The sequence below is a fragment of the Hevea brasiliensis genome, chromosome 6 (genome assembly GCF_030052815.1).
Source record: "Hevea brasiliensis isolate MT/VB/25A 57/8 chromosome 6, ASM3005281v1, whole genome shotgun sequence".
Lineage (NCBI taxonomy): Eukaryota > Viridiplantae > Streptophyta > Magnoliopsida > Malpighiales > Euphorbiaceae > Hevea > Hevea brasiliensis.
The window spans coordinates 74,602,971-74,675,059 of record NC_079498.1 but is presented as its reverse complement, the minus strand read 5'-3'; the positions used below and the strand labels follow the sequence as shown (position 1 = coordinate 74,675,059).

At 34.6% G+C, this 72,089-nt stretch overlaps 1 protein-coding gene across 2 annotated transcripts; it reads right to left on the bottom strand.

The window, feature by feature from the left end:
- Window positions 1-41,230: 41,230 nt before the first annotated feature.
- On the bottom strand, window positions 41,231-69,273 carry LOC110663180 (pentatricopeptide repeat-containing protein At2g17140). Of its 2 annotated transcripts, XM_021822427.2 has the most exons (4): window positions 66,706-69,273; window positions 59,481-60,031; window positions 59,205-59,258; window positions 41,231-41,556 (listed from the first exon to the last, which is right to left on the bottom strand). In XM_021822427.2, the coding sequence occupies exons 1-2, from the start codon at window positions 69,201-69,203 to the stop codon at window positions 59,905-59,907; spliced, it is 2,625 nt and encodes an 874-aa protein (XP_021678119.1). In that variant the 5' UTR covers window positions 69,204-69,273; the 3' UTR covers window positions 41,231-41,556; window positions 59,205-59,258; window positions 59,481-59,904. The 2 variants fall into 2 exon arrangements, with proteins under 2 accessions (XP_021678119.1, XP_021678118.1); XM_021822426.2 differs by lacking the exon at window positions 41,231-41,556 and having other exon boundaries at window positions 59,084-59,258.
- Between the last annotated feature and the right edge of the window lie 2,816 nt (window positions 69,274-72,089).

Sequence of the window (72,089 nt, the reverse complement as noted above, 5' to 3'; positions counted from 1 at the left end):
AGAATGAAAATGGGAGAGAATAATAATGGATTATGTGATGGGACTTCCAAGGACACATAAGAGTCATGATGCAGTTTGGGTCATTGTTGACAGATTGACCAAGTCTTCTCATTTTCTGCTAGTTCGAATGGACTACAGTTTAGAAAGATTGGCCAAGTTGTACATCGATGAAATTGTGAGACTACACGGAGTGCCAGCATCCATTGTATCAGATAGAGATCCTAGGTTTACTTCTAGATTCTGGGGTAGTCTTCAGAGAGCCCTAGGAACTAGATTGAATTTCAGTATGGCATTCCACCCACAGACAGATGGCTAGTCTGAGAGGGTAATTAAGATCTTGGAGGACATGCTACAGGCTTGTGTGATTGAGTTTGAGGGTAGTTGGGACACACACTTGCCTTTGATTGAGTTTGCTTACAACAACAGCTATCAATCAAGCATTGGGATGCCTCCATATGAAGCTTTGTATGGCAGAAAATGTAGAACCCCATTATGTTGAGATGACGTGGGGGAAAGAAATATGATTGGACACTAAATTGTTCAGCAAACGAAGGAGAAGATCAGGGTGATCAGAGATCGACTTAAGACTGCATCAGACCGTCAGAAGTCCTACATTGATCTGAAGAGAAGGGATATTGAGTATGCAGTGGGTGAGAAAGTTTTCCTCAATGTTTCTCCTTGGAAGAGAATTATGAGATTTGGCAGAAAGGGGAAACTGAGTCCTCGTTTCATTGGGCCATATGAGGTTCTGGAAAGAGTGGGTCCTTTGGTTTATCGTTTGGCACTACCTCTAGAGTTAGAGAAGATGCATAATGTCTTCCATGTGTCTATGTTGCGGAGGTATCGATCAGACCCATCTCATGTACTACCAGTAGAGAAAATTGAAGTAAATCCAGACCTCACATATGAAGAAGAACCCATAGAGATTCTGGCTTATGAGGTGAAGCAGCTATGGAACAAGCAGATACCATTGGTAAAAGTGCTGGGGAACCATCATTCAGGCCAAGAAGCTACTTGGGAACGAGAAGAGGACATGAGGAGACAGCACCCATAGTTGCTCAGAGATTGATACCAGGTAAAATTTCGAGACGAAATTTATTTAGCGGGGGGGGTGGGGGGGGGAATTGTAACACCCCCGTTTGCATAGCACGGTATATTTCACTGTTCCGGTGACCGGAGTCGGTCTGGACAATTAAGGGGATTAGAATCATATTTAAGACAACTAGATGAACCATAAACACAAATAATTAGTAATGTCCAATTAGTTAAGTATAAACAAAAAAAAAAACAGAACATAAGAATATGTCCAATTAGTTAAGTATAAACAAGAAAGAACAAAACATAAGAAGTTAAACGAGCTGAGGTCACAGTGATAAGTGACCTTCTCGAGAATGACTGTGAAGTCGATTTAAACTCAAATTTCAAACCGTAAAATGTGACGCTGCGGTCCTTAGGACCATTAAGAACACAGTGGAAAAGAGAAAATCACGAAAAAGAACTGTTAAGCCAATCAAATAATTAGGTCAGGGAGCCAGAAGAAATATTGAATAATTGCAAACCGGGATGAACCGGCGAAGGGCAATTTGGTCAATTGACCCCAAGTGTTGACTCCTGACCTAACTGTCAAATAAAATTGGAGAAAAGAAAATTCCGGAATCGAGAATTAAATTAAAGAACTAATAGAAAAATAAATAGAAAAAAAAAAAAGAAAAAGAAAAGTAAAAAAGATAGTGACATCATCAAGGTGACATCACATATGAAGTCATAAATAAATTTTTTATTTACTAAATAATTTGACCAAGTCAATTAGAGGATAAATATGCAATTAAATAAACAAAAATTCTTTTTTGCTTCTTCCTTTTCAAGCTAGCAGATGTCTTTCTCTCACTCTCCCTTACATCTTCATTTTTCAACCTCCATGGAAGCTTACTCTCAAGCTTTTTAAACCCCAAAACTAGCCATAAATTTCACAAATTCCTTCATTAAACTTTGTTTTTGAAGCTTGGTAAAACTATTGACAACAAAAAAAAAAAAAAAAAAAAAAAAAAGAGGAAAAAAAGGAGATTTGAAGAGGGAGAAATTCAATAAAAAAAGGTTAGTGATTTAAGATGCAAAATTAGTTTATTTATTGTATTTTTAACTTGATTAACTTGTAAATAAACTTAAAATGAAAAGAAAATTTATTGAGGGACCAAACTGAAATTCGGCCAGCATGTATATGGGGGTGTTATTGCATGATTTGATTAACTTAGATGGTGATATGAACTTTAAGTAGTTAAATGGTTGTGAATAAAGGCTTGAATTAGCTAAATGCAAGGAAATTAGAGAATTCAAATTCAAGTTGAGGTAAGTGCAATTTCAAGTTTAAATTCTTATTGAATTCATGAATTTAAGTTTAGGTGTGGTGAAATTGCATTAGAAATAAAGGAAATCATGCTTAAATAAGGGAAGAGAGAATGTGGCAGCCATGGAACCGTAAGGTTTTGATGGTATTTAGTTAGGTTAAACATGAAATCTTGGTGAATAGATGTTAGATATGTGAATTGTATAATTAGATTACATGAATTGTGAAGATTGGACAAACATAGGATTTTGGACATTAGGGTTTGGAGACCAAAAATGTGAGAAACTTATAAATAGTGTTTTTGACCTAACGTGAAGTGATAAATGGTCATTTGTGACCTAATTAAGTGTGTTAGAAGTGTTTGAATCAAAGCCAAATTTGGATTGGGTATGCACCATGACTAAAAGTTAACTTTGAGGGACAAAAAATGGAATTTTACAAGTCCAATTGGTATGAGACCAATTGGGAATGAAAATAGGCACTAAATGACACAATTTTCATTTAGGAAGCATGCCCAAAAAGTGACCAAAACCTAGTGAACAAATTGACCAAACTTGAAAATCTGCAGGCTGCCCTGTATAAACTGACCAAATGAACAGTGTTTGTTCATTTGGTCATAACTCGAGCTAAGCAGGTCAAAATGACCTGAAATTTTACCAGTGATTAGATGAGATATATGTTAGTAGTATGCCCTAGAGCATATCATTTAGTATGTATCTTGTACATATTTTATTAATAAATGGCATTTCCACTTTTCTGTTTATATAATATATTTATGTGTATTAGAAAAGGTCCATTGATATTTTGTTAGAAATATTATTCTTAAGTTGTTAAGAATATGAGTGACAATATTTCTAGCACAAAGTATCATAAATAGGTTCACAATCGAGGATACTTCATAATAAGGACATGACTTATCCAGAAAGATTGTATTCATGTTTGTTCCCAAGTTATTTATATGAGATATAAATAAGATGGAATGGTGAGTCTCATGCCATATAACAAACATTATAGGCACTTATAAATGATAAGTAGGCCGAACCAGTGACACTTATGACAAGCACATGGAATTTACTCTTGTCAATGTTTTGTCATAAATCATATCAGTGCATATAATCTTTAGACCTGAGATAGCACAGTTATCTTGTATATAGGTAGTTTGAGTTTGATACTGCTTTCATACTTGTACTGTGTATGGGTATATGGGCATGTGTTGGCTCCTACTAGTTATATATGGAGGTAGGTGTTGATCAAGATGGAATCTGTTCCTCTAAGTAAATAGAGATAAAATCCTATGTTCATTTAATTGTTCTTGATGTTTCAAGTTCCTGGCCAGGACAGATAGATTTATTCAGAAAAGAGTTTCTGATGAGAAAATCTTTTTAATCAAGAACCTGACTTTAAAGTGAACATAATATTCATAGCAAATGGAGTTTGACATAAACCATGACTCGGCTTGAGTTGGGATTTTATGCAGAGATATTCTAGTGCATGGTAACATATGATTATAGGTTCATTTAAGGTAAACCTTATTACTAATTGGGTGGCCATGGCATGCTATGCTAGGTGTTAACCATGGTCTATGAGGTGCATAAAATGATTTAGAGAAATCATTTATGGTAAGAAAGAGTTCTGATGATATTAAGAGTTGATATCATGTCTCATTGCCAATTAGTGATGAGCCTAGTAAGTCACACACATACACAAGTTATCACCTAATTAAATATGATTTAATTAATTAATTAAAGAGTTTAATTGATTAATTAAATAGGTTTGGTTTGCAATTAGATTGCAAAGTCCCTAGCATGACTTGAAACCAAATCTAGATTATTGGATGTATAATATAAGTTAAATTTATATTTAAAGTGTTTAAATATGAATTTAATTAATGAGAAATTAATTAATAGAGATTAATTAATTAATTTATATTTGATATAAATTAATTAGAAGAAGAAAATAATTATTTTGGGTTAAGAACTCAAAATTAAGACACAAGGGCATTTTGGTCATTTTGCAGTGTGACACGTGGCACCATGAGATGGTGACACATGGCATAACACATAAGCTTGCCAAATGTTTTTTTAATCATGTAAGATGATTAAAATCAAGATTAAATATAGGTTTGACACTTGGCACAATGTGATTGGGTCACTTAAACCTAGAGCTAATCAAAGGGTGACATGTGGCAAGGGTTTAATGTGTTAACCTAGCTATTTAAGTGTTGTTATGAGAAAATAAAATACAACCAGCAGCCACACTCCTTTGTCACGCCACTTTGAGGGTTTTTATCTCTTCTTCTTCATCTCTTATCAATTCAAAGAGATTAGCCATCAATCTCTTGAATTAAGAACACTAGAAATTGTTTCTAGTGTCCTGTTTACATCTTTAATCTCTTAAAAGGCAGAACTTGATTTTCTAATTAATAGAAAAAGCTTTAGAAGCTATTCAAGGGCTGCCATAGGTGTTCTTGGTGTGGACAAGCTAGAGGGACAACATCCGTGTCCTCAAGACGAATCTCAAAGCGCAGACATTTGCGATTGCATCAAGAGGTTAGTGTAATCGTTCTTGATTTAATCTAGGGTTCTAAAATTAATCTGATTAATTTTAAAATCTTAAATGGCAAATACAGATCCAAAAACATATTAAAAGAGTTTTAATATGTTGTTTATCATTGAAATCAAATAGATAAAAATAAATCTTGCATGATGCATGTGACCCTAGGTGAAAATTTTTGAATTCAATGGTATAAACTTGTGTTTTTCACGCTTCCGTTCCTTCAATTGTTATCAGAGCCACCATATTTTCCATTTAGATTGTTGATTATATGATTTAATTGTGTGTTTGATCATGAGATCAAAAGTTCATTGCTGGTTGCAAAGCAAGTTGGCGGCATACTTAAAAAAAAAAACACCATCAATGGTGCGCATGGTTTGGCTTCCATGGGTGGTTTAAGGTTTGGCTTTTAATTCTGCAATTGTTGTATGATCTAAGGCCTATTCTTTGACTAATTAAAGTGTTTAATTAATAGTTTTTATCACACAATTAAATTATGATTCAAATCAGAATTTTAAAAATTGTTTGAATGTGATTCAAATCTGAATTTTAAAAGTTGTTTGAATGTGATTCAAATCTGAATTTTTAAAGTTGTTTGAATCATATTTAAATCTAATTTTTTAAAATTGATTGAATAAAATTCAGATCTGATTTTTTAAAAAATGTTTGAATGTGATTCAAATCTGATTTTTTAAAAAATGTTTGAATGTGATTCAAATCTGAATTTTTAAAGTTGTTTGAATGAGATTCAAATTTGAATTTTTAAATTTATTTGAATCATATTCAAATTTGGATTTTTAAGTTGAATATGAGATATTCAATTTAATTTAAGTATGTACATTTTATTTAATTGTTAAATAGTGATATGCATGATGGATGATCATGGACTATAAAAGACCAATGTGATTGGATTTATTTCTTTTATGTTTCTTTGGGATTGTAAATTAATTAATTTATTTTAATTTATTTTGGGCATGTATTATTAAGTTTGTAATAATTTTTGGGTTGTAATTTCATTTATTTAAGTTCTTGTAAATTCGCCTTGGTATGCCAAGGATTACTATGTAATATTGGAGAAGTAGAAGGAGGTCAAGAGCATTGGTGGGACCAGTGGCAGGAATTCAAGATCAAGTGTTGATTATGTACTCCTTCAGCAACTCTTGTAAAATGAATGAAAGAATGAAATGCACCTAGGAATGCCCTGATTCAATCCTTAGTGACTCAGAATTGAATCCCTTAGAAAGTCCATGATCATACCATATTTACTGCTTATCCATGAATGCATGAGATGTATGGGAATGTATGCAATTATATGATATATGCATGCTAAATGGATAATGTGCAAAGTGAGACCTTAATAGTAATAAGAATGACCATAAAATCTTCCAAACAAATGATTAAGTTGGAAATGCTATAATTAAAGTAATTATAACATAGGCCCTCCATTGGGGCAATTATTTTAAGAAATTTTAAATAGTTGCATGAGATGCAATTAATTTAAGAGATTTTCTTAAGAATAATTGTTAAGCATGAGATGTTTTAAATATGTAAATGGTTTAGTGGCCAATATTGGATGTACCTGAGGACATTAAAATTATTTGCATAATTACTGGCTCAATGGGTTGAACTTAACTAATGCAAGACAAGTCAATAATGGATGTACCTGAGATTTTGAGCATTAGGGGCTAGGTAAAGGATTGAACCTCACATGAGATGTGATGGGCAAGGAGTTGCTCACTTATAGTTTATTGTAATTCCAATAATGGATGTACCTGAGGATGATCAATAGAATTATAAGAATTCAATCACCCACTAGAAATCCATCCAACTAGGATTTCCGTTTTCTACTTTGGAAGTGTAGGATTCGCTAAGTTAGTGGGAGGACCAATTTGATTAAAAGACCATAATCATTTTGGTTAATTACATGATACATTTACTAATTAATCTGGTTATTTTATGAAGTTAATTTTCTGATAAAAATGAGCACAAAACAACCACCACCATCCAATATCCTTGCAAGCATACTTGATCACAATAAGTTGACAGGACCTAATCATTCGATTGGCTAAGAAATTTGAAATTTGTCCTGAACCTTGAACATATAGGATATGTTCTAGATTCAAATGTTCCTGGTCCCTTACCTCCAGAGGCCACACAAGAGGAACATGAAACTTTGGACAAGTGGAAGGAGCATAATATGAGAGCTAAGTGTTACATGCATGCTTCCATGAGTAATGAGTTACAGAAGCAACATGAGAACATGCAGAGTGCGAGTGAGATCCTCCTTCACCTACAAGAGTTGTATGGTGAGCACAGCAGGAATGCAAGGTATGAGATATCTAGACAGCTATTCCGTATGAGGATGTCTGAGGGACAGAATGTTGGGGATCATGTCCATAAGATGATTCGGCTGATTGAGCAGTTGGAACATCTTGACTTCAACATGGATTTCCAACTATAGACGGATTTGATCCTTCAGTCCCTTCCTGAGTTTTTTGGAAATTTTGTGACAAATTTCCATATGACTAAACAGGAATGCACCTTAGCTGGTTTACTCAACATGCTGGTTATTGCCCAAAAGAATATGCCAGGCAATAAAGGAAAAGAGGTAGATTTGGTTGCATCTTCTTCTACTGGAAAGTCCAACAAGAAGAAGGGCAATAAGAAAAAGAAACCTCAGATTCCTGGTCCTTCCAAGAAAATAGCTAAACAGAAAGGGAAGACCAAAGTTGACAAAGGCAAAGGAAAGTGTTTCCACTGCCAATAGGAAAGTGTTTCCATTGCCAACAGGAAAGTGTTTCCATTGCCAGTAAGAAAGTGTTTCCACTGGCTAGAGTATAGCAATCTAAAAGATTGCAATGCCATGGTGAAAACCAACTCAAGTTCAAAATATATTTGGCACTTAAGGTTATGTCATGTTGCAGAAGATAGGATTGCAAAACTGGAGAAAATGGGGATTCTATCCTCATTGGGCTCTGAGCCTACTCCAACTTGTGAATCTTGCCTTCAGGGCAAAATGACTAGATCACCCTTTGTTGGACAGGGGCTAAGAGCTGAAAATATTTTGGAGCTAATACATAGTGATGTATGTGGTCCATTTAAAGAAATGGCTAGAGGGGGTTTTCATTATTTTATTACCTTTACTGATGATAAATCAAGGTTTGGGTATTTGTATTTGATGAAATACAAATATGAATCTTTTGAAAAGTTCAAAGAATTTAAATCTGAAGTAGAAAATCAAACAGGAAAGAATATTAAAGCTCTTCGATCAGATCGTGGAGGTGAATATTTGAGTACTGAATTTGATGAATACTTGAGAGAGCATGGCATTGTTTCTCAGCTGACTCCTCCAGGAACGCCACAATGAATGGTGTATCCGAAGGAGAAATCGTACCCTATTGGATATGGTACGTAGTATGATGAGCTATACCGATATGCCAATCTCCTTTGGGGATTTGCATTAGAATCAGCTTTGTATATTCTGAATAGGATTCCATCAAAATCAGTTTCTTCCACACCTTATGAGATATGGCATGGAAGAAAACCAAGTCTTAAGCATGTTAAGATTTGGGATTGTCCAGCTTATATCAAAAAGCTGAACACTGATAAATTGGAGACCATATCAGAAAAAGGTCGATTTGTTGGATATCCAAAAGATAGTTTTGGATATTATTTTTATTTGCCTACTTTACAAAAGGTTGTGATAAGTAGAGATGCCACATTTCTTGAACAACAGTTTGTTCAAGAAGGAGGCAAAGGAAGGCAAATAGAGTTAGAATTGGAGAATTCGAACCAACCAATGCATCGATGGATATAGATCCATCTAGTCAACCTATACCCGTTGATGAAACATCTACAGTTGTTCCTCGTAGAACAACCAAGGTATCTCACCCACCAGTGAGATATGGTTTTCTTCATGAAGAAGAACAAGAGTTGTCTACTCATGAAGAAGTAGATCATGGAGATGATCCACTTACCTATGAAGAAGCTATATCAGATATAGACTCTTCAAAATGGATTGATGCTATGAAATCCGAGATTGATTCCATGTATAAGAATCAAGTTTGGGATCTTGTTGACCCACCTGAAGGTATTGTACCTATAGGGAACAAATGGGTTTTCAAGCAGAAAATTGGTTCTGATGGAAAGGTAGAGACCTATTAAGCAAGGCTAGTAGCAAAAGGGTTTCGCCAAAGGCAAGGAATCGACTATGAGGAGACTTTCTCGCCTGTTGTCATGCTTAAATCAATTAGGATTTTATTAGCAATAGCTGCGTACTATGATTATGAGATTTGGCAGATGGATGTCAAAACAGCTTTTCTCAATGGATACATTGAAGAAAACATTTTCATGGAACAACCTAAGGGATTTGAATCCCAAGATGGTTCCAAGGTATGCAAGCTAAAGCGATCCATTTATGGGTTGAAACAAGCTTCGAGGAGTTGGAACATTCGTTTTGATGAAGCCATTAAATCCTTTGGTTTTATCAAAAATGAGGATGAGCCATGTGTATATAAGAAGGTTAGTGACAGTGCTATCACTTTCCTTGTCTTATATGTGGATGACATACTGTTGTTGGGTAATGACACAGGTATGTTGACGACTATAAAGGTATGGTTGTCAAATACATTCTCCATGAAAAGACTTAGGGGAGGCAACCTATATTCTTGGAATTCGCATTTATAGAGATAGAGCGAAACGAATAATTGGTTTATCCCAAAGTCTATACTTGGAAAAGCTGTTAAAGAGGTTTAACATGCTTGATTCCAAGAGAGGATTGTTACCAGTGAGACATGGTATCCATCTTTCTAAAGAGATGTCTCCAAAGACACCTGAAGAAAGAGATAGGATGGCCAGGATTCCATGTGCTTCGGCTATTGGAAGTTTAATGTATGCAATGTTGTGTACTAGGCCGGATATCACATATGCTGTTTGTTTGACTAGCAGGTATCAATCCAATCCAAGTTTGGAACACTGGATAGCTGTCAAGAATATTCTTAAGTACTTGAGAAGAACTAAGGATTTAATCTTGATTTATGGAGATGGAGACTTGCAATTGGATGATTATACTGATTCTGATTTCCAATCAGATATCGATGATAGAAAGTCTACCTCTGGATATGTGTTCATTTGTAATGGAGGTGCAGTCAGTTGGAAGAGTTCCAAACAGAGCACGACTGTAGATTCCACTACATAACCTGAGTATATTGCTGCATCAGATACTGCAAAGGAAGCTGTTTGGATAAAGAAGTTCGTGACAGAACTTACAGTAGTTCCTTCCATTGAGTCAGCAGTTTCACTACACTGTGACAACAATGGAGTAGTCATACAGGCTAAGGAACTAAGGTCTCACCCAAAATCCAAACACATAGAAAGGCACTAGCACATTATCAGAGATATAGTTGGGCAAGGCGATATAGCCATGCAGAAAATAGCATCAGCTGAAAATCCAGCTGATCCATTCACTAAGCCTATGTCACAGACTCAGTTAGACCGACATCTTGAGAAGATAGGTCTAAGATATTGTAATAAATGGCTCTAGTGCTAGTGGGAGATTGTTAGTAGTATGCCCTAGAGCATATCATTTAGTATGTATCTTGTACATATTTTATTAATAAATGGCATTTCCACTTTTCTGTTTATATAATATATTTATGTGTAATAGAAAAGGTCCATTGATATTTTGTTAGAAATATTATTCTTAAGTTGTTAAGAATATGAGTGACAATATTTCTAGCACAAAGTATCATAAATAGGTTCACAATCGAGGATATTTCATAATAAGGACATGACTTATCAACAAAGATTGTATTCATGTTTGTTCCCAAGTTATTTATATGATATATAAATAAGATGGAATGGTGAGTCTCATGCCATATAACAAACATGATAGGCACTTATAAATAATAAGTAGGCCGAACCAGTGACACTTATGACAAGCACATGGAGTTTACTCTTGTCAATGTTTTGTCATAAATCATATCAGTGCATATAATCTTTAGACCTGAGATAGCACAGCTATCTTGTATATAGGTAGTTTGAGTTTGATACTGCTTTCATACTTATACTGTGTATGGGTATATGGGCATGTGTTGGCTCCTACTAGTTATATATGGAGGTAGGTGTTGATCAAGATGGAATCTGTTCCTCTAAGTAAATAGAGATAAAATCCTATGTTCATTTAATTGTTCTTGATGTTTCAAGTTCCTGGCCAGGACAGATAGATTTATTCGAAAAGAGTTTCGATGAGAAAATCTTTTAATCAAGAACCTAATTAAAAGAGAACATAATATTCATAGCAAATGGAGTTTGACATATACCATGACTCCAGCTTGAGTTGGGATTTTGTACAGAGAAATTCTAGTGCATGGTAACATATGATTATAGGTTCATTTAAGGTAAACCTTATTACTAATTGGGTGGCCATGGCATGCTATGCTAGGTGTTAACCATGGTCTATGAGGTGCATAAAATGATTTAGAGAAATCATTTATTGTAAGAAAGAGTTCTGATGATATTAAGAGTTGATATTATGTCTCATTGCCAATTAGTGATGAGCCTAGTAAGTCACACACATACACAAGTTATCACCTAATTAAATATGATTTAATTAATTAATTAAAGAGTTTAATTGATTAATTAAATAGGTTTGGTTTGCAATTAGATTGCAAAGTCCCTAGCATGACTTGAAACCAAATCTAGATTATTGGATGTATAATATAAGTTAAATTTATATTTAAAGTGTTTAAATATGAATTTAATTAATGAGAAATTAATTAATAGAGATTAATTAATTAATTTATATTTGATATAAATTAATTAGAAGAAGAAAATAATTATTTTGGGTTAAGAACTCAAAATTAAGACACAAGGGCATTTTGGTCATTTTGCAGTGTGACACGTGGCACCATGAGATGGTGACACATGGCATAACACATAAGCTTGCCAAATGTATTTTTTAATCATGTAAGATGATTAAAATCAAGATTAAATATAGGTTTGACACTTGGCACAATGTGATTGGGTCACTTAAACCTAGAGCTAATCAAAGGGTGACATGTGGCAAGGGTTTAATGTGTTAACCTAGCTATTTAAGTGTTGTTATGAGAAAATAAAATACAACCAGCAGCCACACTCCTTTGTCACGCCACTTTGAGGGTTTTTATCTCTTCTTCTTCATCTCTTATCAATTCAAAGAGATTAGCCATCAATCTCTTGAATTAAGAACACTAGAAATTGTTTCTAGTGTCCTGTTTACATCTTTAATCTCTTAAAAGGCAGAACTTGATTTTCTAATTAATAGAAAAAGCTTTAGAAGCTATTCAAGGGCTGCTATAGGTGTTCTTGGTGTGGACAAGCTAGAGGGACAACATCTGGTGTCCTGAAGACGAATCTCAAAGGCGCAGACATTGCGGTGCATCAAGAGGTTAGTGTAATCGTTCTTGATTTAATCTAGGGTTCTAAAATTAATCTGATTAATTTTAAAATCTTAAATGGCAAATACAGATCCAAAAACATATTAAAAGAGTTTTAATATGTTGTTTATCATTGAAATCAAATAGATAAAAAATAAATCTTGCATGATGCATGTGACCCTAGGTGAAAATTTTTGAATTCAATGGTATAAACTTGTGTTTTTCACGCTTTCGTTCCTTCAATATAGACCTAAAAATTTCATGAAGAACACAAACCCAATTATGCCATTAACCCAATCAAATTACTGAGCAAAGTTGAGTCACTGAATCTGTAGAACTGCAGATTTACCATATGAACAGTAAAGTTCCAATGGCTATAACTCTCTCTAGAAAACTCTGATTTAGGTGATTCTTGAACTGATGGAAACCTAAGACATATTAGAACATTTCATATGAAGAAAATTAGACCAAATTATGGACTTGATCAAATTGCTTAACAAAATTGGAGCAATAAATCTGCAAAACTAAATTCTGCAGCATGAATAGTAACTGTATTTTGGCTATAACTTGAACTACAAAACTCCAATTGGAGTGATTCAAAAAGGAAAATAAACTTAAGACAATAGGGAACATTTTCTATGAAGAAAGGTTTTCCAAATTCCAACAGTAAAGTGACTAATGGAATAGTGCAACCGAGACACCAAAAACTGAAAATTGACAATTCTGCCTAAAAGACTTAAGTGTTGAGAAAATGACCAAAACCAACAAGTTTAGTGACCAAAATGTGGTATGTGGGTGAAGTTGCAATTCCCATACCTATGAAGCCTTAGAAAGTCAATAATTTGACTTGAATAGTGTAGTGAATAGTAACCCAAAACACAAAAATTTCAAGAATGTCGAGTTTAGCACATTAGAGCTAGATAAAAGTGAAGTTAAATTTATTTTTGGATTTATGCTAAGTTATGGTAATGAAACACTGTAAAATTGTGTGTTTCAGTTGAAAAGAATTCCGGGAAAGAACCCGAGGAATCGAGTCAAGGCCAAGAGGCGACTCCCTTGAGGTTTGTGCACAACGTGTAATTTTTGTAAATTATTTGCTGCATATTGTTTTGAATGATTTGAAAAAGTGAATTGAGACGTTATTTATGATGCTTTGATCAAAATTGTAGAAAGTTAGTTGTGTATATTTGAAGTGACATTGTTTAGCAAAGTGTTAAGATAAGTTTTGAAACCACAGTGTCATAACCATATATTTGAACACCTCACTAGCATGACTAGTGGGGGTAATTAGTTTCAAATTTTGATTCCTTCTCTGGAGAAGTGTTGAGGTGTGCCAGTAGAAGAGGATGTGAATGGATATCCATATATTTGAGCTAGCTAGCCTTGTGATGTGATTTCTCTTTAGCCTCTGGCTATTGAGATTCTATTTGTTTCGAATGGAATGAACTAACTGTGGGTTTTATGAAATGTGATTTGATACTTCAAAATGAAATTTTTTAGGATTAAAATCTCATAAATTATGTTTTGTGTTTAACTCGCATGCTCAGTTCAAATTTTGAATAAATGTGATTTTATTTCTGCATAAACATTATTTTAGTATGTTGTGCACCACTGAGTCCTAGTACTCAGCGATAGCTTCTATTGCTGTCGCAGATACAGAGACTAGAGGAGCAACAGACTAAGCTGCTAAGGATTAAAGATCATTCAGCTTGAAGTCATCGGGTATAATTTATACCCTAATTGTAAATATTTCTTTTGATGTATGTATTGCATATAAATGTATGGACATGTAAATGGGTCTTGAGCAGCTTGTACGAAATTTGTATGAAGTTTGTAATAAAGTTTAGTTTGTATTTCTTTTGATGTAAATTTTGTAAGGATGTATATAAATTGTTTTGTCTCTAATGAAATATGAGTACAACTATTTTATTTAATTTGAATGAAATGTATTGCTAGTAGTTTGAGGATTATTGAATTTTAGAAATTGAGAAATGTTGATTGTGGAATCTTGAGATTTGAGATTGTTTGAGAATTTGAAGTAGTGGTTGAGAAAAATTTTTAGAATTTCTTTTTACAGGTATTTGAAGAACTGTTTTCTCACAACATAAACGGAACTCTGTCAAAAATTTTATAAAATTTACAAAAAAATAAAATGGACCAAAAATATTAACTAGTTTTAATTTTAACTAAATGTTTTAAATACTTATTAGAAAGTGCTCACCACTTGTCAGAAGTAAGAAAATTGTTTAAAATCCCTTGTAGGGTACTTAATGAGTTATTGGTAGGTAAAGTTCGGTAGTTCATTAGGTATTCTATGGGATCATGTTATGCCTTCCAGAGGGGTAAGGTATGACACTACTTACCTTGAAGCTATCGGGTATAATTTATACCCTGACTGTAAATATTCTTTTGATGTATGTAATGCACATAAATGTATGGACATGTAAAAGTGGTCTTGAGCAGCTTGTACAAAATTTGTATAAAATTTGTAATAAATTTTAGTTTTGATTTTCTTAATGTAGATTTTAGTATGTTGTATGTATAAATTATTTTGTCATTAATGAAACGTGAATGGTAGTATTTTATTTTGAATTGAATGAAGTTCATTAATGGAATTTGATGATTGTTGGATATTGAAAATGCTGGATTTGATTTTTCAAAGTTGATAAATGAGTTGAAATTGATTGTGAAATGTTGACTGTTGAATTTTGAGATTTGAGAAACTGGTTGAGATTGATTGTGGAGTTATTGAGATTGATTGTGAAATTGAAGTAGTTGTTGAGAATAATTATTGGAAGTGCTTTTTTTTAGGTATTTGAAGAACTGTTTTCTCAAAGTATAAACGGAACTCTGCCAAAATTTTTATAACATTTGCGGAAAAATAAAATGGGCAAAAAATTTTAACTAGTTTTTAATTTTAATTAAATGATTTAATACTTATTAAAAAATGCTCACCACTTATCAAAAATAAGAAATTTGTTTTAAAATCCCTTGTAGGGTACTTAATGAGTTATCGGTAGGTGAAGTTCGGTAGTTCATTAGGTATTCTACGGGATCATATTATGCCTTACAGAGGGATAAGGTGTGACATGTCTTAGTGGTATCAGAGCAAATTTTTGAAGTATGTTTTAACTTGAAGAATTTGTGTCTTTCTTTATTAAGTACAACTGCTCAATGTCCATATTTGTTACATACAGTGCATTAGATCATGAATATGAACTAACGGAGGGAATCTCCTTGTGTTACTTGTTCAGGAGATACCCTAACTTCAGACTGAAATGGAAGAAGGGGATCGCTCAGTCGAGCAATCTGTTGAAGCTGAGGCATAAGGGGAAGCCCCAGCTTTACAAAATGTCAGTGGATTAGTAGCACCAGCCCCACAGATGCCGCAGTTCCTTGCACAGTTCGCACAGCAGATGGCTGCAATGTTTCAACAAATGGCTGGGGGTATGCCTGCTCATGCTCTACCCTAGACACCTGTGGCACAACCACTGCCTCCAGCCAGACAGTATGATAAATTATTGAAGTATGGAGCTACTGAATTTAAGGGTACAGTAGACCCACTTGAGGCAAAGCAATGGCTTGAAAGAATGGACAGAGTGTTCAAGAAGCTGCACTACCAAGATGAACTGAAGTTTGAATACTCTGTGTCTCTACTGCAAGGGGATGCGTATGATTGGTGGAAGACCATCCCCCACAGCTTGGCTGAACCACCAGTGCTGACTTGGGATGACTTCATCAGAGAATTCAGACAGAAATACATCCCAGATGCATATGTTGATCAGAAATTACAACAATTTTTAAGTTTGAAACAAGGGAACAGATTAGTGGCAGAGTATGAGAGGGAGTTCTCCTGCTTAAGTCATTATGCTGGGAGTCTTCTTTCTACCAGCAAGGTGAGATGCAAAAGATTTGAGACTGGTTTGAAGCCCAGTATAAGGATGCAAGTAGTGGGATTCAGACACAGCAATTTTTCAGAACTTATGTCTCAAGCACTTGAGTTGGAGAGGATTGAATCAGAAGCGACCCCAATAAAAGAAAAATCAGAAAAAGTTGAAAAATCAGAGAAAAACAAGGGGGAAAAATCAGTTGAACAAAGTTCTAGTGGTACTTCTGGGAAAAAGAAGAAATTTAGTGGACCCAGCAGGGGTCGAGGTGGAAGATTTGGTAGGGGCAGATTTTCGGGCGAGAGACCCCTAGGTGCAGTCGTGATCGGCAGGGTTCATATTCTGCCTGCCTCTGTGAGACTTGGGGCAAGATTCATATGGGGGAATGCTATTGGGCCACTGGAGCCTGCTTTAACTGTGGAGGCAAGGGCCATTTAGCAAAAGATTGCACTAGTGCTCCTAAATATGGTCCGGCTCCTACTACTGCCGAAGGATCTATTCAGAGTCCTGCTCCCAAGGTTCATAGTCTGTTGGCAGAGGAAGAGGCAGAGGTAGAGGCACTGCTTATGGTAGTCAGGGCACGGTTGGTCAGTCGACACAAGGGAGTGCTTCAGCCAGAGTTTACACGATGAGACAGCGAGAAGAGGCTGAGACTTCTGATGTTGTAGCCGGTACATTCTCTATCTCTAATCAAGAAGTATTTGTGTTATTTGATCCGGGTTCAACCCATTCATATGTTAGTGCTAGCATAGTCAGTCCACTTGCTGTTCCATGTGTCCGAATGGGTTTTGAAGTGCTAGTAACTAGTCCGTTAAGACAAGAGGTCCAGGTCAACAGAATTTATAGAGACTATCCTTTGGTGATCCAAGGACATGTTTTCCTGTCAGATTTGATTGAAATGCCCTTCAGAGAGTATGATATTATTTTGGGCGTGGATTGGTTAGCCAGGCATCACGCCATGATTGATTGTGGACTAAAGAAAGTCACTTTTGGTCTCCCTCTGTACGGTGATATGGTAATACATGGGGAGAGGCATTTACTGCCATCAAACATCATTTCGGCTGCACTAGCAAAAAAAATGATCAGAAAGGGGTGTGAAGCATACTTGGCATATGTGATAGACACCCAAGTAGGGGGTCCAGCACTAAGGGACATCCTTACGGTATGTGACTTTCCGGATGTGTTTCCTGATGAATTACCAAGATTACCTCCAGAAAGAGATGTGCAGTTTGAGATTGATGTTATGCTTGGTGTGGACCCAATCTCCATAACACCATATAGAATGGCACCTGCAGAATTGAAAGAGTTGAAAGTGCAGTTGCAAGAATTGCTTGACAAGGGCTTTATCCGCCCTAGTGTGTCACCTTGGGAAGCGCCAGTGTTGTTTGTAAAGAAGAAAGATGGCACGCTCCGCTTGTGTATTGATTATCGACAGTTGAATAAGGTGACAATAAAGAATAAATATCCATTGCCCCGCATTGATGACTTGTTTGATCAGTTGAGGGGTGCAGCTGTGTTCTCCAAAATTGACCTGAGGTCAGGTTATTATCAGTTGAAAGTATAAGAGCAGAGTATTCCAAAAACTGCCTTCAGAACCCGCTATGGCCACTATGAGTTCTTGGTTATGCCATTCGGGTTAACTAATGCTCCGGCTGCTTTTATGGATCTGATGAACACTATCTTCAGACCATACCTCAACCAGTTTGTTGTGGTATTTATTGATGATATATTGGTCTATTCTAGGAATGCAGACGAGCATGATAGACATCTGCGGATTGTACTGCAGACTTTGAGGGAGAAACAGCTATATGCTAAATTGTCGAAATGTGAATTTTGGCTGAAAGAAATATCTTTCTTGGGGCATGTAGTATCAGAAGAGGGCATCAAGGTAGATCCAAGTAAGATAGAAGTTGTCCTTAATTGGAAGCCACCCAGAAATATCACGGAAATTCACAGATTTCTAGGTTTAGCTGGATACTACCGTCGGTTTGTAAAGGGATTCTCCATGTTGGCATCTCCATTGACCAAGCAGCTGAGAAAAGATGTGAAATTTCAGTGGACAGGTAAAGGCCAACAGAGTTTTGATGAATTGAAAAAATGTTTGACTAAAGCTTTAGTCCTTACTTTACCTACTCCGGGTAAAGAATACACAGTTTACAGTGATGCTTCTCACAATGGGTTAGGCTGTGTATTGATGCAAGATCGAAATGTCATTGCCTATGCATCACGCCAGCTAAAACCGCATGAGAGGAACTATCCGACACATGACTTGGAGCTTGCAGCTATAGTGTTTGCTCTTAAGATCTGGAGACACTATTTTTATGGGGATAAGTGTTACATCTACACAGATCATAAGAGTTTGAAGTATTTGGGCACTCAGAAGGAGTTGAATTTGAGACAGAGGAGATGGTTAGAGTTGATAAAAGACTATGATTGTCTAATAGACTATCAGTCAGGGAAAGCTAATGTTGTGGCTGACGCCTTAAGTCACAAGACTATGGCGAGTCTACGGGTTACTCCTTTATCTTTGGTACATGAGTTAAGATCATTGCATGCCAACTTAGAGATTAATGATGACGGGCAGACAGCAGTTGCATGGCATGTACAGCCAGTGTTGATTGATCAAATCAGAGTGGCTGCTCAGAATGATGAAAGGTATCAGAAGCTATTGGAAGAAGTCAGGCAGGGCAAGAAACTAGAATTCTCAATAAGAGATGATGGTCTACTGCTACACCAGGGCAGAATGTGTGTTCCTGATGATGTTGATTTGAGGCAGATCATTTTGAAGGAAGCACATGAGTCTCCTTTTGCCATGCACCCTAGTGGCACAAAAATGTATAGAGAGCTAAAGGAGCATTACTGGTGGATGGTTATGAAAAGGGATGTGGCAGAGTTTGTATCCAAATGCCTAACTTGTCAGCAAGTAACGGCAGAGCATCAAGTACCCGCTGGGTTGTTACATCCACTACTAGTACTAGAATGGAAATGGGAGAGAATAACAATGGATTTTGTGATGGGACTTCCGAGGACACAGAAGAGTCATGATGTAGTTTGGGTCATTGTTGATAGACTGACCAAGTCTGCTCATTTTCTGCCAGTCTGGATGGACTACAGTTTAGAAAGATTGGCAAAGTTGTACATTGATGAGATTGTGAGACTACATGGAGTGCCAGTATCCATCGTATCAGACAGGGATCCTAGGTTCACTTTTAGATTCTGGGGTAGTTTTCAAAGAGCCCTAGAAACTAGATTGAACTTCAGTACGGCATTCCACCCACAAATAGATGGCCAGTCCGAGAGGGTAATTCAGATCTTGGAGGACATGCTACGGGCTTGTGTGATTGAATTTGAGGGCAGTTGGGACACACACTTGCCTTTGATTGAGTTTGCTTACAACAACAGCTACCAATCAAGCATTGGGATGCCTCCATATTAAGCTTTGTATGGTAGAAAATGTAGAACACCGTTGTGTTGGGATGACGTGGGTGAAAGAAAGATGATTAGACTCGAAATTGTTCAACAAACTGAGGAGAAGATCAGGGTAATCAGAGATCGACTTAAAACTGCATCAGATCGGCAGAAGTCCTACATTTTTTTGAAAAGAAGGGATATTGAGTCTGCAATGGGTGAGAAAGTTTTCCTCAAGGTTTCCCCTTGGAAGAGAATTATGAGATTCAGCAGAAAGGGGAAACTAAGTCCTCGTTTTATCGGGCCATATGAGGTTCTGGAAAGAGTGGGTCCTTTGGCATATCGTTTGGCACTATCTCCAGAGTTGGAGAAGATACAAAATGTCTTCCATGTGTCTATGTTGAGGAGGTATCGATCAGACCCATCTCATGTACTACCAGTCGAAGAAATTGAAGTGAATCCAGACCTCACATATGAAGAAGAACCCATAGAGATTCTGACTTATGAGGTGAAGTAGCTACGGAACAAGCAGATACCGTTGGTAAAAGTGCTGTGGAACCATCATTCGGGCTAGGAGGCTACTTGGGAACGAGAGGAGGACATGAGGAGACAACACCCATAGCTATTCAGAGATTGATACCATGTAAAATTTTGAGACGAAATTTATTTTAAGGGGGGGAGAATTGTAACACCCCTATTTGTATAGCCTGGTATATTTCACTGTTCCGGTGATCGGTGTCGGTCCAGACAATTAAGGGGATTAGAACCACACTTAAGACAACTAGATAAGCTATAAACACAAATAATTTGTAATTGCCAATTAGTTAAGTATAAATAAGAAAAACAGAACATAAGAAGTTAAACGAGCCGAGAGTCACAGCGATGGGTGACCTTCTCCGGAACGACTGCTTTATACTCAAATTTCGAACCGTAAAATGTGATGCTGCGGTCCTTAGGACCCTTATGAACACAGTGGAAAAGAGAAAATCATGAAAAAGAATTGTTAAGCTAGTCAAATAATTAGGTCAGATAGCCGGAAGAAATATTGAATTATTTACAAACCGGGTTGAACCGGCGAGGGGCAATTTGGTCAATTGACCCCGAGAGCTGACTCCTGACCTAACTGTCAAATAAAATCAGAGAAAAGAAAATTTTGGAGTCAAGAATTAAATTAAAGAACTAATAAAAAAATACTTAGAAAAAAAAAAGAAAAAGAAAAGTTAAAAAGGTAATTTTTAAGTAATTTTTATTTTCCTCCTTCTGGTGACATCATCATGGTGACATCACCTATGAGGTCATAAGTAATTTTTATTTACTTAATAATTTGACTAAGTCAATTAAAGGATAAATATCCAAAATAAAGAGACAAAAAAAATTTTTCCTCCTTCTTCTTGCTAGCCGAAATCCTTCTCTTTCCCTCCTCCATGTTTGTCCACCATTGATGAGTTATTCAAGCTTGAATAACTTGAATCCTTCCCATAAATTTAAACCTTGAACCCTAGAAAACTTCTAAATTACCATAGAAAGGAAGAATAGAGAAAAGAAAAAGGGAGAAATTGGAACAAAGAGTGAAGATCAAAGACTTCACCTAAGGTTAGTATGCTAACTTTTAATTTTCTACTTTAATGCATGTTTAGTTACTTAAATGAACTTAGAAACTAATGAAATGAAATAAAAATATGTGTGGAGGACCAAACTGAAATTTCGGCCAGCATGATGGGGAGTGTGATTTGCATGGTTTGATGGATTTGAATGAGTATATGAACCTCAATTAGTTGAGTGACTATAGTTAAAAGCATTGAATTGGTTAAATGCAACAATTAGTGTGAATTAGGGTTTTGGACATTAGGGTTTAGAGACAAAAATGTGAGAAACTTGTAAAAGATGTCTTGGACCTAGTTTGAAGTGGGAAATGGTCAATGGTGACCAAATGAAGTATGTTAAAAGTGTTGGAGTTGAACCCAAATTCGGATTCAATGTGGGTATGCTGCTGGCAGCATGACCAAAGTCCCTTTGAGGGACCAAAAATGAAAATTTACAAGTCCAATTGGTATAAGACTAATTGGGAATGAAAATAGACACTAAATGACACAATTTTCATTTGGGAAGCATGCCCAAAAAGTGACCAAAACCTAGTGAACAAATTGACCAAACTTGGAAAATCTCAGTCTGCCCTGTACAAACTTACCAAATGAATAGTGTTTGTTCATTTGGTCATAACTTGAATTAGGCAGGTCAAAATGACCTGAAATTTTACCAGTGAACATTTTAGATATATACCTAAAACTTTAATGAAGAACACAAACCCAAATTATGCCATTAACCAAGTCACTTGGCCACCTAAATTTGGTGACCTAAAACTGCCAGGGCCAAAATTGCCCAGAAAACTGGGTTGAGTCTAATCCGGCAGCCATGGTTCAAATGGCTATAACTTGAGCTAAAAAAACTCTAATTGGAGTGATTCAAAAAGGAGAATAAACTTAAGACAATAGGGAACATTTTCTGTGAAGGAAGTTTTACCAAATTCTAATAAAAAAGTGACCAATGGAATAGTGCAACCTTAGACTCCAAAACTGAACATTTTCAAATTTACCTAAAAGACTTAGAATTTCAATAAACAACCAAAACCAAAAACTTTAGTGACAAAAATGTGGTATGTGGGTGAAATTAGAATTCCCATACCTATTAAGCCTTAGAAAGTCAACAATTTGACTTGAATAGTGTAGTGAATTGTAACCCCAAAACACAAAATTTAAAGAACGCCAAGTTTAGCACATTAGAGCTAGGTAAAAGTGAAGTTAAATTTATTTTTTGGATTTATGCTAAGTTATGGTACTGAAACACTATGAAATTGTGTGTTTCAGATGAAATGAACACCGAAAAAGAACCCGAGGAGCCGAGTCAAGGCCAAGAGGCGACTCGCTTGAGGTTTGTGTACAACATCTCCATGCTTTAAAAATTCATTGATAAAGTGAAGGAAATATGTATTTTACTTTTTACTTTGAATTGTTGAAAGTTTATTTGTGACATTATTTATGATGTTTTGATTTAAATTGTTGAAAGTTATTGTGTATATTTGAAATGACAATGTTTAGCAAATTGTTAAGATAAGTTTTGAAACTACAGTGGCATGACCATATATTTGAACACCTCACTAGCATGACTAGTGGGGGTAATCAGTTTCAAATTTTGATTCCTTCTCTGGATGAAGTGTTGAGGTGTGTGCCAGTAGAAGAGGATTTGAATGGATATCCATATATTTGAGCTAGCTAGCCTTGTGATGTGATTTCTCGTTAGCCTCTGGCTATTGAGATTATATTTGTTTCGAATGGGATGATATAACTGTGGGTTTTATGAAATGTGATTTGATACTTCAAAAATGAAATTGTTTGGGATTAAAATCTCATAATTCATGTTTTGTATTTAATTCTCATTTTCAGTCTAATTTTTGAATAAATGTGATTTAAATTCTGCATAAACATTATTTTAGTATGTTGTACACCACTGAGTCTTAGTACTCAGCGATAGCTGTTATTGTTGTCGCAGATATAGAGACTAGAGGAGCAGCAGATTGAGCTGCTGAGGACAGGGGAGCTACTTACCTTGAAGCTATCGGGTATAATTTATACCCTGACTGTAAATATTCTTTTGATGTATGTAATGCACATAAATGTATGGATATGTAAAAGTGGTCTTGAGCAGCTAGTACAAAATTTGTATAAAATTTGTAATAAATTTTAGTTTGGATTTTCTTAATGTAGATTTTAGTATGTTGTATATATAAATTATTTTGTCATTAATGAAACGTGAATGGTAGTATTTTATTTTGAATTGAATGAAGTTCATTAATGGAATTTGATGACTGTTGGATATTGAAAATGCTGGATTTGATTTTTGGAAGTTGATAAATGAGTTGAAATTAATTGAGAAATGTTGACTGTTGAATTTTGAGATTTGAGAAACTGGTTGAGATTGATTGTGGAGTTGTTGAGATTGATTGTGAAATTAAAGTAGTTATTGAGAAAAATTATTGAAAGTGCTTTTTTTTAGGTATTTGAAGAACTGTTTTCTTAAAATATAAACGGAACTCTGCCAAAATTTTTATAAAATTTGAGAAAAAACAAAATGGGCAAAAAAATTTAACTAGTTTTTAATTTTAATTAAATGATTTAATACTTATTATAAAATGCTCACCACTTATCAAAAATAAGAAAATTATTTTAAAATCCCTTGTAGGGTACTTAATGAGTTATTGGTAGGTGAAGTTCGGTAGTTCATTAGGTATTCTACGGGATCATGTTATGCCTTATAGAGGGGTAAGGTGTGACAACACCAGTAGTACAACCACAGCCTTCAGCTAAGTAGTATGACAAGTTGATTAAATATGGGGCTACTAAGTTCAAGGGGACAGTAGATCCTCTAGAGGCAGAACAATGGTTAGAAAGAATGGATAGGGTGTTCAAGAAACTGAACTGCACTTATGAGCTGAAGTTTGAATACTCAGTCTCACTTCTACAGGGAGATGCATATGACTGGTGGAAAACCATTCCCTATGGTTTTGTGGAACCCCCAGTGCTGACATGGGACGACTTCCTCAGAGAGTTCAGATAAAAATATGTCCTAGGTGCCTATGTGGACCAGAAGCTACAGGAGCTCTTAAATCTGAAACAAAGGAATAGAACAGTGGCAGAATATGAGAGAAATTTCTCTCGATTGAGTCATTATGCAGGAAGCCTGCTTACCACTCCTAGAGACAGATGTAAATGTTTTGAGACTGGGTTAAGGCCTAGTCTAAGAATGCAAGTTGTGGGGTTCCGACACCAGAATTTCTCAGAGCTAATATCACAAGCCCTGGAACTGGAAAGAATTGAGAATGAAGAAATAGTTAAAAAGGGTACAGAAGAAAAAGAGAAAATTAGAAAGACTACTGATCAAGTTCCTGATAGTGGGTCAGGAAAGAGAAAGCACTTTGGAGGATCTAGCTTACGTGAATCGGGTAGAGATAGATCATCTGGACAGAAACCATCCTAATTGGATCAGCAAACTCAGCAGAGACCCAGAAATGCGCTGTCAGATTGACTTTGTGAAACTTGTGATAAATCACATAGTGGGTTATATTATATAGCCATAGAAGCATGTTTTAATTGTGGAGAGACTGGTCATTTTGCTAGGGATTATATAAATCCACGCTGTTCTGGATCATTTAATACACCAGAGGGATCAACCCAAGTTTCTACCCTAAAGAGTTCACCATCAGTTAGTAGAGGCAGAGGTAGAGGTAGGGGTAGTACACCTAGAAGTCAGAGTGCTATGAATCAGCCAGAACAGGGTGAGGCTTCAGCTAGAGTATACGCTATACGGCAGAGGGAAGAGGCTGAGACTTTTGACATTGTTGCTGGTACTTTCTCAATTAGTAACTAAGATATATATATATATATATATATATATATATATATATATATATATATATATTGTTTGACTTGGGGTCTACATACTTTTATGTTAGTGCCAACATTGTTTACCTTCTTGCTGTCCCTCGTATAAAAAAAAATTTTAGTTATCTAAAAGTAAGTTACAGTAATGGAATTACTCTAGATGAGGGTAAAGATGTTACAATTAGTAATTGTCAATGGATATTGTAATCAGAATAAGTTTCGGATATTAGTGAATTCGAAAAGGATAAAAGATAGGAAAGTTTGATCTATGGGAGTGTATCGTAGTAACTATGCAATGTTCTTGATATTTGTACTGTAAGCTATAAATTACAGTACTGACTTGAGATTATTGTGTAAAGCTACGTACTACTCGATAATACACCAAGATGAGAATAGTTGTCAACAGCATCTGTTTTGGTATAGTTATGCCATGACAGAATTTTATGGTTAGAAATGAGTTTGGAAATCCTACTTAGGGATTTAAAACTCAAAAGTTAGAATATTGAAAGGTTATAGTTTAGTACAAAAGGAAGTAAGTTATAGAATATTAATCGATAAGAAGAGTTGTGGAAGTAAAAAAATTTGAACAGTTGGTTCAGATATAACAAAAATGTTACGAATGTGAGTAAGATTGTTGGACTAGAATGGTTAAAGTACCCATGATTAGATAAGTAATTCTAATACGACCATAATGGCCATTCAAGAAGGGAACATGAATCGAAATATTAGACAGAATGATAGTATGAAAAGATTAGTGTTGTATAAACAAAGTAAATGTTATATTAGATTTTTAAAAGTCTTACACAAATTCAGAGGAAAGAGGATTATACGATCATATAGAAAGGAGAAAATAAACGTATGGCTATTGCAAGATGGCTATTGGATAAAATTTTGCGGATGAAATTTATTTTAAGAGGGGGAGAATTGTAACACCCCTATGTTCAGTAGTACGTTCTACTGTTCCGATGACCAGTGTCTGTCCGGACAGCTAGGATGCCCAGAACTACATTTAAATGTTAGTGAGGAGACATAAAATAATGAGATACAAGAAAGGAAAATACAAGAAAAACAAAGAAAAAATAACAGCAATGAAATGAAACCAAGTTAAACGAACCAAGAACCATAGCGATGGGTGACCGCACTAGGAAGTTGCGGCGTGGACCGTTGACTAGCCCTGGACCGCGGAAAACCCTGCAAAATATTTTTAACACTTAAATGAACATCTATTGAAGTATAAATGTCATTAGAAATATCAAAGAAAAATTAATTAATTAATTAGTACAAAAAAAATGAGAAATCGAGAAAACGATAAAACTCGGTATTACCAAAAAATTGGGAATGCAACCCGAATAGGGGCATTGTAGTCATTTGACATCCCGAGTTGCCTTTTGACCTAAATGTCCATTAAAAATAAATGATATTACAATTTGAAAATGTCATGAAAAATTAAAAGGAGATACATTATGTAAATAGTGAAAGTGTGGTGGCCAAATTATAAAAATTAGAAACTTTAAATAAATAACCATTAAATTATTCCTAAGTGCTCCACTAACTCTCATCTTGAGCCACCTATATCAGTAATTGGGATAGATTGTTCCACTAAATCATCTCATTTTCTTCAAGCTTTCATCCATGGCCGAAATGAAATCCTCCCAAATTCACCATAGCCGTTTCATGCATGAGCTCAAGTTCTCCATGATCAAGCCATTATTTCTTCAAGCTTCCTTCATGAAAAATGATCCTTACACCATGGGCAACCTATAGGCAGCAAAAAGGAGAGGAAATTTCAAGGATTTGCCAAGCTTAAGTTGAGGTTAGTGCTTAATCTTTCCATTTTCCTTCAATAATCCTTGTGTTGAGCTTTGGGTAAGTTGAATTGCTAAGAAAAATTGAGGAAATGATGAGTATTGGTGAACTTTAATTTTGGTAGCCATGGAAATGCAGGGTCAGTGACTTATTCTTATATGTATTGGATGGGAATTAAGGTTGATTAACTCAAATAAAAGTTGTAGTAGGTTAATGTCCAAGTATGTGCATGTTAGAATTAAGGGTTTGAAATGGGACCTTGATGCTTTGACAAAATGCCATGTTTGGCAGCCTATAAAATCATGAATTTGTGTGTGAATATGAAGTTTATTAATGAAATATGATAGTGTTAAATTGTGGACAGCATGTGTAAGTGATATTGAAGTATGAGTATATTGAAGTGTATGTGTAATATTGATATTGAGATATGTTGAATTTTGGTGGAAGTGAATGTTGAGCTTGAATGGCGAATTGTGTGCATTGAGCACTTGAGTTTTCTACCTAATATACTTGCTGGAATTGTGTACAATATATATATATATATATGGAAGTGCCATTAATTGATATTGAAGTAATGAGGAGGAGAAGGAATATCAAATTGGAAGTGTAAGTATTTTGTGCAGGTTGTGTATTGATGGCAGTACCTAAATTAGGTCATAAGTGCCAAATTATGAACCCAATTGGTATGAGGTCAATGCAGGGTGAAACTAGACACCAAATAAGCTAACTTTCATGTAGAAATGTTACCTAAATTCTGCCTAGAAGGTGACTTGAAAAATGACCAAATCCGGATTAGTGACTTGAAAGCTTGAAAATTGACCATTTGAGCAGCAATTAGTGTTTTGGCCATAACTCACTCAAAACAAGCCCAAATGACCTGAAATTTTTATCATGAATAGTTTGGACATATATCTACAATTCTTATGAAGACACCAAAGTCCAAAAATGGCCAAAACTAAGCCAAATAGCTTGCATAGTTTCAGGTACCAAAACTGGCCGAACCAAAAGTGACCTAAAAATGACCTAAGCCTACCATTTTGGTGCATTCTGTCCAGCATTGGTAAATTGACCATAACTTGGTCTACACAACTCAGAATGACCTGAAATTTTGGCCCGCGTGCAATAAGACATAGACCTACAAGTTTGTAGTTTGGACTGGAACCCGAAAACCGAAGGAACTAGGTCGTTCGACTAGGTCAAAATAGTACATCGAAATCCAGTAAATTGCAATAAAATGCAATACACTTGAAAAAGAAATTGGTAACATATACCAACACTAAAGGGCTATAAAATGTGACATATTGGTAACATTAGAATTGACTCACTTAGAGTGCATCAAGGGTCAACATTATAGGTTTACTAATGAAATGAATTAAAGGGAATAGTACCAAGAAAATTTAAATATTGGATTTTATTGTTAGAAACAAATTCATTGAGTACTGAAATACTTTAAATTGTGTGTTTCAGTTGAAAAAGATATTGAGAAGCGTAAGGAACACTAAGTCAGGGCCAAGAGGCATATATCAAAAGTTTGTGCACAATACTTTTTATATTCACTGCTTTTACTAGAAAATTTATTTGGAGAAATGAGTTATGAATAATTTTTTATTGTTTTGGCTTTGGGAATTTTATTTGGAAATTATTGTGTTGCCTACTTTGCAAATGGAAATTTTGAGATAAAATATGATTTGTGGTTTGTATGAAATATTTAAATATTGTGATTTGGAATTGTTTTGATTCACATTTGGCATGACAATGTTACTATGTTCCTCCTCCATTTATGGGGTGAGTGTGATTATATTCCTTCCTCTTTGACTTGCCAGTCTGAGGTGAGTGTGGATGAGTACTCATTATCTAGCTAGCTTCCTCCCTCATTGATTTCGATTAGTGGGGTGAGTGTGCCTTGTCGTGGTGTACAACACGGCATGTTCGAAAAAGTTTGTGTCATGACCTAAGTTGTGTTATTGATTGGCAAAACTGTGTTACTCCGTTATTTGGTCAAATTGTGTTATTGATTGGCAAAACTGTGTTACTCAGTTATTTGATCAAATTGTGTTATTAATTGGCAAAACTGTGTTACTCAATTATTTGATCAAATTGTGTTATTGATCGGCAAAATTGTGTTATTCAATTGTTTGATCAAATTTGTGTTATATGAGCTTTGAAAAAAATTGTGAATTGTTTGGATTGTAAATTGTCAATAAAAGTTTTACATAATGCATTTTAAATTGTTATTGTGCACCACTGAGTAAATTTTACTCAGCGATAGCTTTTCATTGCTGTCGCAGGTAGACAGACTGACAGGGCAGCAGACTAGGCTGCTAGTGCTATATTGAGAGTTCATCAGGTATATTGAGTATACCATATTTTGCATTTTGTATTGTAATGTATGTTCACTGTATGTATATATTGTTCTTGGTTTTGAGCAGTTGTAAAATAAAATTGTAAATTAAAATTATACATTAAAATTGTACATTAAAGTTGTAAACTAAAATTGTAAATTGTTTTGCCTTGTAAAAATATTGTGATATATTTCTTTTATCTCAAGTTTTGAAAACACAGGCAAATTATTGTGGATTTGAGTTGACAAATGTTGAGAAACTTGTTGTGTTGATTAGATATTGGAGTTTGGGGATTGAAAAAAATATTGGAAGTGCTTTTTACAGGTTTTTGAAGAACTGTTTTATTCAAAATACAGATGGCACTCTGCCAAAATTTTTGCAGAAATAATTAATACTTCAAATGTGTTATCTGGTTTCACTTCAGTTAAAAAAAATTTTTAACACTTGTAAATAGTGCTCACCACTGTAAGAAGAAGTAAGAAAAGGTTTAAAATTCCTTGTAGTGTATTTAATGGATTATCAGTAGACGAAGTTGGTAATTCATTAGGTATACTACGGGATCATGTTATGCCTTACGGAGAGGTAGGTTGTAACAAGTACCAACTTGGGACTATTGTGTAGAGCTACGTATTTCTGATAGTAAATCAAGATGAGGATAAGATTGTAGAGCTAGGTCTAGTAAGCAGACTAAAGAGAAAGTGAAGTATTATAACACGAAAAAGAGGAGATACAAAGAAATAGTGGTTCCTTGATTATTTACACTAGGTAAATTTCGAGGACAAAATTTTATTTAGAGGGGAAGAATTGTAATGCCCTCACCGTAGGTAGTCCGTATATTTTACTGTTCCAACAACTAATGCCTGTTCAGACAGCTAGGATGTTTGGAACTACACTTAAATGATAGTGAGGAGATATAAAATGATAGAATAAATGATAAGAAAATACAAGAAAAATTTAGGGAAAATAAAAGAAATAAAATGTAACTAGGTTAATTGAGTCGTGGTTCCAGCGATGGGTGACTATAACGGGAAGTCACTGTGTGGACAGTTGACGACTCCAAACCAGCGAGGAACCCTAGGAAATAATTTCTGGGACGTAATTAAAGGTTTACTGAGGTACAAATGACATTAAAAATGTCAAAGAAAATTTAGTTAATCGGTACAGATGAAAATGAAAATTAAAGGAACCGTCGGATCAGGGATTTAGTCAGTATTACCGAAAAAGTTTGACTATAACCCGAAGAGGGGCATTTTGGTCATTTGGTACTTAGAGTTGACTTTTGACCTAAATGTCCATTAAAATGAGTGATATTAAAATTTTGAAAATCCCATGAAAATATGAAACTATACATGTAATGTAATTAAGAAAAAAAAAAAGAGGGGTATTATTTGAAATATTAAAACTTTGATTATTATAATAATTAAACCAAAGTTAGTGGGGGTATATAAAGGCATTAAGTGACAAATCTCTCCACTCACTTTCATCTTCTTCTTCAACTCTCATCCATGGCCGAATTTGGTTCTCTCAATTCCTCCATGGATTTTCTCTTCATGCAAGCTTAAATCCTCTCCATTTTCAATATAAAATTGAAGGAGCGGAAGCATGAAAAACATAAGTTTAGATCATTGAAATTCAAAATTTTTCATCTATAGTCACATGCATCATGCAAGATTTATTTTTATCTTTCTTATTTCAATGATAACCAGCATATTAAAACTCTTTTAATATATTTTTGGATCTACATTTGCTATTTAAGATTTTAGAATTAACAAATTACTTCATTAGAACCTTAGATTAGATCAAGAACAAGTGCACTAACCTTTTGATGTACTATAGTGCATTTGGCACCTTTGGGATGCATCTTAGGACACCAGATGTTGTCCCTTCAGCTTGTCCACACCAAGATCACCTATGGCAGCCCTTGAACAGCTTCTAAAGCTTTTTCTATAAATTAGAAAATCAAGTTTTGCCTTTTGAGAGATTATAGATGTAAACAGAACACTAGAAACGATTTCTAGTATTTTTAATTCGAAAGATTATTGTCTAATCTCTTTGAATTGATGAGAGATGAAGAAAAGAGAAGGAGAGAGCAGCCAAGGGTGGCGGCACCAAAGAGATGAATGGCAGCTTGTTATGTTTTCTTTTCATAACAACACATTATATAGTTAGGTCACCACTTAAAACCTTGGCACATGTTACCTTTTGATTAGCTTTTGATTTAATTGACCCAATCATATTGTGCCAAGTGTCAAACCTATATTTAATCTTGACTTTGATCATCTTACATGATTAAAAGATATATGGCAATCTTATGTGTAGTGCCATGTGTCACCATCTCATGGTGCCACATGTCACCCTGTAAAATGACCAAAATACCCCTCTGTTGCAACTTTGAGTTCTCAATCCAAAATAATTATTTCTCTTCTTCTAATCAATTTATATCAAAATATAAATTAATTGATTAACCTCTATTAATTAATTTCTCATTAATTAAATTCATATTTAAACACTTTAAATACAAATTTAACTTATATTATACATCTAATAACCTAGATTTAGTTTCAAGCCATGCTAGGGACTTTGCAATCTAATTGCAAACCAAACCTATTTAATTAATTAATTAAATCAATTAAACTCTTTAATTAATTAATTAAATCATATTTAATTTGATGATTACTCGTATATTTGTGTGACTTACTAGGCTTATCACTAATTAGCAATGAGACATGATATCAACTCTTAATATCATCAGAACTCTTTCTTACCATAAATAATTTCTCTAAATCATTTTATGCACCTCATAGACCATGGTTAACATCTAGCATAGCATGCCATAGCCACCCAATTATTAATAAGGTTTACCTTAAATAAACCTATAATCATATGTTACCATGCACTAGAATCTCTCTATTACAAAATCCCAATTCGAGCTGGAGTCATGGTTTATGTCAAACCCCACTTGCTATGAATATTATGTTCTCTTTTAATTCCGGTTCTTGATTAAAAAGATTTTCTCATCAGAAACTTTTTTCTGATTAAATCTATCTGTCTTGGCCAAGAACTTGAAACATCAAGAACAATTAAATGAACATAGGATTTTATCCCTATTTGCTTAGGGTAACAGATTCCATCTTGATCAACACCTACCTCCATATATAACTAGTAGGAGCCAACACATGCCCATATACCCATACACAGTACAAGTATGAAAGCAGTATAAAAATCAAACCACCTATATACAAGATAATTGTACTATCTCAGGTCTAAAGATTATATGCACTGATATGATTTATGACAATGCATTGATAAGAGTAAACTCCATGTGCTTGTCATAAGTGTCACTGGTTCGATCTACTTGTCATGTATAAGTGTCTATCATGTTTGTAATATGGCATGAGACTCACCATTCTATCTTATTTACATCTCATATAAATAACTTGGGAACAAACGTGATTACAATCTTTCTGGATAAGTCATGTCCTTATTGTGAAGTATCCTCGATTGTGAACCTATTTATGATACTTTGTGCTAGAAATACTGTTACTCATATTCTTAAGAATTTAAGAATAGAATTTCTAACAAAATATCAATGAACCTTTTCTATTACACATAAATATATTTTGTAAACAGAAAAGTGAAAATGCCTTTTATTAATAAAAGATGTACAAGATACGTACTAAATGATATGCTCTAGGGCATACTACTAACAAAAATCACAAGTTCACTTCACAAGAATTAGTCCACACACCTTGGGAAGTATATAAGCAGTAAAAGGAAAGAGAAATTTTGAAGTTTTAACAAGCTCAAGAAAGTGAACGAAGAGGTTAGTGCTTATATCCTCTTCCTTGCTTCATTAAAAATTGATTTGAAGTTAGGATGAAGTGAATTATGCTTGAAATCAAAAGAAATGGTAAGTTAGGAGAAGTGTTTCGTTTCGGCAACTGTAATTTTCTTGAGAGTTTGATGAATTCCTAATTATAAAGATGATTGTTGATATTAATTGATAAACTTAGATGCATTAGAAGTGATATTGCATGTGTATGTTTGAGCTTGACAATTTGAATTAAGGTTTGAACAATTATTGAAGACTTTGCGCAATTATTTCAGACTTTGTGAAATTATTTCAATTCGGCAGCCTTGAGGAACTTAGGAGATTGATAATTTCATATATGTAAATGTTGATTAATGGTGTTGATAAATAAGTAGATGAGGGCTATATGTTGATTGATGAAGTTATCTATGATAGAAATTTTATTTCATGTGTATATTGTGATTGACCTTGACAATGTGGATTAGGGTTTTTAACTGCATATTGGAGACTTGATGTAATTTTTGGAATGTGATAGGATTGAGAAGAAATTTAAAAGTGCCATGAATACTAATTTGAAGTAAAGGAGTTGGAGGAATGATATTTGGGAGTGTAATTTCTTTGCAGGTTGGGAATTTGTTGAATTCAGTGTGTATTTTGAGCCATAACTGAAATTGTGTTGCTTCAATTGGTATGAGATTAATTGAAGGTAAAACTAGACCTAAAATGCACCATTTTTCATGAACCACGCCGAAATTCTGTCCAAAAATTGACCTAAATGTTGCCCTAATCGGGATGACCAAATTGTGAACCTAGAAAATTAACTAAATGAATAGTGTCCATTCATTTGGTCATAACTCACTCTAGACAGGTCCAAATGACCTGAATATTATGCCATTGGAAAGCTTAGACATAAGGCTTCAACTTTCATGAAGATCACAGAGCCCAGAAATGTCTCTAACCAAATCAAATTGCTAGCCCAAATTAGGTTACCAAAACTGTCCAGAACTAAAACTGCGCAGATTTTGCTAGACATAGGCCACCTAACCAGTTTTGGTAAAAGGCCATAACTTGGTCTATAGAAATCCAAATGCAATGAAACCAATAGCAAACTGTCCAAAAGACATCAATCTACAATATTGGTGTTTTGACCAAAACCCAGAAATCAAGAGAACTAGGTCAATTGGCTAGATCAATTTAGTATACCAATTCTGGAAATTGCATAAGTGATCATTGACTCTAGAATAGTCCAAGCTAGTTATTAGGTTATAAATGGTTCTAAGAAACTTGAAACATTGCAACTAAAAATTCTAAGTGACCACAAGACATAGGGCAACAAATCCTATGAAGAACACTAGGCCTAAATATTGCTATAACCTGTTCAAATAAATTAGTAAAGTATGATACCAAAACTGCCTAGTTAAGGAACTAGAAATTGGAATCGAACTAGTTATGGTTATTTGACCATAACTTGAGTTCTATAAATCCAAATGACATGATTCAAAAAGAGAAAACAAGACAAGACATGGAGAAACAACTTCGATGAAGGAAGTATGGCCAAACAGTGGCCACAAATTGATCAAATTGATAGGTAAAATTAAGACATTAACACTAAACCTAAAGAAAAGTTCACAAGACAAATTTATTTTATGGTAGGGTTTTAACCCTAATATATTACTAAACACTGAATTACATGAAATAGGTATGTGGGACCCACTTTTCCACTACAAAGTGATATGAAATTTCTAATAAGTAATTAATAATGCTTAATTGCCCAAAGTAAACCTAGGCTTATGTATATAGTTGGATCGATTGGTATACCAATTAGGGACTACAGATAGCAGTACTGCATACATGAATAATCATTGATCAACAAAATATATTTGATATGATTGCTCTACAGGTTATATACATGCCCGTTGGCCATTGAGCCTAATTTCATTTCTGGCTTTAATAGCCTACCCGCTGGCCTTGTGCCTAACATGACAGTTGTATACAGGGTAGACATATGGAGGTCTAACCAGTATACTCCCGTGTATCCAGCCTTATAGTCTATTATAGGTTACTTGGGCATTGATATGATTTTAAAAGACTGAGAATGAAACGAATAAATAGATAAGATACTGAAAATTAATTTATTTCCAAAGTGCAATAAAAATACAGTTGACCTAGAGTTATGAAATTCCACCTAGAATTATTATTTTTAATTATCCAATTATTTTCTTTAAAGTTATGCACCACTAAGCAATTCACTTAGCGCGTTGATTTTTCCATCACGTAGGTACTAAAGTCGAGACATAGCCGCAGCAGCAACAGTATTAGTAGTGTTCTGACAGAGTTTTGACAGATCTGCCACAGTCCAGAGTCACCTCAGTATTTTGTATTTATTTTGGTAGGGCCCATGTTATTAAATTTTATATTTTGGTTTATTGTGCATCAGTAGATACAGTGTAACTCTTTTTGAACATTGTAAATAAATTTTAATTACATTTTGGATTGTAAATAAAGTTGTAAACTTTTGTATATAAACTTCCATATGAATGAATGGATGAAAAATACATTTTCTTGAAATTGTATAAGCAGAAATAAAATGATATGACATGATGTATATGTAAATATGAGATAGACATGAAATTGTTTTTAACAGGTGAATAGTGAAACCCGCCAGATGCTAATAAAATAGAGGAGGCTCTGCCTGGGTTTCCACAAAAATAATTTGTGATACAAAAAAATTTACCACATGTTTTCTATGAAATTTAAAGTTAACAATAGACAGGACAGGATAACATAGGGTGCTCCGGCACCGAATGTGGCACACTTTACTCGGCTACACTGTAGATGGGTAAGGGGCATCACATGCTGATTACTCTTAGTAACAGTGTTTGGTTGCCCTGCTTATGCTCATGTGAAGGATGGTAAGCTTGAGCCGAGGGTAAGAAAATGCATATTTCTATAGTATGCATCTGGAGTGAAAGGCTATAAGTTATGGTGCAATGATCCAAAGCCTCCAAGATTAATTGTCAACAAGGATGTGACATTTAATGAGTCCGCTTCATTGGATAGTCAAAGGGATAAGTCAATGGCAGAATCAGATCACAGTGTTAGAGAACAGGTGGAGCTTGAGATGAGTAGGTAGAGCTTGAGATTAATACCTCAGCAGTCCATCTAGTGGTTCAAAAGATGAGGTGCAAGATTTTAATCTACAAGAGGATGCACCTGAGCAACAGCAACATGAACCATATAGCATTGCAATTGGTAGAGAAAGAAGACAGACTAGACCCCTACAGAGATATGCATATGCAGATCTAATTGCGTTTGTCTTATCAGTTATTGAGACAATTGATGTATATGAACTTAGCAATTATAGAGAAGCTATTTCTTGTTCAGATGCAAATAAGTGAGTCGATGCTATGGGTGAAGAAATTGAATCTCTTCATAACAATTAGACTTGGGAGCTTGTAACATTGCGTAAGGGACAGAAAGTGGTAGGTTGCAAATGGGTGTTCAAGAAAAAGGAGGGTTAAAGCACCTCGATATAAAGCATGGTTGGTAGTAAAAGGCTTTACTCAGAGGGAGGGAATTAACTTTAATGAAATATTTTCTCTAGTTGTGAAACACAGTTTTATCAGGGTCTTATTTATTATGGTTGCTCTTCATGATCTAGAGCTTGAGCAACTAGACAACATTTTTGCATGGTGAGCTAGAGGAGAAAATCTATGAGTCAACCTGAGGGATTTGTCATTCCAAGTATGGAAAGCCATGTTTGCTTGCTTAAGAAGTATTTATATGATCTAAAACATTCCCCTTGGTAGTGGTACAAAAGATTTGATGCATCATGGTTCGTGATGGCCGTATTCGTAGTTTATATAATAGTTATGTGTATCACAGGAAGCTTTCAGATGATTCCTTTGTCTATTTGTTGTTGTATGTGGATGACATGCTTATTGCTACTAAAAGCATGTCACAAGTTAAGATTCTGAAAAAGCAATTGAGTGATGAGTTTGAGATGAAGGATTTGGGTACTGCAAAGAAGATTTTGGCAATGGAAATTACTAGGATAGAAGTGTTGGGAAGCTTTTCTTGTCTTAGTAGGGCTATGTTGAAAAAGTGCTTAAGCATTTCAACAATAATAATGCTAAGCCTATGAATGTTTCATTTACTGCCCATTTCAAGTTATCTGCGTACATGTCACCAAAAACAAATGAGGATATAGAGCACATGTCCTGTGTTCCCTATTCAAGTGCTATAGGTGGCATAATATGTGCTACTCGACCTAACATTTCACATGCAATTAGTATTGTGAGTAGATATATGGCATTTCCTAGGAAAGAGCATTGGCAGGCACTGAAATGGATTCTAAGGTATTTGAAGAGTACTATAGATGTTGGTCTGACATTTGATAAGGCCAAGATGAGTGATTCAATTATTGGCTATGTGGATTTAGATTTTGCAGGGGACTTAGACAAGAGGAGATCTCTGACAGGTTGTTTGTTTACTCTTTATGGAAGTGCTATCAATTGGAAGGCAACCTTGCAAGCTACAGTTACTTTGTCTACCATAGAGGCTGAATATATGGCTTTAGCAGAGGCAATAAAGGAAGCTTTATGATTACAAGGTTTGATGGGTGATCTTGGGTTCATACAAAACAAGCCAACAGTGTTTTGTGTCAGCCAGAATGTAATACATATCACAAAGAATCAGATGTACCATGACCGAACTAAGCACATTGATGTCAGATATCACTTCATTCAGGACATTGCATCTTAGGGGACTGTAGCTCTGTAGAAAGTCTCTACAGATGATAATCCAGCAGATATGATGACCAAATGAGTCTCATTCAGCAAGTTTAGGCATTGTCTAGACTTGGTTGGTGTTTTTAGTGCTCAGTAGTGCCCTTAGGAGGGCATATGACAAGATAGAGTGTTTTGTGGTTATTTTATTGATGATGGAGCAAATTCAAGCCAATGGGAAGAATTGCTATGTTTATGTAGCTTGAATTTTGGATATATCTTTATAGACCTGAATTGTGACCCGATCCAAAAGTTTCGCGCTACAACTCGATTGGGATAACAAGTAAGATTTGTGGTGATAGTGAAAGGCACGAGCCGATAGAGTATAAATATTGTAATATTTTGCCCTTTGAGGTAAAGTTTAGAGATATTCGAAAAATACACTGGAGTTAGGATTTGAGAGTTCTAAGTGATTGTATCTTATTCTTTTCATCATAGTGGAGCTTTTTTCTCTTATTTTGCCCGTGGTTGTAAACCTTATGGTCGAACCACGTTAAATTCAGTGTTATTCTTACTTCCTTTTTTATACTATGTAATTGTAAGATTTGTGTGTATGCCTTAAATTTTCTTGCTTGTTATAATAATTACCTTACATACAAAAAGAAAACAATTGCATAGGACAAGAGCTTTAACAAGTAATCAAACTTTACATTTACAACCAATACCTTTGCTAGAAATATGATAAAAGTGCAACACAATTTAGTGGAAGGTTAGAATAAAATTTGATAGCATCAAAATGGGAAAATAAATAAAAAGACAAGCTCAGCTTTACTGACCAAAACACGTAAAGATTAGCAACATGCAACCAATTATGCATCCCATCAAATAGAAACAATTAAGCAGTGTTAGAAATATAAAAAATAGAAAGATCCACAATTTAGTCTTGTATATTGTTATTATTTATAAATCTGTCTCTTTATTTTCAAAAACTCATTTAAGCATCCATAATTTTTGCTAATGTTAACTAAAAGGCCATTCCATCCATTTCTCGTTAAATCTGTTGTTAGTGCATTAGGTAATGAACAAATTGCCCTCGTCTCCTAAGTTCATACCATCTCAGACCTCATCTCCCACACTTTTCTTCTTTGACTTCTTACTCAAGCGCACAAATCCCTCTATACTCTTAATCCCCAAACTGCAAAATCCACTATTCATCCCTCACAATATTTGTTTCTTTCCCACCAACACATCTCTCTCTCTCACAATTCCCTTCTCAACCTCTTCCACCCGTTCTTCTTCTTCTTCTTTTTTGTAATTGCTCTGGTCCTTCTCTTGGAACTTGATCGTTCTTATCACTCTGCGCCAACATGATAACTTAGCTCATGTCAATTTGGATTCTAAAGACTCCTCCATCAACAATTACTGGACTCCTAAATAGCCTCTATGAATTCTAGGTGTAGAATCCGTCTTTAACACCAAAAGGTAAGAGTGCAGTAGTATACCCTAGAGCATATCATTTGTTTGTATCTTGTAAATATTTATTTGTTAATAAAGGCAAATATTCTTTTCTATTTATACAAATTATCTATGTGTAATGGAAAAGGTCCATTAGTATTTTGTTAGAAATCCTATTCTTAAGCTGTTAAGAATATGAGCGATAGAATTTTCTAGTACAAAGTATCATAAATTTGGCTCACAATCAAGGATAATTCACAAAGAACATGACTTGTCAAGAAAGATTGCCATTCATGTTTGTTTCCATAGATTAGCATGGGATACTAATAGGATGGAATGGTGAGTCTCATACCATATGACAAGCGTGGTGAGCACTTATATGATAAGTAGGTCAAACTTGTGACACTTATGACATGCACATGGAGTTTACTCTTATCAATGCAATGTCATAAATATCATACTAGTGCATATAATCCCTTGACCTGAGATAGCACAGTTATCTTGTATACAGGTGGTTTGAGTTTGATAATGCTTTCATACTCGTACTATGTATGGGTATATGGGCATGTTTTGGCTCCAACTAGTTATATATGGAGATAGGTGTTATTCAAGATGGGATCCGTTACCCTAAGTAAATTGGGATAAAATCTTATGTTCATTTAATTATTCTTGATTAGTTAAGCTCCTGGCCAGAATAAATGGACTTAGCCAGAAAAGAGTTTCTGACAAGTAAGTCTAATTTATCAAGAACTAAAATTAAAGGAAAACATAATATTCGATGCAATTGGGATTTGACATAAACCATGACTCCAACTAGAATTGAAAGTTTGTAATGAAGAGATTCTAGTGTATGGCATGTATGATTGAGGGTTCATTAATTGGAGATATAATTCATAACTAGTTGGGTAGTCATAACACATAATGCTAGATGTCAATTATGACTTATGAGGACTTGAATGAAATCAGTATTTCATTCCAAGTTTGGAACAGCTCCAATAATATTAAGGAGTTAGTATTATCCTTTTTATCAATTAGTATTGAACCTAGTAAGTCCCACGTATAATAGCATATTGACCAAAGCAAAATTATTTTGATTAATTGATTAATTGAATTGACAAATTTAGTTTGCAATGATATTTCAAAGTCCCTAACATGACTTGAAACTAAATTTATCTAAGAAAGTGTATAAGTTAATATTTAAATAATTTAAATATAAACTTGAAAATTATTCAAAGAAAGAAGATGGAAATTGGAGAGGCTTGAATTGTCAAATGTTGACTTCTCAGATGTTGACTAGTTAAAGTTTGAACCCTTGACTTAGTCAATGAAGACCAAAATTAATTAATTAATATTGATTAATTAATTAATCTTGGCTTAATTAATGATGATTAATTAAGGCTTTATCCCATGATTAAAACTTAATCATAACACATGGACCAACCCTTGACTTAGTCAATGAAGACCAAAATTAATTAATTAATATTGATTAATTAATTAATCTTGGCTTAATTAATGATGATTAATTAAGGCTTAATCCCATGATTAAAACTTAATCATAACACATGGACCAATCAAATTAAGACAAGAGTTTGATTAAGCCAATCATAACTCACCATGTGTGTTAAGTAATTATGGGAATTAAAAGAAAGATGAGAATAAATTTAATGTCAACTTCTTCCTCATATGTGCTGACCATCCTTTGCTGGTGTGACACCCCTCATCCGTCTACAGTGTAGTCGAGTAAGTCATATCACACTGTGTCAAAGCACCTTATCTTGTCTTATTTCATATTTCAAATCAATTTATTATTACTTACTATATTTATTAAAAGTCACTAAGTGAAATTTTTGATATTTATGTCATTTATTGAAATTTTATTTATTTCGGAGTTTTCGTAAATTTTATAGAAAATTCGGTAAAATACCGACTGTAATTTGAAAAAATAGTTCTTCGGAACCTGTTAAAAATACTTCCAATAATTTTTCTCAACCCACACAACTCTAAATATCAACCCAAATCTCATTCTCAAAAATTCAACACAATCCCATAATATTAATCATATCTCAGTTCCTCAAATCCACAATCTCATTTCTTCAGTTTCATATAATACACATGTTTAATTTATGAAGAAGCACTCAAATTTTTATTAATGAACACAATTTATAGATAATTACATCAAAACATAATTACATGAGTTTATAATGTACATGGCATAATAAAAGTCTAATTACAAAAATTTACAAAATATAAAATACAAAATGTAGCCTAGTGTCCTATCAATGCACTGCAAATGTGAGGTAACACTGAACTCTAGCAGATCGGACTCTCACCCAGTCTAGGGTCTACTGGATTCTTGCTCCGTATCTCCAGTACCTGCGCATTGCAAACAACAATGCGCTAAGCAATATAGCTTAGTGGTGCCAATATAAAATAAAATAGCTAAAATAAAATGGATATGCGGAATGTACGCTAATATTTTATGCAGATTGAGTTCCTGGTAATTATTTGTAGTATTATTAATCTAGTACTTTTATGTTAATTATTTGATTAAAATTTGTTAAGATTTATTTTTGATTGCCCAAGTAACCTATACTAGTAGACCGGACTGGATAAATGGGTAAACTGGCACTGGGTACCAAGTACCTCGGGCTATCACACCATCGGTCACAAAGTGTCTCCGGGTGTGCAACAGAACAGCTAATAAGCTGTAATAATTATTAGGCACGAGGCCAAGTATAGTAAACACAATGAAAATAGCCAAAGGCTATTATATCACAGAATGGCACGGAAGGCCATAAAACACAGAATGGTGTGAAACTATATGCAGTACTGCTAACAGAACCCGATTGACATGCCAACCTATCTAACTCAATCTTTCTAGGCATACTATGGCATTTTATACAGTAAATTATGTAATTACTTATATTTGTAGTGTAGAGGTTACTATTTATTGGACTATTTCACACAAAGGTTGACTTTTTAATATCTAATAGATTTGTTAATTCTAAGGTCATCAAAATACCACATTTTGAATTTTATTTTTATTGGCATTGATTGCCAAATTCAATTCCTAGCCTCATAGGTTTTATTTCAAATTTTCAGAATTTAGGGTCCACATTTACTGTTCCATTGGACCTTGCTACAGTGAAAATTTGACAAAACTTTCTTCATTAAAGTTGTTCCTTATTGTCTCTTCTTTAATTTCCTTTTTGAATCACTCCATTTAGAGTTTTCTAGCTCAAGTTATGCAAATTTTTTTCAAATTTCTTTAAGACTGGCCGGATTGGTATCTACCCAGAATTTCTGGGTAGAAATGATTCTGGCAGTTTTGATACCCTGACTTTGGTTAGCAATTCAGATGGGTTATGATCATAATTTAGTTTGGTGTTCTTCATGAAAGTTGTTCTAAATTGTCTAAAATTTTCACTGATATAAAATTCAAGTCAATTGGATATTTCTACACTGAGTTATGATCATTTTAACAAACATTGTTCATTTGTCACTTTGCCATGGCAGCATGTGTGTTATCCGGATTAGGTCAATTTTTAAGGCAACTTAAGTTGGTTTTCTGAGTATGATTTCTTTACCAAAAAAGCTGCATTATATGTCTATTTTCACCTCCAATTGGCCTTGCACTAATTGGAGCTACACAAATTCAGTTAAGGCTCTTCAAACACACTAGACTCTAGTGGTCCAGAATTGATCACAAAAGGCAACCTACACATTTCAATATCCAAAGCCACAATTTGTCTCATTTTATGGTTCAACCTTACCAAATGGACACTAATTGACCTTTAAAATGTTCAACCATCACATGAGCAAAACCCTAATTTTGCTCAAAACCACAAATTCTCAAATTTCAATTCATGCACTAAATTTACAATTCAATGTTCAATTACTCAATTCATGTCAAGGGCAGCTAGCATATTACTGTAATTCAAGGAAATTCATCAAACCCTAACCATCCCAAGGCTGCTGAAATCATGGGAATACATACATATAAATTTCATTCTATTTTCTTACAATTTCAACTTATATCATGTCCTTAAATATGAATTGAGTAAAAGAGAGAAGAAATTGGACACTAACCTCTTATGTGCAGAATTTTTTCCAAACATAATCTTCACTTTCTCTTTAATTCTTAGCAGCCAAGCACCTTCCAAAGTGGTGTAGACAAGTTTTATTGAATGTATCTTAGGGTTTTGTGGTGAGAATTTAAGATTTAGAAGAGAAAGAGAGATAAGAGAATTTTAATGGATGTTGAGAGGAAGAGGGCTGCCGAAAATGTTGAGGAAATAAGGAGAAATTTTTGTCATTTTTGTCCCAATTTATTTATATTTATCCCTTTTTAAAAGGCTGGTCAAGTTCCCATTGGTTAGCAATTTTTATTTTATTCATTTATGATATCATGCTTATGTCATAAGTCTAATTTAAATTCAATTTCTTTTCTCATTTCTTTAACTCATTTATAATTATTTTCTCACCAATATTAATTCATATTTTATATCATATAATTCACCCACTTAAATGGACAAGTCAGTTAAAAATCGTCTCTCAAGGCGAAATGACCAAAATGCCCTTCGTTTAGCTTAATGAGCTAAAATTGTCTGTACCGATTGAAAAAATTTTCTAAGCATTTTCTTGGCATTCTAATGCTATCGAAACCTCAATGACTCTTATCTGGAGTCTCAAAAATTATTTCACAGAATTTCCCTTGGGTTTAGGGCTTTACAGCAACTTCCCATTAGGCCACCCATCGCCGGGGCACCGACTCACTTAACTTTGTTGTATTTTATTTCTAAAATATTTCTTAAATTTTTCTTATCATTATTTGAGTTATTTATAACACCTCACTTTAATCTAAATATAGTTCCAGACATTCTAGCTGTCCGGACAGACATTGATTACCGGAATAATAGAATGTACGATCAGGTTAAAATGAGGATGTTACAGCTGCCCTCTCTCTCTCTTAAGCTTCATCTTCATCCTTGAACAAAACCAAGAGCACAAGTTGTACTCTTGACCAAACTCATTGGGGAAATTGTTTCTCCTCATTTCCAACCATTATCACCTTGCAAAACAACATACTCTTCCTCCCTATCTTCTTGGTTGCTAATTTCTTGAAGATTTTGGAAGAGTTCTTGGCTATTGAAGGTGGCTTTGGTCTAGTGCTAGTGTGGATAAACTAGAGGACTAGCACTTGAGAGTCTTTACTACCCGGACTGAGGTGAAATTGTGTGATTCTGTGCCTAGAAACGTTAGTGATCTCCAAAACCTAATTCAAGTTAATTTGGGGATAAAGTTTCCTAATGGCAATTAGGTTAATTTAGCAATGAAAACATAATTTAATATGACTAAATGATGTGTTTTTCAATAGCTAAAAGTGATTGCAGGAAGCATGAAACCCTAGCTTAGGAAAAATTTCAAATTGCTCAAATTCTGCACCTTTTGAAAACTTGGTCATTCAATTTGTGCAAACTCCTTTCAATTAGTATCAAAGCCACCCTAATTTGCCATTAGGAACTTAATACATGTTATAGACAGCTTGGGGCCATGTCAGGTTGCATAGGGTGTGACTTGATTACAAGTTGAATCAAGTGAAAAATTGAATCATATGCTATTTACTACAGCAATTTTGGTTCGGCCAAAAGTTGAGGTATCTTATGTGATTTTATTTTTTTGGTTGGACTTAATTAATGGCCTTGCACATGAATATGATGATGTCTAAAACCATTAGATAGCAAGAAAAATCACAAATTTTGAGTGAAGTGTCATTATGCCTAAGTGGAGTGGCCATAGGGCAAGTGAAGTGGTTATGGTGCTCTCACCAACTTTTGTGAATTCTCTTGTGGATTGAATTGTTCAATCTCGGTCACAAATTGCATATGACATGTATATGAATGTGATTCACATGTAATTAGGTTAATTTTAAATATGCGATATTTAGGATTAACATGTATGTTCAAATGGTGAATGTATGAAATTGGCATGGTAGCTGATCATGGACTTTAGGAGACCATTGTGAATTGAGTTTTTGATTAATTCCATGGATTGTAATAATTATTTTAATTTTACAAGGGTTGTATCATAAATTTTTGTGATAGAGTCATAGGTTGTACATTCATTTATTTGAACTTGAATGCTCAATTTCATTGTAATTTCACCTTGGTATGCCAAGGATAAATGTTATAATTGACTTGGTGAACTTACAAGATGGAATGAAGCCTAATACCATGACGGAGATCAGTGGGAGTTCGACCCTTCAAGAGTTGAAGAGTTGGGATCAAGCAAGAATATTAGATGGATGTTAACCCAAGATGCCTTGAATTCAATTCTTATGGCTAGGATTAAATTCCCTTAGAATAGTCCATGATCATACCTTTTACATTTCCATTGTATGGATATATGTATGTGATATATATTTTCACAATGTGTATGAGATATGCATGAAAATGGATAATGTGCAGAGTGAGACCGATTAGTAATTAGGCAGCCCATTAAATCTTCCAGTAAAATGATTAAGTTGGAAATGGTGAATTTTAGAAATTGCACCATGGCTCTCCATTGAGGCAATTACTTTGAGAAATTTTAAACATTTGCATTTGTTTAAGGGATTTTCTTAGAGGTAATTGGTAAGCATGGGATGTTGTAAGTATGTAAATACTTTAATGGCCAATAATGGATGTGCCTGAAGTCATTAAAGTTTAAACTTACATGCTTACTAACTCAGTGGGCTCAATTTAACTAATGCAAGATAAACCAATAAGGGATATGCCTGAGGTTTTGAGCATTAGGGGCCAAGCAATTGATTGAGTCTCACATGAGATGTGATGGGCAAAGAGTTACTCACTTATAGATTGTTATGAGTCCAACAATGGATATGCCTAAGGATTATTGGCAAGTCTATAAGAATTCAATCGCCCACTAGAAATTCAACCCAACTTAAATTTCCGTCTCCTACTTTGGAAGTGTAGGATTTGATAAATTAATGGGAGGACCAATTTGATTAATAGACCATAATCATTTTGGTAAATTACTTGATTTATCTGATACAATTACTAATTAATCTTGTTATTTTCTGCAGTTTATAATCTGATAAAATGAGCACATAACCATCTTCCAATACCAATGTCCTAGCAAGCATACTTGATTACAATAGGTTGACTGGACCCAGTTTTTCTGATTGGCTGAGAAACCTGAAGCTTGTCTTGAATCTAGACCGTATAGGATATGTTTTAGATTCTAAAATTCCTAGTCCCTTACCTTTCGGGGCATTACAAGAGGAATTTGACACGCTAGACAGGTGGAAGGAGCATGATTTAAGTGCCAGGTGCTACATGCTGGGCATCAATGACTAATGAGCTGCAAAAACAGCATGAGAACATGCAGAGCGCTTCTAATATCCTTCTTCACCTATAAGAGTTGTACGGTTAACATAGCAAGAATGCCAGATATAAGATGTCAAGGCAATTGTTCCATATGACAATGTTGGAGGGACAAAATATTAGAGATCATGTCCACAAGATAATCTAGGTCATTGAGCAGCTGGAATGTCTAGACTTCACCATGGATTTCTAATTACAGACAGATCTGATCCTTCAGTCTCTGCCAGAGTCATTCGAAAATTTTATTATAAATTTCCATATGACTAAACAATAGTGCACCTTGGCCAGTTTACTTAACATGCTAGTAATTGCCCAAAAGAATATGCCAGGTAATAAAGGAAATGAGGTAGCTTTGGTTGCATCTTCCTGTTTGGCTGGAAAGTCCAGAAAGAAGAGGAGCAACAAGAATAAGAGATCTCCTGTTCCAGGTCCTTCCAAGAAAATAGCCAAGCAGAAGAAGACCGAAGCTGGGCAAGGCAAAGGAAAGTGTTGCCACTGCTAGAATGATGGGCACCGAAAGAGAATTGCCCAGAGTATCTGTTATCTCTAAAAGATAAGAAGGATAAACCTTTAGAAGGTATGTCCATATCTTGTTATTTAGATTCTGATGATACTCCTAGTTCATCTACAGCTTGGATTTTTGTTAGTAGTATGCCCTAGAGTATATCATTTTGATGTATCTTGTACATATTTTATTAATAAAAGGCAATTTCAATTTTCGGTTTACATAATATATTTATGTGTAATAGAAAAAGTCTATTGATATTTTGTTAGAAATTTTATCCTTAAGTTGTTAAGAATATGAGTGACAGTATTTCTAATATAAAGTATCATAAATTGATTCACAATCAATGATACTTCACACAAGACATGACTTATCCAGAAAGACTGTAATCATGTTTGTTCCTAAGGTATTTATATGAGATATAAATAAGATGGAGTGGTGAGTCTCATGCCACATAACAAACATGATAGGCACTTATACATGATAAGTAAGCCAAACCAGTGATGCTTATGACAAGCACATAGAGTTTACTCTTGTCAATGCACTGTCATATATCATATCAGTGCATACGATCTTTAGACCTGAGATAACAGAGTTATCTTGTACATAGGTGGTTTGAGTTTGATACTGCTTTCATACTTGTACTATCTATGGGTATATGGGCATGTGTTGGCTCCTACTAATTATATATGGAGATAGGTGTTGATCAAGATAGAATCTGTTACCCTAAGTAAATAAGGATAAAATCCTATATTCATTTAATTGTTCTTGATATTTCAAATTCCTAGCCAGGACAGACAGATTTAATCAGAAAAGAGTTTCTGACAAGAAAATCTAATTAATCAAAAACTGAAATTAAAAGAAAACATAATACTCATAGCAAATGGGGTTTGACATTAACCATGACTCAACTCAAATTGGGATTTTATAACAGAGAGATTCTAGTGCATGGTAACATATGATTATAGGTTCATTTAAGGTATTCCTTGTTACTGATTGAGTGGCCATGGCACGCTATGCCAGGTATCAACCATGGTCTATGAGATGCCTAAAATGATTTAGAGAAAGCATTCATGGTAAGAAAGAGTTCTGATGATATTAAGAGTTAATATCATATCCCATTACCAATTAGTGATGAGCCTAGTGAGTCACACACATACACAAGTTAATCACCAAGTAAAATGTAATTTAATTGATTAATTAAAGAATTTAACTGATTAATTAACTAGGTTCGATTTGCAATGAGATTACAAAATCCCTAGCATGACTTGAAACCAAATCTAGATTATTTGATGTATTGTATAAGTTAAATTTATATTTAAAGTATTTAAATATGAATTTAATTGTAAGAAATTAATTAATGGATATTAATTAATTAATTTATATTTGATATAAATTGATTAGAAAAGGAGAAATAATGATTTTGGGTTGAGAACTCAAAATTAAAACATAAGGGTAATTTGATCATTTCACATGGTGACATGTGGCACTATGAGATGGCGACACACGGCACCATATAAGCTTGTTATTTATCTTTCTATCATGCAAAATGATCAAAGTCAAGATTAAGTCTAACTTTGACATTTGGCTTAATGAGATTAAGTCAATTAAAAATAAGATGCAATCTAATAGTGACATATGGCAAAGGGATTAAGTAAATATTTGACCTAATTATAAAAGGGAAAGAAATAAGAAATAAACATTATTATTCTTCCTTCTCTAAAAGTGGCGCAGCCCATTCTCTCCATCTCCTCTTCTTGCTTTCTCATCAATTCAAAGAGAATCACTCTATTTCCTTTGAATTAAAATTGCTAGAAATTATCTATATTGTCCTATATACACGTATAACATCTCTAAAAGCAAAACTCTAAATTATAATTGGTTGGCAAGGCTTAAGAAGCAAAATTGGAGACTGCCCATTAGTGATCTTGGTGTGGACAAGCTAGAGGGACAACACTTGGAGTCCTAGGAGCTTCCTAAAGGTGTCAATTGCATCCATAGTGAATCAAAGAGGTTAGTGCCCAAATTCCTCTTTCAAATTAGGGTTCAATTGAATTAATTTGTTAATTCACAATCTTGAATGGCAAATGAAGATTCTAATACATATTAAAAGTGTTTTAATATACAATTTAGCATTGAAATTAATTAGGTACATAAGAGATGTGGCATGATGCATGAAACCCTAGAAGAAAAATTTTAAAATTCAATGCTCCAATGCACCAATTACCATGCTTCCACTCATTCAATTGGTATCAGAGCCACTATATTTGCCATTAGAATTGAACATGAGATTTAATTGTGTGATTGGATCAAATTTAGATTGATCTAAAGTTTTTTTGGTGCTCATGTGTGGCAGCATGATTAATGATAGTGCTTATGGGTGGCAGCATGTTTGAGATACACACCCCAATGGTGTGATTTGTTTTGGGCTTTTTTATGCAATTGTTATATATCTTAAGGCCCATAATTAGGCCCATACCTAATTAAATTATTTAATTAGAAATTTTAATCACACAATTAATGTTTGAAAAATGTTTTCAAGGTATTAAATTTAGAAAGAGTTTCTAAATTTAAATTTATTTGAATGAAATTCGAATCTGAATTTTTTTGTTGAATATGTGATATTCAATTTAATTTTTTAGTATGTATATTTTATTTAATTGTTAAATTTTAATATGCATGATGGATGATCATGAACAATAAAAGACAAATGTGATTGAATTTATTTCTTTTATTTTTCTTTATGTTGTAAAATAATTAATTTTATTTTAGTGGCATGTATTATAAATGTTGTAATAATTTGGGCTGTAATTTCATTTATTTAAGGACTTTAAAGTCCATATTTTTGTAAATTCGTCTTGGTATGCCAGGGATTACAATGTAATTGAATTGCAAGAAGATCAAGGAAGTTAAGAGCATTGGTGGAACCGGTGAGAGAATGTCAAGATCAAGTGTTGATTATGTACTCCTTCAGCAACTCTTGTAAAATGAATGAATGAAATACGCCTATGAATGCCCTGATTCAATTATTGATAGCTCAGAATTAAATCCCTTAGAAAATCCATAATCATACCATATTATTTATTTATCCATGTATGCATGAGATGTATGAGAATATTTGCAAGTATATGATATATGCATGCCAATTGGATAATGTGTAAAATGTGACCATAATAGTAATTAAGCCGACCACTAAATCTTTCAAACAAATGATTAAATTGGAAATGGTATAATTAAAGTAATTATATCATGGCCCTCCATTGAAGCAATTATTTTATGAAATTTTAAATACTTGCATGTGATGCATTTAATTTAAGAGATTTTCTTAAAAATAATTGTTAAACATGAGATGTTGTAAATATGTAAATAGTTGATGGTCAATAATGGATGAGCCATAGGTCATTAAAATTATTTACATGTTTACTGGCTCAATGGAATCAACTTAACTAATGCATGATAAATTAATAATGGATGTGTCTGAGATTTTGAGCATTATGAGCTAAATAAATTATTGAACCTCACATGAGATGTGATGGACAAGAAGTTGCTCACTTATAGTTTATTGTAATTCTAATAATGGATGTGCCTGAGGATGATCAATAAGACTATAAGAATTCAATCACCCACTAGAAATCTATCCAACTAGGATTTCCGTTTCCTACTTTGGAAGTGTAGGATTCGCCAAGTTAGTGGGAGGACCAATTTGATTAAAAGACCATAATTATATTGGTTAATTACTTGATACATTTACTAATTAATCTAGTTATTTTCTACAATTAATTTTCTGATAATAATGAGCACACAACAACCACTACCATCCAATATCTTTGCGAGCATAATTGATCACAATAAATTGACGGGACTTAATCTTTCAGATTGGCTAAGAAATTTAAAACTTGTCATGAACCTAGAACGTATTGGATATGTTCTAGACTCAAAGAGGCCACTCAAGAGAAACATGACACTATGGACAAGTGGAAGGAGCATGATATAAGAGCCAAATGTTACATGCTTGCATCTATGAGTAATGAGTTACAGAAGGAGCATGAAAATATGCAAAATGCAAGTGAGATCCTCCTTCACCTGCAAGAGTTATATGGTGAGCACAGCATGAATGCTAGGTATGAGATATCTAAACAGCTATTCCGCATGAGGATGTCTGAGGGACAAAATGTAGGAGATCATGTCCACAAGATGATTCTACTTATTGAGCAGCTGGAACATCTTGACTTTCACATGAATTAACAACTGCAGACAGATTTGATCCTTCAGTCCCTGCCTGAGTCATTTGAGAATTTTGTGACAAATTTCTATATGACAAAGCAAGAGTGTACTTTGGCTGGGTTGCTTAACATGCTGGTTATTGCCCAAAAGAATATGCCGGACAGTGAAGGAAAATAGGTGGCTTTGATTGTATCTTCTTTTTCTGCTGGAAAGTCCAAAAAGAAGAAGGGCAATAAGAATAAGAAACCTCAAATTCTTAGACCTTCCAAGAAGATAGCCAAACAGAAGGGCAAGACCGAAGCTGACAAAGGCAAGGGAAAGTGTTTCCACTGTCAAAAGGATGGTCACTGGAAAAAGAACTACCCAGAGTATCTTGCTTCTCTGAAGGACAAGAAGGATAGACCTTCAGAAGGTATGTCTGTGTCTTGTTATTTAAATTATGATGATAGTCATAGTTCATCTACAGTTTGGGTTTTAGACACTGATGCTAGTTCTCACATTACTTTTGATATGCAGGAACTAACAAGTAGTAGCAGCTTGCAGTCACGAGATATTAGACTCCGGGTTGGCAATGGCTCAACTATTGAAACTTTAGCCATAGGATCTAAATCTTTATGCATGTGTGGACATATTTTGTATTTAAATAATATTTTACATGTACCTGATACTTTTAAGAACATCATTTCTATATCTAATTTGACTAGAAATAGTTATGAATTTTAGTTCACAAATGATGTTTGCAATATTTATTTTGGAAATAAATGTGTTGGCTCGAGCTATATGTATGATGGATTTTATTATTTAGATAATAATGTTAAATACAAATCTAATGCAAGTAATCTAAATGAATGTAATGTCATGATGAAAATCAATTCAAGTTTAAAATATATTTGGCACTTAAAATTAGGTCATATTGCAGAAGATAGGATTGCAAAGCTGGAAAAAATGAGGATTTTATCATCATTAGGTTCTTAACCTATTCCAACTTGTGAATCTTGCCTTCAAGGCAAAATGACTAGATCACCTTTTGTTGGACAAGAGTTAAGAGCTGAAAATATTTTGAAATTGATAAATAGTGATGTATATGGTCCATTTAAGAAAATGACTAGAGGCGGTTTTCATTACTTTATTACCTTTACTGATGATAAATCAAGATTTGAGTATTTGCATTTGATGAAATACAAACATGAATCCTTTGAAAAGTTCAAAAAATTTAAATGTGAAGTAGAAAATTAAACAGTGAAAAGTATTAAAACTCTTCGATCAGATCGTGGAGGTGAATACTTAATTACTGAATTTGATGAATACTTGAAAGAACATAACATTGTCTCCTAACTGACTCCTTCAAGAACGCCACAACTGAATGGTATATCTGAAAGGAGAAATCGTACCCTATTAGATATGGTACGCAGTATGATGAACTATACTGATACGCCAATCTCCTTTTGGGGATTTGCATTAGAATCAGCTTTACATATACTGAATAGGATTCCATCAAAATTAATTTCTTCCACACCTTATGAGATATGGCATGGAAGAAAACTGAGTCTTAAGCATGTTAAGATTTGGAGTTGTCCAGCTTACATTAAAAAGCTGAACACTAATAAATTGGAAACCAGATCAGAAAATTATCGATTTGTTGGATATCCAAAAGAAAGTTTTGGATATTATTTTTATTTGCCCACATCACAAAAGATTGTGGTAAGCAGAGATGTCATATTTCTTGAACAACAGTTTATTCAAGAAGGTGGCAAAGGAAGTCAAATAGAATTAGAATTGGAGAATTCTGACCAACCAACAGATCAAATTGATATAGATCTATCTAGTCAACCCACACCTATTGATGAAACATCTACAGTAATTCCTCGCGGATCAACCAGGATATCTCACCCACCAGTGAGATATGGTTTTCTTCATGAAGATGAACAAGAGTTGTTTACTCATGAAGAAGTAGATCATGAGATGATCCTCTTACCTATGAAAAAGCTATATTAGATATAACTCAACTCAACTCAATTAATCTTTTATCCCAAAAATTTGGGGTCGGCTATATGGATTCGCTTTCTCCACTCTGAACGATTTTGGGTTAAATCCTCAGAAATATGTAATGCTTCTAGGTCATGTTGTACTACTCTCCTCCAAGTCAATTTAGGTCTACCCCTTTTTTTCTTTCTATCCTCTAACCTAATGTGTTCTACTTGTCTAACTGGAGCCTCCGTATGTCTACGCTTCACATGACCAAACCACCTCAATCTCCCTTCTCTCAACTTATCTTCAATTGGCACCACTCCTACCTTTTCTCTAATACTCTCATTACGGACTTTATCTAGTCTAGTATGGCCACTCATCCACCTTAACATTCTCATCTCTGCAACTCTTATCTTAGATGCATACAACTCTTTCAGTGCCCAACACTCACTACCATATAACATAGCCGGTCGTATGGCTGTATGGTAAAATTTTCCTTTCAATTTATTGGGAATCTTACGATCACATAAAACTCCCGTGGCACGTCTCCACTTCAACCATCCGGCTTTAATCTTATGACTAACATCCTCCTCACCTCCCCCATCTACTTGAAGGACTAAGCCTAGATATTTAAAGTGATTACTTTGGAACAATACTACTCCATTCAAATTAACTCCTTTCCTATCACCAATTTGGCCCTCACTGAACTTGCAATGCATGTATTCTGTCTTCGTTCTACTTAAATTAAAGCCCTTTGTCTCTAGAGTACTTCTCCAAAGTTCTAGCTTTCTATTGACTCCTTCTCGTGTCTCATCTATCAGAACAATATCATCCGCAAACATCATGCACCAAGGAATACTCTCTTGTATATGTTTCGTCAGTTCATCTAAAACTAATGTAAAAGGTAAGGGCTTATGGCTGATCCTTGGTGTAATCCAATTGAGATCGGAAAATCCCTTGTGTCCCCTTCCACTGTGCGCACAATAATAGTTGCTCCTTCATACATATCTTTCAATACTTGTATGTACCTAATAGATACCCTCTTTTGTTCTAACACATTCCATAAGACCTCTCTTGGAACACTATCATAAGCCTTCTCCAAATCAATAAAAACCATGTTTAGATCTTTCTTCACATCTCTATATTTCTCCATCAAGCTTCTAATGAGAAAGATCGCTTCCATAGTTAAACGACCGGGCATGAAACCAAATTAATTGAGAGAGATAAAAGTATCATGACGTAGTCAATGCTCCACAACTCTTCAAAATGAATTGAAGCTATGAAATCTGAAATTGATTTCATGCATAAGAACCAAGTTTTGGACCTTATTGACCCACCTGAAGGTATTGTACCTATAGGGAATAAATGAGTTTTTAAGAAAAAAATTTGGTTCTGATGGAAAGGTATAGACCTATAAAGCAAGACTAGTAGTGAAAGGGTTTTGCCAAAGGCAAGGAATCGACTATGAGGAGACTTTCTCGCCTATTGACATGCTTAAATCAATTAGGCTTCTATTAGCAATAGCTGCATACAATGATTATGAGATTTGGCAGATGGATGTCAAAACAGTTTTTCTCAATGGATACATTGATGAAAACATTTTCATGGAACAACCTAGGGGTTTTGAATCCCAATATAGTTTCAAGGTGTGGAAACTAAAGCGATCTATTCATGGGTTAAAACAAGTTTCGAGGAGTTGGAACATCCATTTTGATGAAGTCATTAAGTCATTTGGTTTTATCAAAAATGTGTATAAACCATGTGTATATAAGAAGGTTAGTGATAGTGCTGTCATTTTCTCTGTCTTATATGTGGATGACATTATGTTGATAGGTAATGACATAGGTATGTTGACAACTGTAAAAGTATGGTTGTCAAATACATTCTCCATGAAAGACTTAAGGGAGGCAACCTATATTCTTGAAATTCACATCTATAGAGATAAAGCGAAAAGAATAATTAGTTTATCCCAAAGTCTATACTTGGAAAATGTGTTAAAGAGATTTAACATGCTTGATTCCAAGAGAGGATTGTTACCAGTAAAACATGGTATCCATCTTTCTAAAGAGATGTCTCCAAAGACACCAGAAGAAAGAGATAAAATTGTTAGGATTCCATATGCTTGGGGTATTGGAAGTTTGATGTATGCAATGATGTGTACTAAGCCGGATATCACATATGCTGTTTATTTGATTAGCAGGTTTCAATCCAATCCAGGTTTGGAACACTAGATAACTGTCAAGAATATCCTTTAGGAATTCATCAAATTAAATACTTAAGTATTCACCTCCTTGATCTGATCGAAATGATTTGGGATTGTCCGGCTTATATTAAAAAGCTAAAGAATGATAAATTGGAAATAAAGTTTGAAAAGGGATAATTTGTTGGATATCCAAAAGAAAGTTTTGGATATTATTTTTATTTACCAACATCACAAAGAGTTATGATAAGTAGGAATGCTATATTTCTTGAACAACAGTTTATTCAAGAAGTTGGTAAAGGAAGGCAAATAGAATTAGAATTAGAAAATTTTGATTAACCAATAGATCAGATGGATCTATAGATCAGATGGATATAGATCCATCTAATCAACCTAAACCTGTTGATGATACATCCACAATACTTCCTCGCAGATTAACCAGAATATCTCACCCACCAGAGAGGTATGGTTTTCTTCATGAGAATAGACAAGAGTTGTTTATTCATGAGGAAATAGATCATGGATATGATCCTTTAACCTATGAAGAAGCTATATCAGATATAGACTCTTCTAAACAGATCGAAGCAATGAAATATGAAATGGATTCCATGCACAAGAACCAAGTTTGAGATCTTGTAGACCCACCTGAAGCTATTGTACCTATAGGGAACAAATAGATTTTCAAGAAGAAAATTGATTCTGATGGTACCTATAAAGTAATGCTAGTTGCGAAAGGGTTTTGTCAAAGGCAATGAATTAACTATGAGGAGACTTTCTCGCCTGTTGCCATGTCTAAATCCATTATGATTTTATTAGCAATAGCTGCATACAATGACTATAAAATTTGGCAAATAGATGTCAAAATAGCTTTTCTCAATGGTTATATTGAGGAAAACATATTCATGAAACAACCTAGGGGTTTTGAATCCCAAGATCATTCCAAGATCTGTAAACTAAAATGATCCATTTATGGGCTAAAGCAAGCTTCGAGGAGTTTGAACATCCACTTTGATAAAGCCATTAAATCTTTTGGATTTATCAAAAATGAGGATGAACCATATGTTTATAAGAAAGTTAGTGGGAGCGCAATCACTTTCCTTGTATTGTATGTGGATGATATATTATTAATAGGTAATGATGCTGGTATGCTTACTATTGTAAAAATCTGGTTGTCAAATTCATTCTCCATGAAAGACTTAGGGGAAGCAACCTACATTCTTAGTATTCGCATCTATAGAGATAGAGCGAAAAGAATGATTGGTTTATCCCAAAGCCTATATTTGGAAAAAGTGTTAAAGAAGTTTAACATGCTTGATTCCAGAAAAGGATTGTTACCAGTTAGGTATGGTATCCACCTTTCTAAGGATATGTCTCCTAAAACAACTGACAAAAGAGAAAAAATGGCCAGGATTCCATATGCTTCGGCTATTAGAAGTCTTATGTATGCTATGTTGTGTACTAGGCTAGATATTGCTTATACTGTTAGTTTGACTAGCAAGTTTCAATCCAATCCGGATTTAGAATACTAGATAGCTGTCAAGAACATCCTTAAGTACTTGAGAAAAACTAAGGATTTAGTATTGATATATGGAGGAAGTGAACTACAACTAGATGGTTTTACAGATTCTAGTTTTCAATCAGACGTGGATGATAGAAAGTATATCTCCGGATGATAAAAAGTATATCTCCGGCTTTGTATTCATTTGCAATGGAGATGCAGTTAGTTGAAAGAGTTCCAAACAGAGTACAACTGTCGACTCCACTACAAAGACCAAGTATATTGCTGCATCGGATACTGCAAAAGAAGCTTTTTAGATAAAGAAGTTCGTAATAGAACTTAGAGTGGTTCCATCCATTATATCACCAGTTCCATTATATTGAACTATATTGTGAAAACAATGATGCTGTAATTCAAGCTAAGGAACTCCGGTCTCACTAAAAATCCAAACAAATAGAAACGCACTAACATATTATCAGAGAAATAGATGGGCGCGGCGATGTAACCATGCAGAAAATAGCATCAACAGAAAATCCAGCTGATCTGCTCACGAAAGCAATGACACAAACTCGGTTAGACCGACATCTTGAGAAGATAGGTCTTAAATATTGTAATGAATGGCTCTATGAAAGTGGAAGATTGTTAGTAGTATGCCCTAGAGCATATCATTTATTTGTATCTTGTAAATATTTATTTGTTAATAAAGGCAAATATTCTTTTCTGTTTACATAAATCTATGTGTAATGGAAAAGGTCTATTGGTATTTTGTTAGAAATCCTATTCTTAAGTTGTTAAGAATATGAGCGACAAAATTTTCTAGTATAAAGTATCATAAATTTGGCTCACAATCGAGGATACTTCACAAAGAACATGAGTTATCTGGAAAGATTGCCATTCATGTTTATTTCCATAGATTAGTATAGGATACTAATAAGATGGAATGGTGAATCTCATACCATATGACAAGCGTAGTAGGCACTTATGATAAGTAGGTCGAACCTGTGACGCTTATGACATGCACATGGAGTTTACTCTTGTCAATACAATGTCATAAATATCATACTAGTGCATATAATCTCTTGACCTGAGATAGCACAGTTATCTTGTATATAGATAATTTGAGTTTCATACTGCTTTCATACTCGTATTATGTATGGGTATATGGACATGTGTTGGCTCCTACTAGTTATATATGGAGATAGATGTTATTCAAGATGGAATCCGTTACCCTAAGTAAATAGGGATAAAATCCTATGTTCATTTAATTATTCTTGATTAGTTAAGTTTCTGGCCAAGACAGATGGACTTAGCCAAAAAAGAGTTTCTAACAAGTAAGTCTAATTTATCAAGAACTAGAATTAAAAGAGAACATAATATTCGATGCACTTGAGGTTTGACATAAATCATGATTCCAACTAAAATTTGAATTTTGTAATGGAGAGATTTTAGTGCATGACATGTATGATTAAGGTTCATTAATTGGAGATATAATTCATAACTAAAAGGAAGCTATGCAACTCGTTCCTAAATGCTATGCAGACTTACGTAAGCCACTACCAAATATTTTATCTTTTTTTTTTCTCCATTAAAGAATATTTCAATCACAGCATAAATCCATATATCATCTTATTGGACTTCGGATGTTATATTTATTACAATTTCCATTGCATGTGGAGAGAAAAGTACAATAAGTTCTGGAGTTACACCTGTGTAACTAAGGATCGATTTGAAACTAAGAAGAATTTCATATGCTAAAGTTATCATACCCGCAATAAAGAAGCGCAAGGATTATCATCATTTGGTCAAATGAAAAGCACAATGGAGGCATGGACCAAGCACATTCAATAACAAATCCACAATGATAGACACGATGATCATCAGACCAAATTCTCAATGGTCGTGGCACATTCTATAGAAATAACTGATGCTGGCCTTCTGACTAGAGATTTTAAGTCCATGTATTTTAGGAAGAAATTTAGTAATTAATTTATTTGGATATTTTAATTATTTAGGGTATTTTTGGTATTTGACTTTATTATTAGGATTAGGTTTATTTCTTTATAACCCTTGTAAAGGGTTTCTTAACATTCCAGTTTTTGGCATACTTTGAGCACGGAGAATTAACAGAATTTTCATAGCATATTTCCCTTCCTTTGTGTGTGCTATTTTCATTGTGGTTCTACATCACTACACTAATTAGCAACAAGAGCTCAAAAGTTTAGCAAGGGAAACTCAACTCACTGATAGCTGTACAAGCCTTGTCAACCAGCACAGGGAAGGTAGCAACTAGCAATCCTGCAAAAACAAAGGGAGGGCTGAAAACAGGTGGATTCAATTATTAGCACTAGCAGTAGAAGGATAAAAAGTAAGAACATAGACCACAATTCTTTTTAATCTTGCCTAGCAAATTCTAATCCTTTTCAGATGAACTTATGTGTCATGGACCATCTTGTCTAGCAAGCCACCTCATAGAAAAAATGACAGTATTTATTTGCAAGTGAAAACTTGGAACTCAACCTGTGTGGGGACCATAAACACCACTGAATTTGGTATGCAGACAATAACAACCATCTTGATACCTATGTCATGCAACTGCGAATTTCCAATGCCAGTGAAACTACAAGAATGTTTACTGATACGTCCTCCAAATGAATGATGAATCAGAAGCATCAAGCCGCCAACAACAAATGAAATGCAGAATTGCGTGCTATGCTCTCTACATTAATGTTTGTGATGACTGGTATAGAATAAAGAAAAAGGTTCTTTCAAAAATTGCTGAGTCTGGCAAGTCCTCTCTGTACTCTCAAATTGAAGAATCTCAAATGGCTGTCAATTTAAAATAATAGTGACCCTCAGTTGTGGCATTCAATAACAATCATCAGGAGAAAAGAAATTCTTCAGCTCTACCAAATCTCAGTTTTGTTCTCAAGGAACACAACATTTAATTACTCCCGTCCCAGTAATCAAAGAACTCGTCCTTCTGGTGCCGCAAATTTGATACACTACCCTGACCCCAGCCTCTCTCTACCTTCTTAAGTGCTTTCAGTGCAATTCCACTGCAATCATCTCTGTATAAGAGGAGGTAAAATATGCAAAATTAGGAGTATCACACAGTATAGAGAGAAATGGCATAAGAATTGCAGATTGCATCGATCAGGCCTCCAAAGGCTTCTTACAAATTACAGACAGCATAATATTACAGGACAGGATAATCATAGAATATTCTCCAAATCTAGTTAAGCAAAATACGAATATTCAAGGTTCAGATTAGTGAAAAATTATTGTCTGACGCAGCGTGAAGCTTACAAAGAACACATACACTTACATTGAGAGTGAAAATAGAGAAATTCTCAGCAGAAATTTTATTGATGAAAATCTGTTTCGGAAATACACAACTTTTAGGAGTATTTATAGAGTTCATATTCCTAAGCTAACTAAGAAAATATAAATCCTAACTAACTAGAAAGTTTAGATACACCAAACAAAATAAGAAACCTAAATTAAATAGAAAAACTGAACTCAATTAAAACAGGAAATTCAACTAACTAATCCCAGATAGAAAAGGAAAACTAAAATAAAATCCTAAATAAAGTTGGAAAGCTTCCTAAATTAATTTGAAAAGAACTCCTGCAGCTGTCCCTTGCTAAAATAGGAAGCCCAATATGAACTAGGACTGCAGGAGGTGTTTTCTGGTCCAAAAAATACTACTGCCCACTGCTGGACGGATGAACAAATGCCCAAGGTGTGTGTTCCACTCAAGGCGTGTACTTTTCTGTACACCCCACTGCACACACTATTTTCTGGAATTGCTCCACATCATTGCCACTGCAACGTGTTACAGAACAACCCCTTAAGAAGACATTCTGAGTTCTGACAGACACCAGTTAGGAAAAGAGTCACTTGAAAATTTTAAATCCTTGTAGAGATGAAAGTGCTAAGATGAATGTGCAGAAATACAAGGACGAACTAGATAAAGAATGAGTCAAATCGTAACAAAGAGAAAATGACACCTATTGAAGATGAGTTCAGGTAAAAATTTAGGTGGTTTAGGGCTTTGGGCTTGTCTACTGTAGACCAGCAAATGCATCAGTGAACAAGATAGAGCACATTGAAGTTGCAAGAGAAAAGGAGATCCAGGATAACATAGAGTGAAGCAGTTAAATAGGATTTAAAAATGAACTTTGGATAAATTACAAGCGAGTTCCTCAGGTATATCAAAAGCCACATGTCAATCCTTGCATTTTTTATGAGAAGCAAAAGTCTCCAACGTTTGATTCTATCAACAAATGTTCCATCCATCCAAATTTACTATTAATTTGAAACAATTACGTTCCTTACCCCTCCATCCAAATTTTATGCTTAAGTAATTATTTACTTTTGTTATGGAAAGTCAATCACTATATTATTTCTCTATATATTCTGTATTCTGTATTCCTATTTAGGATTTTTTATTTAAGATTTCTTCTTAATTAGTAGAACACAATTATAGGAATCAATTGTATATATATATATCCATGTACAGATTAATTGAAATCAATGAGAATCAACTCTTTCTACATGGTATTAGAGCAGGTCATCAATCTAGGGTGACTATTTGTTCTCACTACCCAGCTCAAGAGAGACCTTGGCCACCGACCGGCCGTTTCAACCCCGATCAACGTCGCCGGTGTTGCCTCAACCCCCTCATTCCACCACTGTGTGCTGTTGCCTGATCCAGTATACCATTAAAGGACTTCTGAGGTTTGGCTCTCAGATCCTATTTCGGTATTTGCTTGATTTGTGATTTTGGCTTATTTTGCTGCTATAAGCACTTTGGATTAGCGTTTCGGTTAGTTTTCTTTGTCTCAACAAATGGCAGACAATAAGAATGTTATTTCTGATGTGATTCCGGTGATGACTAAGATCACGGAACACAAACTTAATAGTTCGAATTACCTGGAGTGGAGTAAGACTGTTAGGGTCTATTTGCGTAGCATTAATAAGGATGATCACCTTACTAAAGATCCACCCACTGATGATACACGATAAACTTGGCTAAGGGATGATGCTAGGTTGTTTTTGCAGCTTCGGAACTCGATTCATAGTGAGGTAATTAGTTTAATTAATCACTGTGAATTTGTTAAGGAATTTATAGATTACTTAGATTTTCTGTATTCTGGTAAAGGGAATATCTCCCGTATTTATGATGTTTGTAAGGCATTCTACCGTGCTGAGAAAGAGGATAAGTCTCTCACGGCTTATTTTATGGATTTTAAACGGGTATATAAGAAACTTAATGTATTGTTGCCTTTTAGTCCTGATGTGAAAGTTCAGCAGGCCCAACGGGAGCAACTGGCTGTTATGAGTTTTCTTGCAAGCCTTCCTTCAGAGTATGAGACTGCTAAATCTCAGATTCTCTCCAGTACTGAGATTTCCTCTTTGCATGAAACGTTCACACGGGTCTTTCGTACAGAGAGTACTCAATCTTCACAGCCTGCCAGTAGTACTCTTATTAGCCGTAATCTAAATGGACAACAGGGTAATAGAAGAGGAAGTAGAGGAGGAATTACAGGCAACAGAAGTAATCAGCGTAATGGAGAGGCTAGTTCTAATCAGGACTCAAGAGGAGTCATTTGTTATTATTGCCATGAGTCTGGCCATACAAAATATAATTGTCCGCAACTTCAAAGGAAAAATCAGCGATCACAGATGGCAAATATGGCAGCAGAGAATTCTACAGTATCTTCCTCTGAGAAAACTATTTTGGTATCTGCAGAGGATTTTGTACAATTTTCCCAGTATCAGGCATCTCTAAAGCCTACCAGTTCTCCTGTCACTGCGATCGCTGAGTCAGGTAAATCCACTACATGCCTTGTGTCTTCTTCATCCAAATGAGTTATTGATTCTCAGTGCGATGCATCACATGACAGTAATTCTTGTCTTCTATCCGCTTTGGTCTAATCTCACTTCCTCTCATTACTTTAGCCGATGGTTCTACTTCTTGTGTCATGGGTTGGGCTGAATCGAACCCGACTTCGTCAATTTCTTTGTCTTCTGTTTTGTGTCTACCAAAATTCTCTTTTAATCTACTTTCTGTTAGTAAACTTACTCGTACCTTAAATTGTTCTGTTTCCTTTTTTTCTGACCAGTGTTTGTTTCAGGATCTTACGACAAGCAGATTATTGGTAGAGGACGCGAATCAGGTGGTCTCTACATTCTGAAAAATCATATACCACGGTCGCTTGTTTGCTCCAGTACCTTAACACCTCTTGAAGCTCATTGTAGATTGGGTCATCCTTCTTTGTCTACCATGAAGAAGCTGTGTCCTCAATTTCAGTCTTTATCAGTACTAGAATGTGAGTCGTGTCAGTTTGCAAAACATCATCGTTTGCTTTCTGTGTCTAGAGTCAATAAACAGGCTTCATCCCCTTTTGAGTTAGTTCATTCTAATGTTTGGGGTCCTTGTTCTGTTACATCTAAAACTGGATTTCGTTATTTTGTTACTTTTGTTGATGATTACTCTCGTGTTACCTGGTTATATTTAATGAAGAATCGTTCTGAGTTGTTTTCTATCTTTTGTGCCTTTTGTAATGAAATCAAAACTCAATTTAATATTTCTGTGCGCATATTAAGAAGTGACAATGCCAAAGAATAATTTTCAGTACAATTTCAGCCTTATATGACACAAAATTGCATTCTTCATCAGTCTTCCTGTATAGATACCCCATCCCCAAATGGCGTGGCAGAAAGAAAAAATCGTCATCTTCTTGAGGTAACTCGTGCTCTTCTTTTTCAGATGAAAGTACCTAAACACTTTTGGGCGGATGCAGTTTCTACGACATGTTTTTTGATCAATCGTATGCCGTCTTCTGTCCTCAATGGGGATATTCCTTATACTACTTTGTTTCCTACAAAATCTTTGTTCCCTATTGAATCCCGTATTTTTTGTTGTACCTGTTTTGTACGTGATGTTCATTCACAGGTTACTAAATTGGATCCAAAATCTCTCAAATGTGTCTTCCTTGGGTACTCCCGACTCCAAAAAGGGTACTGTTGTTTCTCTTCTACTCTTAATCGTTATCTTGTTTCTGCAGATGTCACATTTTTTGAATCCACTCCATTTTTTCCTCCATCATCTATGTATGAGAGTCAAGGGGAGGAGGATGATCTCTTAATATATACTGTCCAACCAATGTCTAGTCTTCTCCCACAGCCTGTTCCTTCTGTCTCTAGACCTACTCGACCTCCCGTTGTTCATGTTTATTCCAGGAGATTGGAGATTCCTGACTCAAATCCTCCACCAGCTACTTCGTTGGGAGATCCTGTACCTCGTAATGATCATGATTCTGATCTAGACTTACCCAATGCTCTTCGTAAAGATAAACGTTCATGTACTTACCTTATCTCTTCTTTTGTTTCTTATAATCAATTGTCTTCTTGTTCTCGGTGTTTTATTACTTCTTTAGAATCTGTTCCTATCCCTAATACTGTTGATGAGGCACTGCCTCGTCCTAGCTGGTGTGATGCTATGAAAGAGGAAATGGAGGCTTTAGATGCTAATGGTACATGGGAACTATTGCCTTTGCCCACTGGTAAGAAAGCTATTGGTTGCAAATGGGTATTTACAGTAAAGGTAGATCCTGATGGTTCTGTGGCTACGTTAAAAGCACGCCTTGTAGCAAAAGAATATGCTCAGACATATGGGGTTGATTACTCTGATACTTTTTCTCCTGTAGCTAAACTTACTTCTATTCGCTTGTTTATCTCTTTAGCAGCTACATATGATTGGCCCCTGCATCAATTGGATATCAAGAATGCTTTCCTTCATGGTAATCTTCAGGAGGAGGTGTATATGGAGCAACCACCTGAGTTTGTTGCTCAGGGGGAGTTGGGTAAAGTTTGTAGGCTTCGGAAGTCTCTTTATGGCTTGAAACAAAGTCCTAGGGCATGGTTTGGGAGATTCAGTGAAACAGTACCGAAATTTGGTATGCAAAAGAGTAAGTGTGATCACTCAGTATTTTATAGGCAATCTGAGGCTGGTCTAATTCTCTTGGTAGTCTATGTGGATGACATTGTCATCACTGAGAGTGACTCTGCAGGTATTTCATCTCTTAAAACCTTCCTCCAAACTCAGTTTCAGACCAAAGACTTGGGATTGTTAAAGTATTTCTTGGGTATCGAAGTTATGAGAAGTAAGAAGGGTATTTTCTTGTCTCAAAGAAAATATATCCTCGATCTATTGACAGAGACAGGAAAATTAGGTGCTAAGCCTTGTAGCGCACCAATGACTCCAACTTTACAACTGTTAGCAGGAGATAGTGAGTTGTTTGAAGATCCAGAGAGATACAGGAGATTGGTAGGAAAATTGCACTACCTTACAGTCACTCGTCCTGACATTGCTTATGCCGTTAGTGTGGTAAGTCAGTTTATGTCTTCCCCAACTGTTGCTCATTGGGAAGCCTTGGAACAAATCTTGTGTTATCTAAAGGGCGCTCCAGGAAGAGGTTTACTATATGGTAATCATGGGCATTTGAATGTTGAATGCTTTTTAGATGCCGACTGGGCTGGATCTAAGGTTAACAGGAGGTCAACTACTGGATATTGCGTTTTTATTGGAGGAAATTTGGTGTCTTGGAGAAGCAAGAAGCAGAGTATAGTTTCTCGATCTAGTGCTGAATCCGAATACAGAGCCATGGCACAATCAGTGTGTGAGGTAATGTGGATACTTCAATTACTAGATGAGACAGGTTTTAAGACCTCCCTGCTTGCGAAATTGCGGTGTGATAATCAAGCTGCTCTTCATATTGCTTCTAATCCGGTGTTTCATGAGCGAACCAAACATATTGAGATCGATTGTCACTTTATTCGTGAAAAGATTCAATAACAGATCATCTCAATAGGACACATCAAAACTGGAGAGCAGTTAGGAGATATTTTCACAAAAACTCTGAATGGAGCTAGGATTGATTACATTTGTAACAAGTTGGGCATGATTAACATCTATGCTCCAACTTGAGGGGGAGTGTTATGGAAAGTCAATCACTATGTTATGGAAAGTCAATCACTATATTATTTCTCTGTATATTCTGTATTCTGTATTCCTATTTAGGATTTCTTATTTAGGATTTTTTCCTAATTAGTAGAACACAATTATAGGAATCAATTGTGTATATATACCCATGTACAGATTAATTGAAATCAATGAGAATCATCTCTTTCTACAACTTTAAAATAAGAAAGCCTATTTTTTATGTGATTTAATATAATTTATTTAAATATAGAATAAATAATTACTTGAATACAAAATTTGGAGAGACCATTTTGTTAACAAAATAAAACTTGAGGGAATTGTTTCAAATGAAAAAAGAGGGTAAGAGAATTAACAGTACATTTGGACAAAGGGACCATTCTATTGACAGAATCAAACCTAGGAGGCCAAATAATTTCTCAAAAAAAAAAAAATAAAAAATAAAAACACACACACACACACACTATTGACTTGTGGTTTTTGACATACTGCAGAGAAAAACTAGTAATTTACTTATGATCTTTTTATATATGTAGCCCTAAAAATAATGGAATTGTGAAAAATGAGTCATAGTGAAATCCAACTAAACGGTGAGCTTACATGAGGAGAAATTAAGTAGAGGTTCACAAACCAATCCTATTTGAAGTTTAGCTCCAAGCCATCACAAAAATCAATAAGATCAAAAAAGAAAAATAGATGATATATCTAATATGAAACAAAAGTACTTCAACATACCTGTATACTATGGTCTGCCAATCACTTTCACCATCCTTATTTTTGCTCTTATGGATGAAATCCCTCGCATTATGATAGGCCTTATTCACTGTCCTACTTTGTGAAGCCATTTCCGTCATCCTCTCTGCAAGTTCATCAGCCTCACGCTTATTTCCCATTTTATTGAAGCCATCAATCACTGTTATGAATGATGCAGGATCAAACTGATATCCACTAGCAATTAACTTATGTAGAACATCACTGGCACCTTCCAACTTGTCATCTTTACAGAGTCTGTCAATGAGGTCCTTGTAGAGAAATTTCCCTATATCAAAAAGTTTATCCAAGGCAGTTTCAAGAAGGTCTTTAGCTTCAGCAACATCCCCTCCAACAAGTAGCTCATTGAACATTAAACTATAAAGTGGTTCTTTGTGGCCACATACATTCAGTGCAATCTCAAATATCTCCTGTGCTGCCCTAAAATCACAAGCCTTGCAAAAAGCTCTAATTAATATTCTGAAGGAAGAAATATTTGGGGCAATGCCCTTTTGCAGCATCTCATCCAAAACAGAAGGGGTGTCTTTAATTCTCCCTCCTTCACAGAGACAGGTAAGAACGTTGTTAAATGTATAGACATTAGGAGAAAGTCCTTTTTCTCTCATTTCATCAATGAGTCCATATATTTCAAAAATTTGGTTTTTACTTCCTAACCCCAGGATCAATGAATTATAAGTTTGCAGGGTCTTGCTGCAACCTTTTCTCTCCATGTCCTTGAGTACTCGAAATGCAGATGATATCTTTCCCTCTCTGCAGAAGCTATGAATAAAAGTATCATAAATTGCTGAATCAGGCTGCAAGTTTTTCCCCATCATCTCAACGAACTTCCTTTTAGCATCATCAAGCCTCCCAGCCTTGCATAAACCACTAATTATGGTTGAATATGTAATCAAATCAGGTACACATTTCTTCCCACTATTACTGTTATCAACTAGGCCCATAAATGAGTTCCCCAAATTACCAAGAGCCGCACTACCATGAGTCCACATCCCACTTACAATTTCAATTGCCTTGTCCAATTGTCCATTGTTGCATAGACCATCAATTACAATATTGCAGGTAACCGTGTCCACACCATAACCCTTCTCATTCATCTTTTGTAGCAACTCCTCTGCCTCTGATATTCTGCCCTCCTTCCACAAACTGTGCAGCAAAATGTTACAAGTGTAAGTATTTGGAAAATAATTATTTCTAATCATATCATGCAAAAGATTTTTAGCTTCAAACACTTTCCCCTTACAACAGTAACCATGAAGTAAAGTGCTATAAGTTACCCTATCTGGTGAAATACCACTATGTATCATTAAATGCATCAGCATACTTGCATCAGAAAGCATTCCATTCTTGCATAATCCATCCATAACAATATTATAAGAGTATATAGTAGGCTCTATTCCAATAGCTAGCATCTCTTTTAGAACTAACTGAGCCTCCAAGAGCTTCCCATTCCTCACCAAACCTAACAACCAAATATTATAACTCTCTATATTCATTAAGTTGCTATTTCTTTTCATACTCTCAACCAAAGTCTTGGCTTCCTCCAACATTCCCTCTTTGCAGAATCCCATGAGCATTAAATTATAAGTTATGACATTAGGCCGAGGCAACCCTAAATCTTCATCAATTTGCATATCTCTAAAAATTCTTGAAGCTTCTAGAATCTTCCCTGCACTACAAAGAGCCGATATCCTAGAATTGAAAGTTACTACGTTCGGAAATAAACCATCCTCTCTCATCCTGTCCACCAATTCTTCAGCATCATGAATTTTACCTTCTCTACAAAAACTTGAAATCAAGGAATTATAGACAATAGAATTTGGCAAAAAACCCGAACTCCTCATTTCCCTTAAGAACTCCAATCCTTTGCTAGTAAGCCCCGCCCTACAATATCCACGAACCATAATGCCAAAACTGAACTCATTTGGCTTACAACCTTTCTCAGGCATTTTATCGAACAAGTTCCGTGCATCGTCCAAAAGACCATAATCACATAGCCACCGAATCAAAATATTGAAAGTGTAAGTCTCTGGAGATACACCTGCAACAGCCATATCTTTATACAACCAAGACACAATATCTACACGACTCTCTCTGATGCACGATCTGAAGAGAACATTATACAAATATATAGAAGGCAGCTTTTCTGGGAATTGGAACCGCAATGACTTAAAATGTGAAATGGCCTTATCGAAGAGACCCGATTTAGCTAAAATGCTAACAAGGGATTCGAGAGAAGGATCCAGGGTTTCGAGTAGCGGCGAGTTAAGCAGGAGTTGGTGAAGATGATCGAGTTCTTTGAGCATTTTTGCGCGAATGAGGATACGGGCAATGATGGGTATTGATTGGCGAAGGTGGACGGGTGAGATGGGCAGCGATAGAATGCGCTTGAAAAGGTGCCATGCTAGTTTGGGATCGTGGGTGTTTTTGAGGAGAACTTTTGTGAGTTTGGTTGCTGGCTCCATTCCTAGCGCTCGATTAATTTTCAAGGCCGAGTGTTTGTTTAAATCTTTTAGCTGACCAACGTTTTGTTTTAGAATAGCCTACAAAGGGATAAGAATTATTCCATTTAAATTTAAGAAATTCCATCAAATTGATTTAATTTAAATATTAATTTAATTTTTACAAAAATTATTTTATTTTGGTTTAGTGTTACAAATATATTAATTATGGAGTTATGTTTGCATTCCTAAACCTCTTCATGTTCTCCCTTTTCATTGTATCTATGTACTTCATAATTCAAATCTTTCATATTCTTTCAATGTACTCAATATATTTATCCATAAAAATTTATTACCCCTATCTTATGTATACCTTTAAATAGAGACATTGTACATGAAATGAAAGAATAGAAGTTCTAATTTTTCTCTTTCAATATTCTTATCTCTTCTAAGTTATTTTTTTAGCTTTAATTTATATACTTCATCTTTATTTTATAACACGTTATCGGTACGAGTCTCTAATACTATTAGTTTTGACCATACATAACTTTTCGTCATCATCTATGAGTTGAGTTTTGTTTCTTCTACAAGTATGTGTTACATCTATTTATTCTAAGACAAATTTTGAATTTTATGTTTTCTTATAATTGATCATATTTTCTCTAATTTCTTACAAAAAGCATAAATGTTTTTCATAAAATATTGATATTTATTTTATATGTTATCTTGTTTAACATAGATTTCTTGATTAGTTATTTTGGAAAAATTAGGAATAAGATTTTACTATGATAATTGTTCTTTCTTTGTTTTAACCCATGTATTATTTATGGTAAGTTTTCATTATGTCAAATCCATCAAAGTTTAAATTTGCAAAAACTATTTGTCATAGATATTATATGTTGAAATACACCTAGGTGCAATAATATTTCTTTCATATCATCTTTGTGAAAGTTTATTATCTTATCATAATAATCATTATTCTAACCATATAATATTACATCTCACCACCAAAAGTGGCAGAAGAGTAATAAGAAAAGAAAAATATGAAAAATAAATATTATGCAAATGGTCACGTACCTATTGTGTGCTAAAGCATCTTTTTAAGTTTTATCTATGTATAGAATAATATAGAAACAAAACTGAGATATAGAATAATATAGAAACAAAACTTATCTATAATGATTTTGATAATGACCAAGTTGATATAATTAGCAAAGAGTATTCGGTTGGTTCTATTATGAACAGAACCAACTAAGAAAAACTGAAGAATTGATTGACTTTAAAATTCAACCAAACTAAACCTGTAACACCCCTATTTATATAGCCTGGTATATTTCACTGTTCCGGTGACCATTGTCGGTCCGGACAATTAAGAGGATTAGAACCACACTTAAGACAACTAAACAAGCCATAAACATAAATAATTAGTAATTGCCAATTAGTTAAGTATGAATAAGAAAAATAGAACATAAGAAGTTAAATGAGCAGAGAGTCACAGCGATGGGTGACCTTCTCGGGAAGGACTGCGAAGTCATTTTAAACTCAAATTTCGAACCATAAAATGTGGCGCCGTGGTCCTTAGGACCCTTATAAACACAGTGGAAAAGAGAAAATCATGAAAAAGAATTGTTAAGCCAGCCAATAATTAGGTTAGGGAGCTGGAAGAAATATTGAATTATTTGCAAATCGGGATGAACCAGCGAGGTGCAATTTGATCAATTAACCCCAAGGGCTGACTCCTAACCTAACTGTCAAATAAAATCGGAGAAAAGAAAATTTCGGAATCGAGAATTAAATTAAAGAACTAATAAAAAAAAAGAAGAAAATGGAAAAGTCAAAAGGTGATGACATCATGCATGACCTCATGCATGATGCCATAAAGAATAAAATTAATTTAATTACTTATTTAGATTTTTGGGTCTTCCATAAGGATAAAAACAAAACAAAAGGAAAGAAAAAAAAATAAAAAAAGTAAAAAGTCCTTCTTCTTCTTCTTATGGACGTCTCCCATCTCTCTCTCTCCCTCACCATTGCAAACCTCCATTAAAGCTTGCTTCAAGCTTTGAAACCACCATTAAACCTCAAATCCTTCCATACTTGCTTCACAAAAACTTGTTCTAGTCACTTGGGAAGGAGCTTGACAACAAAAAGAAAAAGAAAGGAAGAAGTTTTGAAGAAAAAGAAATTCTACATAAAAGGTTAGTAATCAAATTTGATAATTTGAGTTTGATTCTTACATTTCTAACTTATTGAGCTTGTAAATAAACTTAAAATGGAAAGAAAATTTGTTGAGGGATTATATAGAATTTTGGAAAGCTAGGGTTTGGTTGGACAAAGTATAAATTTGTTTGAGCTAATCATGTTAGGAAGCTTAATTGAGTTAAGGGAGCATGTTTAGAAGTGTTTAATTAGCTAAATGCAACAAATGACATGAATTAGGGTTTTGAACATTAGGGTTTAGGGACCAAAAATGTGAAGAAGTGCTAAATGATGTCTTTGACATAGTTTAAGGGAAGAAATGGTCATTTGTGACCTAATTAAGTGTGTTAGAAGTGTTTAAATCAAAGCCAAATTCGAATTGGGTATGCACCATGACCAAAAGTCAACTTTGAGGGACCAAAAATGGAATTTTACAAGTCCAATTGGTATGGGACCAATTGGGAATGAAAATAGGCACTACGTGACACAATTTTCATTTAGGAAACATGCCCAAAAAGTGACTAAAACCTAGTGAACAAATTGATTAAAGTTGAAAAATTGCAGGCTGCCCTGCACAAACTGACCAATTTGTTCATTTGGTCATAACTCGAGCTAGGCAGGTCAAAATGACCTAAAATTTTACCAGGGAGAGATATAGACCTAAAACTTTTTTGAAGAACACCAACCCAAATTATGCCATTAACCCAATCA

Bases quoted from the DNA above. Each gene is read 5' to 3' on its own strand.
- LOC110663180 (XM_021822427.2), bottom strand. From the start codon at position 69,203: ATGGAGCCAGCAACCAAACTCACAAAAGTTCTCCTCAAAAACACCCAC. The intron at 60,032-66,705 runs GTATGTTGAAGT...CCTCTTATACAG, and splicing joins TGGCAGACCATAGTATACAG to AGATGATTGCAGTGGAATTG.